This window comes from Oratosquilla oratoria, chromosome 37 (assembly GCF_046742065.1).
Source record: "Oratosquilla oratoria isolate Oo_2021 chromosome 37, ASM4674206v1, whole genome shotgun sequence".
Taxonomy (NCBI): domain Eukaryota; kingdom Metazoa; phylum Arthropoda; class Malacostraca; order Stomatopoda; family Squillidae; genus Oratosquilla; species Oratosquilla oratoria.
In genome coordinates this window covers 31,176,990-31,244,701 of record NC_134813.1, presented here as the reverse complement: position 1 = coordinate 31,244,701, position 67,712 = coordinate 31,176,990, and the positions used below count along the sequence as shown (strand labels likewise).

The 67,712-nt window shown below is 43.0% G+C and overlaps 2 protein-coding genes across 4 annotated transcripts; one reads left to right on the top strand and one right to left on the bottom strand.

The window, feature by feature from the left end:
* Nucleotides 1-24,163: 24,163 nt before the first annotated feature.
* Nucleotides 24,164-44,248, bottom strand: LOC143019625 (dnaJ homolog subfamily C member 28). Of its 3 annotated transcripts, none has more exons than XM_076175431.1 (8): nucleotides 44,095-44,248; nucleotides 37,735-37,833; nucleotides 37,470-37,601; nucleotides 30,397-30,555; nucleotides 28,532-28,740; nucleotides 28,098-28,242; nucleotides 27,396-27,533; nucleotides 24,164-26,896 (listed from the first exon to the last, which is right to left on the bottom strand). In XM_076175431.1, exons 2-8 carry the CDS (start codon nucleotides 37,831-37,833, stop codon nucleotides 26,618-26,620), a joined length of 1,161 nt encoding a protein of 386 aa, XP_076031546.1. In that variant the 5' UTR covers nucleotides 44,095-44,248; the 3' UTR covers nucleotides 24,164-26,617. The 3 variants fall into 3 exon arrangements, with proteins under 3 accessions (XP_076031546.1, XP_076031547.1, XP_076031545.1); XM_076175432.1 differs by lacking the exon at nucleotides 44,095-44,248 and adding an exon at nucleotides 42,086-42,209; XM_076175430.1 differs by lacking the exon at nucleotides 44,095-44,248 and adding an exon at nucleotides 43,840-43,908 and having other exon boundaries at nucleotides 24,165-26,896.
* Nucleotides 44,249-44,415: 167 nt separating this feature from the next.
* On the top strand, nucleotides 44,416-58,496 carry LOC143019624 (isobutyryl-CoA dehydrogenase, mitochondrial-like). The gene is made up of 9 exons (XM_076175429.1): nucleotides 44,416-44,699; nucleotides 49,041-49,141; nucleotides 50,112-50,281; nucleotides 50,789-50,975; nucleotides 53,348-53,456; nucleotides 54,864-55,028; nucleotides 56,062-56,159; nucleotides 57,187-57,339; nucleotides 57,653-58,496. Exons 1-9 carry the CDS (start codon nucleotides 44,522-44,524, stop codon nucleotides 57,806-57,808), a joined length of 1,317 nt encoding a protein of 438 aa, XP_076031544.1. The 5' UTR covers nucleotides 44,416-44,521; the 3' UTR covers nucleotides 57,809-58,496.
* Nucleotides 58,497-67,712: the final 9,216 nt, after the last annotated feature.

The following is a 67,712-nucleotide window of genomic DNA, read 5'->3' as shown; positions in this document are numbered from 1 at the left end:
CATCCTCACCACTCCCTCTCTCTGAAGATAAGGTTGTACAAGGGCTTGAAACTCCATCTTTGGACTGATTCAAGAATTCCTTGCTATCAGCTTGGCCCGAATTTCCTCCATTTTCACACCTGAGGAGAGCTGACAGTAGTTGATTGCTCTCTCCTCCTACTATAGGTCAGTGACATAGAAACGGTCCCACACTAATACAATGTAGACACCAGTCCTATTTAGTAAAGGGAGAGGGGAAAAGAATGGGAAAGGAGTGATTAGGAGATGGAGAGAGAAAGGGAAGTGGGGAGGGTGGGAGTAAAGTGAAATGAAGAGGAAGGGTAACGAGGAGGAAGGTTAAAGAGGGTTAATTATTGGTGGGTTAGGTAGTGTACTAGTAGAAATGTATTAGTATACTAGAGCAAGTGTACATGTACTATTTTACAAGCACTAGTCTACTATTGTACTACATTAGTACTAGTACCTTAGTATTAGCACACTTGTAGTAGAATACCAGTAAGAGTTCACTAGTGTACTAACAATAGTACACTAGTACTAGTATACTAGTTCTAGTACACTAGTACTAGTATACTAGTTCTAGTACACTAGTACTAGTATACTAGTTCTAGTTCACTAGTATTAATACCCTATTACTATTAGACTAGTACACTACAATATTAACTTTGGTTTGATTAATTTTAGGTTAGTTAAAGGAAAGGTAGTTATGGCTATATTAAGTTAGGAAATGTGTTATATAGGTTGAGGGGCAACTTTAAATTATGTTAGGTAAGATCAGGTTAAGTTGGGTTATCCCTGTCTGGGGTATTGGCTGCTTGTTATTGTGGCAAAGTAGCATGCAGTTGATACTTTAGGGCCTATATGGGGCGCCCCTACGGACCAGAGCCACACATCATTTTGTCTATGATAGAGGAAACTCTGTTCATAGAGAAATGATGACACTTTTATACTACGACTGTCCCTCCGTTATGCTGTCCCCCAACCCCTTGTTGCTGTCCTGTACCATTTCTCTGAGTATTCTTTTTCTGTGGTGGGGGAATTCCCTGTGGTGGGGGAAAAGAATACTGCCACCAAGTATTCCCACTTGGATCGTAAGAGGCGAGAAGAAAGGGACGGGGATTGGGACTAGGCATCCTTCTCCTTGTAGCCCCACAGGGGACATTCCTAAACAAAAAAGAGGAGGCATAAGAGGGTCTGGAAGTTCTAGGACCAGCACCCTAAGGTTTGGGGCATTTAATGTGTGTGGATGTGGTACAGATGAGATTAAAGGGAAGAGATAGGTAGTATGTTTGTGAGAAGAAAGATGGGTGTGTTGGGAGTGTAAGTGGGAGGTTATCAGGAGTGAAGAGAGGGCGAGGGAGGGAAGGGGTGGCTATTCTAGTAAGTGAAGAGATAGGTAAACGGGTAGTGGAGTGGAAGGAGGTTTCCTCAAGGATAATGTGGATGAAGGTGAAACTGGGAAAGGAAATGTGGGTCTTTGTAAGTGCATATGGGCCTGGCAGTGAGAAGAGTGTAGAAGAAAGGGAGGCCTTTTGGATAGATTTAAATGAGTGCATAGAGGATTTAGGAAGAAATGTCAATGTAATAGTACTGGGAGACCTTAATGCTAGGGTAGGAAATGGTCCAATCAATGGAGTGGTTGGGAAATGTGGAGTTCCAGGAAAGAATCGTAGTGGAGAGTTGATGGTGGAAATGTGTCTAGAAAGAGAGTTGATGATAGCAAATACAGTGTTTCGGAAGAAAGTCAAGCATAAGTACACATGGGAGAGGGTGGTGGAGGGAAGGGTGGTAGATAGAGCGCTAATGGATTATGTAGTGGTAAATAGGATTATGACAGGAAGAGTTAAGGATGTACACGTGCTAAGGGGAGAGGGTGGGGGAATACCAGATAATTTTTTGGTGGAAGGTAAGTTGAGAGTGGAGGATAGATGGAGAAAGAAGAAAGGGACAAAAGGTAGGGAGGTTCTTAGAGTGAACTCTTTGAATGAAAAGGAGGAGTACAGAAAGAAGCTCTACTCTATCCTTTACTCCCTCACACCCCTCGTGTGAGGGAGTAAAGGATAGAGTAGAGCTGGGTGTGGAGGAGGAATGGGGATGGTTCAAGGAGGGAATCACAAAGTGTGCAAGGATGGTGTGTGGAACTAGAAGGACGGGGAAATAGAAGAAAGGGTAGTGAATGGTGGGATGAGGAAACAAACAAGGTTGTAGGAGAGAAGAAGCGAACTTTCACAGATTGGTTACAAAATAGGACGAGGGAGTCATATGAGAGGTACAAAGAAAAGAAAAGAGAAGTAAAGCAAAAGTTAAAGGATGCAAAGAGGAGAGCAGATGTGAAATGGGGTAAGAGTATGACAGAAAATTTTGAAAGTAATAAAAAGATGTTTTGGAAAGAAATGAAGTGAGGAAGAGGAGGGGAATCAAGTAGAGAAGAAAATGTAAAAGGTGCAGATGGAGAGATGATAATGGAAGAGAAGGCAGTAAGGGGAAGATGGGCAGAATATTTTAGGGAGTTGCTAAATGTGGAGGAGGATAGGGAAGAAAAGATAGCTGCAGTGGGAAATGCGAAGAAAATGAGAGTGATGAGTGAGGAGAATGGAGGAGAAATAAGGAAGGATGAGGTGAAGGCAGTTGTTAAGATGATGAAAGCAGGTAAGGCACCTGGTCTGGATGGATGCCATGCAGAATGTCTGAAAAAGGAAGGTACATTGATGGTGGACTGGTTGGTGAGGTTATTTAATGTTTGCTTGAGAGAGGGTAGAGTGCCGGAGGACTGCCTGTATAGTCCTCTTTACAAGGGAAAAGGGGACAAGTGTGAATGTAGTAGTTTCAGAGGGATTAGCTTGTTAAGTGTAGTTGGGAAGGTTTATGGGAGGATCTTGATTGAGAGGATTAGGAGAGGAACAGAAGGAGTAATTGGTGAGGAACAGTGTGGATTTAGGACAGGTAGAGGTTGTGTAGATAAGATCTTTGTGGTAAGACAGATATGTGAGAAAGCTATAGGAAAGGGGAAGGATGTTTTTTGAGCTTTTATGGATCTGGAAAAGGCTTATGATAGGGTAGACAGAAAGGCACTGTGGGAGGTTATGCAGATATACGGGATAGAAGGAAAGCTTCTGGAAGCTGTCAAGAGTTTTTATGAGAGTAGTAGTGCTTGTGTCAGGATTGGAAATGGAGAGAGTGAGTGGTTCGAGGTAAAGGTGGGACTTCGTCAAGGATGCGTTATGTTGCCCTGGCTGTTCAACTTGTACATGGATGGGGTGGTGCGAGAGGTAAATGCAAGGGTAGTGGGCAAGGGATTGGAGATGGTTAAAGAAAATGGAGAAAAGTGGGAGGTGAGCCAGCTGTTGTTTGTGGAAGACACTGCGCTTGTGGCAGGATGGGAGGAGGGATTGAGGAAGTTGGTGGCAGAGTATGTGATAGAAGAAAGCTAAAGATAAATGTGGGTAAAAGTAAGGTGATGAGATGTGCAAGGGGTGAAAGTGGCAGTAGACTGGAAGTGAGCATTAAGGGAGAGTGACTGGAGGAAGTGGATAGTTTTAGATACTTGGGTGCAAATGTGGCAGGAAAAGGTGGAGTGAAGGTGGAGGTAGAATGTAGATTGAGAGAAGCGAGTAAATGCCTTGGTGGATTAAAGAGTGTAATGAGGAATAGACATTTGGGAATGGATGCTAAGAGGAGACTATATGAAGGAGTGATTGTGCCAACAGCACTGTATGGGGCAGAAACATGGAACATAAGAGAAGAAGAGAGAAGGTGTTTGAGATGAGGTGTCTGAGAAGTATGATGGGGGTTACTAGGCTAGATAGAGTGAGAAATGAGGAGGAGAACAGGGGTGGAAAAGGAGCTGTGAGATAGGGTTGATGAAAGAATATTAGGATGGTTTGGACACATGGAAAGAATGAGTGAAGAAAGACTAGTAAAAGAGGTATGGAAGGCAGTTGTGGAGGGAGTGAACATGAGGGGACGTCCTAGGATGAGGTGGATGGATGGGGTGAAGGGGGCCTTGGGGAAGAGGGGAATGTCTGTTGAGGAAGGACGGTAGAGGACAGAAGATAGACGTGAATGGAGAATGGTTGTATATGGATGATGTTTTGATTGCATGAGGTGGAATGGGCGGGGGGATGGGGGGTGAGGTAGTATGTGAGAGCAAAATTTGACACAGCCCGAAGGGATTTCTCCCCGTCCTCTCTTTTTATGCAATGGGGGGACGGAGAGGGGGGGGGGTCGCCGATTTAATGAAGCGGCCTTGCTGTGTCTTGCGACACTGCTTCTGATCCAGGGCAGTGAACAAGGTGCAGGGATGACCCGTCATCCAGGAGGTGCTCAGATAAGAGGGAGGGTGGAGGGGTTGGAGTGTATTCAGGGATGGAATGGGTGGAAATGATTTTATGCCTTTCCCTTTTTGGCGACCTCCCTTGTAAGGGGGAAAAAGCCTTGGTATATGTATGATATGTAAGTTGGGTTATGTTAGGGTGAGTGTTCTCCAAGTGATATCTGCAGAAGGCCTCATGGCTCTTGAATCTCAGGAGATTACTTATCGAAATAGTCAAGTTGGCTGATTTGGCTAAACTTGCTCCAGAGGGAGTCGTCCACAGAGAACTGTGAGGGACCTAACCCAAGGGCATGTGCGCGGGGTCAAGCTCTGGGTGGATTTTTGCCTTCCCATCCCTAGTGCTAATGCCCTTTGGCCTAAGTGGTCTCCAAATGATATCCATAGAAGGCTTCGTGGCCCTCGACCTGTGGGTGAGATAGTAGCCCCATGAGACCCAGTGGCCAAAATGACTAAAAAATCTCACAAGGTCATTTTGGCCACTGGTTCTGATTGGGTCACTATCTGATCCCCAGGTTGGTGGCCTCCTGCAGATAGCACTTGGAGAATACGGAGACCAATGGTGCCGATGCTAGAGGTGGGAAGACAAAAACCCACCCAGAGCTTCAACTTTGGCTGGGCCCCACGAGCACATGGCCTTAGGTCCAGGGTCCTCACAGTGCTCTGTGGACAAGTCTCTCCCTCTAGGACAAGACTGGGCCAAATTGGTGGAACTGACAATTTCCCACAAAAGTCCAATGGTTAACTCGGTAAGAGATTTTCGGGTCATTTTGCCCACTGGCTCCGATTGAGCCACTAGTGTACTAGTACAAGTGTGTGTGTACTATTTTACTAGTACTAGTGCATTTTTGTACAAGTACTAGTGTACTATTGTACTAGTACACTAATACTTGTACAAAAGTACTAGTACACAAGAGGTAGTACAGTAGTATTAGTATATTAGTACACTAGTATATGTATGCTAGTACAAAAGAACATGTGTACTAGTATACTAATACTAGTACACTTAACATAGTACTAGTACAATAGTATTAGTACATTCGTTTTAGTACACTACCACTACATTAGTATTAGTACCTTAATATTAGCACACTTGTAGTAGAACACTAGTAATAGTAGTAGTATACTAGTTCTAGTACACTAGAACTAATGCATTAGTACTAGTATGAGTAGGCTAGTACTAGTACACCAATAGCATGACACTAGTATTACTACACTAATACTAGTGCACCAGTACAAGTACACTAGTATTGGTACATCAATGTTAGAATACTAGTACAAGTACACTACTAGTAAATAAGTACTAATATACAGTACTAGTAATAGGACACTAATAATAGTATAATAGTGCACTAGTACTTGTATCGGGGTGGCCAATGAAACAATGCAACACTAAAATATTGTATTAGTTGCAAGCACTACAAATACAAGCATGCAGTCGCTTCGTAAGCAGAAGCAAGACTGGCTCCGACGCCAAGCGACGCGACCAAGCTCAGACTTGGCGGGAAAATGTACACGCTTAAATGAACACTTGGTTCTCACAATAATGTGTATAATATGTAATGTATATTGTGTGTGCAACAGAAACGCGGGGGGACGTTTGGAGTCTTTATTAATAAGTGGGTTATGCGTACAGAGGTGAGTCACAATAGGAGAGCTACATGCTCACAGTAAGACGGACAGTTCTAGACTGACTTGGGGGTAACGTCGTACTCCCTGCGCAGAGGGAAAACGATGCCACGTCCTACATATTTATCAATGAGGGCCTTGTGCCCAAAGAGTCCTTGTAACCCTATGGTGCCCTGCTCGTGTCGAACGTCAGGGCCCCTTAGAACGCTATACCACACCTCCCCACCCTCCGTGGCGGAGGCGGAAGTGGGGGGATCTACGCATGAGGACGGCAGTTCCTCCACCGAAGGAAGGGACGCGACGGGGCGGCTTCTCTCAAGACCTGTGGTCGCTCCCGGAGATGGCGGGGCGTCAACGCGCTGTCGGACAGCGCCGGTCCTCGTCAGCGGAAGGGGCGATGCGGAGCTTCCAATACGGAGGGATGGAGTTGGGTAGGGCGCGGTAGTCGGACGGGACCCCGGAGGTCACACAGGTCAGCGGGTGACCGTAGGTGGGGCTTATCCGTGCCGCGGCGTAGTCTTCAGAGCGCTCCGTCGGTGTCGGCGGCTGGCGACGGGTCGTCACTGCGGAGCGCCGGTATTGCCGGTGACGGAGTTCCTGACGTGAGGAGGGGGATGAGCGAACGATGGTTCGTCATCCACGAGAAGTGGGGCCATCCAAACGGGCATGGCTTGCAATTGGGTGCGGCCCAGATGGCAGCAAGCGTCTCCAGTGGTAGTGGCGTATCAGGTTTTGGCGTCCGTCGGAAACCGTAGGCCACACTGGACGAGGCGGAAGTGCGCGGAATTTCAGTCACGCATATCTACTGCGTCGGGGGCGGAATCGAAGGGGGTCCGCGCCTGAGGACGACAAATCCTTCGCCGAGCGGAGAGGTCGGCCCGGTGCTCGAAGGGCGCCAGTACGGGCGGAGGCGACAGGGCTCGCCTCACGATGGGCGTGACGATACCTTGCTGCACCATTGAGTCAAGTCTTCCTTCGCTTGAACCTGAAATGCGAGCGGTATCGGCCTGGGCGTGCGGGCGGCGTCGCGTCGGCTTGCAGGTGGGTTCTCACGAAGGGGGGGGAACCATTGTCTTTCCTAGGGGGGGGCGATGCTGGGGTCGTCCTTGGAGACCAGCACGTCACTAAAGTACCGTAGGAAGCAGTCGCGAGTGGCGGCCGGGAGCTGTCCATTGGCAATGTCAGCTCGGCGCACCTGTTTGCGTATGTCATCGCCAGGACAGGCTCCGGTAAGTCGAGTGGGACTATGGCCAAGCCGAAGGAGAGGAGGGGTGTTCGAACCTCCCCATGAATCCGTATGGCGGCGTTGCGGTCCCTCTCTCTGACGTCGAGGTGGTCCGGGAGCGTTCGTTGCGGGGGGCTAGGTGAGATATGTCGGCCGCGTCGTCGGCGCCAAGAGCGGCGTCTGTAGGCTGGCTCTAGATATCTCCAACGTGCCGAGTGCCTATCCCTGTGATTCCGCACCTGTGTTGTCAGGCAATACGGCACGGGCACTGACAGGTGGCGGAGGGCAGTCACCCAGAAGTGTCCCGTTGGGGGGGGGGGGGGTCACGTGAGATACGTCGACCGCGTCGTCTGCGCTAAGAGCGGCAGCTGTAGAGCTCTTGATATCTCCACCATGCCTAGGTGCTGAGGGCCTATCCCTGTGATGTACACACCTGAGTAAGGCAGTGTGTTGTGGGCGCTGACAGGTGGTGGAGGGTGATGGGCTGGAAGGCACTAGGATGGCAGGTGCCAGCCTTCCTGGGAGAAGGGCTGGTGGGTGCATGCATCTGGCAGGGGACCCTTTGCATGGCGACATGGCGCATGCGTGCAGTTCCTACTGGGTGTCCAAGACGGTCACCATCAATGCCTTCTGTGGGCGGCAGTGGTGTCGCCTTCTCCTGCAGTGACGTAATTGCCACAGGGGAGCAGAGGTGGTGTGCCAGTTCCTAAGCTGGGTGGGTGTGGCCTGTGTGAGTCAGCTGGGCCCCACGCAGGTGGCACTCGCGGTGAGCAAGGCGAAGCAGGACAAAGGCCTCCTTGTTCGCGCGGCCTACTTTGGCCTGGGCCACGTGCGGGGTGGCGTCCGCAGCTAGCAGGGTGGAGCAGTGGGACAAAGGCCTCCTTGTTTGCCCCACTACGTGCACGAACGCACGCCACTATCACACGATTTTGCACGGTCCCGTGCATGTTCACTGTATCAGCACTGCAGTCACGGTCCAGCGTGTTCACTGTCGCCTATCAGTCTAGTTCCGTCAGTACACGCCACTGATTCATGTATAGTCCCATGTTTCACTGTTGCACATTGTAAGCATCCTACTCACTGCGCCATCTTCGTGTGCAACAGAAACGCGGGGGGACGTTTGGAGTCTTTATTAATAAGTGGGTTATGCGTACAGAGGTGAGTCACAATAGGAGAGCTACATGCTCACAGTAAGACGGACAGTTCTAGACTATGCCACGTCCTACATATTTATCAATGAGGGCCTTGTGCCCAAAGAGTCCTTGTAAACCTATGGTGCCCTGCTCGTGTCGAACGCCAGGGCCCATGATAACACATATTATCTCTCAATAATAATAAATAAACAATATTACAAATACGTATGTACATCAGATCAAAAGTACTTACTTGTGTGTCGATGACGACGGTTCTTCGGTCGCTCCTGGGTGGGTCCTTCCCTTCCTTCGTAACACACACTCCACTGCGCCTAGTCTAAATCTAGCCTAATTCCCTACCTCCTAACCATTAATACTAGCCTACCCGATCTTCCTTCGTGTATACTTCTCTTACACTCGCATTCACCCCCACCACCCACGCGCGGTCCTTCCCAGGCACTGGCGCACCCACGCCGACGCGAGGGCACTCCCCCCTCTGGTGGGAAGGGGGATACCAGCGCTCGTGCCCTTTGACCCCCCCCCCCGAAGGAGGGAGTGCCAGCCGTCCGTCCCCGTCCGCGCCATATACACTCACGCTCACCCCCCTCCCCCTTGATCTCGAGATCAATCCGCTCGGTCGGTACGCTGGCCGGAAGAAGCGTCTTGTGTTCCACTTGTCCAATGTACCTTTCAGCGCCTCCGGCCGAAACGCCGTGCCGTTGTCCATCAGGACTTCATCCACTGGGCCCCGCTCCAAAAATATCTCGTTCATCACCCGCGCAATCTCTTCTCCAGTCTCCGCCTTCATTCTCGCCAAATGCCGAACCGCCCTGGCCCGCAATCGACCATCGATAAGTATCTGGTGCCTTGATAGTGGGTTACGTCAATCGCCAGCCGCCTCCAGTTCTCTTCCACGCAGAGCTCCCCCGCTGAATGCGGTCTAGGGGCGGGGTCTATGGACTGACAGCGGGCGCACGCCCTCACCGCATGCCGCACATCTTCCCTTGATATGTTCGGGTTAACCTTCCTTGCCAGGAACAATGACCTATCGACCCCTAGGTGGTGCGTTTCGTGCAACTCTTTCGCACGAAAGGACCCAGCGGCGCACACCTCGAGCTTCTTCTCGTCCTGTTCTTCCTTCGTTTTCAGCCAGCTCTTCTTTACTCTAGTAAGTGCGTCTGGTTTGTTCGTCTCCGAGGATACCTCCCTCACCCTTATCTTCATGCCGAACTCGTCGATTAACTCTCAGGATCCCGAGGCGGCGCTTCACAAGGATCTCTGCAGCTCCTTTCGTGCGTACTCTCTTCTCAGCACCGAGTTCATCCACCCCGCTACCGTGGTTGAGTCCGTCCTGATCTCGATCTCACGCAGCCCCCATTTCAGCGCCAAATTGATTCCTTTTATGACCGCGTCCAACTCTGACACGTTAATATGGTGGTAGTCGTCCTTCTTCCGCTGCCACGCTCCATCTTCGACTACCACGTCCCCTATCTCCAAGACGGCGCCGGTCGCTATACTACTCGCGTCGCACCACACTACGCCATGGCTCTGCTGGGGCGCGTTCCACTGTCCCCTCACTGGATCATCGTGCATCGTCCTCTAGACAACGTCGCGTATCATGGTTAGCGTGTCCTCATCAACCTTCTCTCCCCAATCTTTCGATCCCACCCTCTTAATGTAGCTGCACGCCGTACGGAGCCAACCGGCGATCGGGTAGTGGCCCACTAATTTGCCGCAAAGGGAGAAAAGTTCTCGCTTACACATTTCGTCCGTCACCTTCGGGATCTCGTTCCTTCGCTGAACATCAGCGTTCCGGCCCCGTTCCTTTCCAGTCGCAGTCACAACACTGCTCCTCCCTCCAACGGCTCCGGTTCCTTAGCCGTCAATCCGTACCGAGCCAAATGTTCCACCACGCTCGATGTTGATACTATGCTATCATCCACCAGTATGTCGTCGAGGTACGAGTCAGTGCCCTTCTTCATCGCTTCAGTCTTCTCCAGTACCGTCTTCAGGATTCTCGTCATGATCCTCGGGGCCGAGCTGAGCCCAAAACCCAGTCTGGTCAAGCAGTAAATTCTCCCTTTGTATTTTACTGGCTGGTACTTCCATAGCTTCTTCGTCACGTGAATTTGCAGGTAAGCCGCCCGCAAGTCTACAACTGCGGACGATCCCCTCCTTCGGCGCCACCTGCGTAGGGTCTCGCTACACACATATACAAAATCGTCGCCAGTATGACACTTCACTAACTGGTTCAGCTCTCGGAAATCCAGCACCGGTCGTACCTTGCTCTTGGTTGGCTGTACCACTGCCATCAAGGGCAGGATTCCGCCCTCCACTGGTTCCTCCACTTCAAGGTCAAAGTCCTCCCTCACCCCCTCTCTGAGGGTCCGCGTGTAGCAGTCGACTTTGTTCTTCAAGACGGTCGAGCTTTCCTTCGTATACCACTACTTCCCACTTCCGGCCGTCAAATTCCGCCAGGAAGTCCTCGTCCTCAATCGTGCACGGTGTCGCCCTCTCGCCAGGGTCGAGCTTCGGGGCAGCACCGCCCTCCGCGGCTCCCATTGCCACTCCTATGTCCTCACCCGGCCTCGGTCGGGTCTTCATCCTCCCTTCCGAGTCCCGCCTCATTCCAATCCGTATGAGCCCACCGATAAACGTGACTTCTCCATGCTGGGCAATGCCGTCCATTCCCAGCACCACGTCAATTTCCTGGTCGCCTTCGCATATCGTCTCTCTCCCGTCGACTGTCGTCAGGGCCACATCTCCCCGTCTGAACTCTTGAACTATGTCGGTCCTCACGATCGTGGTTGAACAGCCTGAGTCTATCAGCGCCCTCGCGCGTCTCCCTCTCACCCAGACATCCACGATCGGCATACGACTGAACGGTGTCCTTACATTTCCTCGGCTGCCCCTTGCATGGTGGCCACCGATTTCCCATTTCCCTGACTGCAATTTCGGGCTATGTGCCCTGGCTGATTGCACGAGTAACAGATGAGCTATACCTCCTTACAGTCCCTTGCAAGGTGACCCAGTCGCCGACACTCATAACAACGGACCCGCGACATCCCACGCCATCCGTTGTAGTCACCCCCGAGCTCACCCGCTCTCCTTTCTCGGTAGGCGTCAGTGGCCACGGTTCCGGCCCGCGCGCCTTCTCCTGCCGAGGGCATCCTCTTTTGTGGCTGTTCTTTGGCTACAGCCCCCATCGGCCCTCCATCATTAGCCTTAGTCAGGAGCCTGGAGCGGGCTATCAGTTCGCCCATGTCTACCTTTGCTGCATTTTCCATTGCCTGCAACCCAGTCGATATGTAATCTGGAAACCCATTCGCGAAAGCCTTCGAGATTAACCAGGCCCGCCAATCGCCTGATGTCATTGGCGAACACGTCAACCTGTTCTCCTGTCCACCTTATTCGCTGTAGTTTGCAGAACGCTTCCAAGGGACTCTCGCCACAAACCTCCTGTAACCTCTTCTTCACCTTTCCCACATACTTTTGATCTTCGGCTGACATCTCCATGTAGACGGATAAGGCCACGCCCTCTAAATTTAGCGCGATGTAACTCGCCACATCCTTTACTCCCGTCAGCCGCGCGACCAATCCCGCCTTTGTTAGCCACACGGAGACATCTCCAACCCCGTCAAACGGCCTTGGGGTGACACTGTTCATCTTAAACGGTTCGTTTTCACTCGCAGGTGCGGACATTAACGACTCGTTTCCACTCGCGGGTGCAGTCATTTTGGCGGTGCCTAGATAGCTTGTGATCAAAAGTACTTAATTGTGCGTCGATGACGACGGTTCTTCGGTCGCTCCTGGGTGGGTCCTTCCCTTCCTTCGTAACACACACTCCACTGCGCCTAGTCTAAATCTAGCCTAATTCCCTACCTCCTAACCATTAATACTAGCCTACCCGATCCTCCTTCGTGTATACTTCTCTTACACTCACATTCACCCCACCACCCACGCGCGGTCCTTCCCAGGCACTGGCGCACCCACGCCGACGCGAGGGCACTCCCCCCTCTGGTGGGAAGGGGGATACCAGCGCTCGTGCCCTTTGACCCCCTCCCCACCCCCCGAAGGAGGGGGAGGGGGTGCCAGCCGCCCGTCCCTGTCCGCGCCATATACACTCACGCTCACACCACAGTAAAACACACAAAGAATATTCGATGCCACCATTGCATAGCTCGGCCATCACCACTCGGTGACCCCATCGAGCAAACAAAAATAAATGACCAGGCAAGACAAAAGCAAGCATAACACAGTCCACACACATACAAAGGTGAATACAAAAGTGTGGAAAAGAACAACATTAGCACACCCTAATACATAAACAAGAATATATACATAAGAATCACATACAACATAGTGAAGGTACATAAGAAACACACACAACAAAATGAAATAAGAACTGGCGCCAATTAACCAAAATACAAAAGACAGCAATTGCCAACCCTTTAAAACTCCGATGACAAGATTCTTGTCATTTGGTCAAATAAAACAAAAAATCATAAAACACCAAAATGTATGATCAAACACCAGAAAAATATGACGTCAGTCCTCGCGCGGTCAAGCCGCATCAGATGATATTTGGTTGTACGGGCCGGCGCGAGGCCTACCATATCCGGTTTTTCGTATCTACACCACAAGCGGCTGACATGAGTTGAATGGATTAATAGCTAAACAAGAGGTACACACACAAATCAATACACTTAACAGAGAGAAAAAAAAACACAAAGTACAGGTCAAGACAAACATAAATAACAACATAAACACTGTACATATTCAGTTATGAAGACACAGGACCCCTTGAACGGAGATTATAATTATGAGGGGCTGATACAGGAATAGTTTGTACAGTGGGCCTTGGAGGAGGCCGGGTAAATGCCGGTATGGGCACCTGAGTGACCTTAAGTCTGTCCACATGCACCACTTCGCTCAGTCCCTGTGAAGGATCAAAGACCCTGAATTTGTTGGGATGCAACTTCTCAGTAACCAAAAAGGGGCCTGTAAATTTACAATTCAACTTAGATTGGCGGTCAGGCATGCTCTTATAAACATGATCACCAACAACGATGGTAACAGGCTTTGCACGAATATGTTGGTGTTTCAACATTTCGGCCTTGGAAACATCAATTTTTTCTTCCACAGAGTCATAAATGGCATGCAACGTGTGACTCTGGAGTTGACTATAGTAATCAAAATTGTAGAGGGGACGAGCAGGGCTGTCAATCACATCATAAGGGAGCCGTTTTTCAACTCCATAGATGACATAATGAGGCGTTTTGCCCGTAGAAACGTTAATGGTGCTATTAATACAAGCACTGACATGGGGAAGCCAATCTTCCCAAGATTCATGAAAGTTACTAACGTGTCTGAGTATATCTAGAATTTTCCTATTCGTCTCTACAAGACCATTGGGCGCCAGATGAATGTTTGTGTGATGCCGTAACGTTCACAAATACTTGCCAAACCTCGTTCCTAAATTCAGTACCATTGTCACTTAGGAGCACTGAAGGAGTAGTGTATGGATACAAAACATGAGAAACTAAAGCATGGGCTACAACTGGTGCAGACTTGTTATGTAAGGGAGCTAATATTACAAAACGACTAAAGTGGTCCACACACAGAACCTTGAGTGCTGCGAGGCAGTTGCAAAAGGTCTATAGCCACAGTCTGAAAAGGGCGAAAAGGAGTAGGGTACTCTTATGATGGGAGCAGAGCGCATAGAACCTTTGTGCTGGGCACAAGAACTACACCGGGCTACATGAGAGGTAATGTCTAGTCGCATTTTAGGCCAATAATACTTCTTACGCGCCATAGCCAGAGTTTTGTCATGACCTGGGTGACCAGCCTGAGGGGCATCATGAACAAGGGACAAAACAACGGGAACTATAGACTCTGGGATCACTAGCTGTGCCACATCCTGCTCAGACACTTCCACATTACGAATGAGAACATTGTCCTGCAAGGAAAATTGGGACAGAGGTACCGGTAAAGCTGGTAAGGTGGTATCATCACCAGACTCCAAAGCATAAATGACAGCAGACCAAACAGGGTCTTCACGCTGGGCTTTGGCCAGATCCTTCAGGGAGAAGTTGTCAATTACTGCAACAGCAGCAACTGGGATATTACGTGAAAGTGCATCAGCAACGTTGTTTGCACGCCCTGGGATATGTTTAAGGGTTGGATTGAATTCCTCATTCGTGAGGAACCATCTGGCTAGGCGGCCTGAAAAATTTTTGCCCTTGAAAAGCTGAGTGATAGCAGTGTGGTCCGTGTAGACCGTAATAGGATATCCAAAAATGATATCACGGAAATGCTTTAAAGCCCACACCACTGCCAGGGCCTCTAAATGAGTGACAGAGTAACAGGACTCTGGCTTATTAAGAATGCGACTAGCATATGCAATAGAGGTCTACATCCATCTACTTGTTGCATGAGTATAGCTCCAATGCCTGTACCAGAAGCATCTGTACAAATGGTAAAGGGGAGACTATAATCTGGAAAGGCTAACACAGGCGCTTCAGTAAGTGCAAGCTTCAAGGAATCAAAATTTCCTGATGAACGTCACGCCACTGGAAGGAAGAGTCCTTGAGGAGGCGAGTGAGAGGGGAAGCAATTGAAGCACAGTCTTTAATGAATGCACGATAGTATTCTGCAAGTCCAAGGAAGGAACGTACATGTTCAACTGACTTCGGTATAGGGAAGTCCCTCACTGCCTTGATTTTATCACCTGTGGTGTGGATACCATGTTTGTCTATAACATGACCTAGGAATTGGATACTAGACTTGAAAAAGGAACACTTGGGTAAATTGAGTTTCAACCCAGCTTCAGCAAAACGTTGCAAGACCATGAATAACTTAGTAAAGTGGCTTTCCACATCTTTGGAAACTAAAATTAAATCATCCAGGTAAACAAAAAGGCCATCCCCCACTAAGCCATGAAAAATGGAGTTTACCAAGCGCTGGCAAGTCAAAGGAGCATTCCGCAAACCCATGGGGCAACGAAGCCATTCATAATGTCCACTGGGAGTTGAGAAGGCCTTGACTTTTCGAGACTTCTCCAGGGGTATCTGCCAAAAATCTGCTTTTAAATCTAAGGTGGTTAATACCGTATTACCAGTGCCAATGGACTGGAGAAGGTCACTTAAGACAGGCAAAGGGTAATGGTCAGGAACAGTGACCTCGTTAACTCGCCTGTAATCAATAACTGGACGAAAAGATCCGTCTTTCTTAGGCACCAGAAGAGGCGAGTTCCACTCTGAGTGGAACTCCTGTACAACGCCTTCACGCAATAAGTCGTCAACCAAGGATTGGGCTATAAGCCGATGAGAGTGAGGTAACCTGTAAAAGGGGACGTAAACAGGGCGAGCACTAGGCTGAAGATCAATTCTATGAACCACACGATCTGTAACGCCTGATGGATCACCAGGCAAAGCCAAAGCTAAACGGTGGGTAACTAACAGTTCAACGAGACGAGTCTCTGTTGCTTTCCAGGACTCGCCTATCATAGCAGCTTCCGTACTACAGTCTCCTCCAACACGTGACCCTGCTCACTTAGCTTCTGAGTTTGCCACATTTGTAGGCGAGATTGATTTTCCTAGTGAGATGCCTCGTCTCGTTGAACTGTTAGTTACCCACCGTTTAGCTTTGGCTTTGCCTGGTGATCCATCAGGCGTTACAGATCGTGTGGTTCATAGAATTGATCTTCAGCCTAGTGCTCGCCCTGTTTACGTCCCCTTTTACAGGTTACCTCACTCCCGTCGGCTTATAGCCCAATCCTTGGTTGACGACTTATTGCGTGAAGGCGTTGTACAGGAGTCCCACTCAGAGTGGAACTCGCCTCTTCTCCTGGTGCCTAAGAAAGACGGATCTTTTCGTCCAGTTATATATTACAGGCGAGTTGACGAGGTCACTGTTCCTGACCATTACCCTTTGCCTGTCTTAAGTGACCTTCTCCAGTCCATTGGCACTGGTAATACGGTATTCACCACCTTAGATTTAAAAGCCGGTTTTTGGCAGATACCCCTGGAGAAGTCTCGAAAAGTCACGGCCTTCTCAACTCCCAGTGGACATTATGAATAGCTTCGTTGCCCCATGGGTTTGCAGAATGCTCCCTTGACTTGACAGCGCTTGGTTAATTCCATTTTTCATGGCTTAGTGGGGGATGGCCTTTTTTGTTTACCTGGATGATTTAATTTTAGTTTCCAAAGATGTGGAAAGCCACTTTACTAAGTTGTTCATGGTCGCAACGTTTTGCTGATGCTGGGTTGACACTCAATTTACCCTAGTGTTCCTTTTTCAAGTCTAGTATCCAATTCCTAGGTCATGTTATAGACAAACATGGTATCCACACCACTGGTGATAAAATCAAGGCAGTGAGGGACTTCCCTATACCGAAGTCAGTTGAACATGTACGTTCCTTCCTTGGACTTGCAGGATACTATCATGCATTCATTAGAGACTTTGCTTCAATTGCTTCCCCTCTCACACACCTCCTCAAGAAGGACTCTTCCTTCCAGTGGCGTGATGTTCATCAGGAAAGTTTTGATTCATTGAAGCTTGCACTTACTGAAGCACCTGTGTTAGCCTTCCCAGATTATAGTCTCCCCTTTACTATTTGTACAGATGCTTCTGGTACAGGCATTGGAGCTGTACTCATGCAACAAGTAGACGGGCGTAGACCTCATGTCATTGCATATGCTAGTCGCATTCTTAATAAGCCAGAGTCCTGTTACTCTGTCACTCATTTAGAAGCCCTGGCAGTGGTGTGGGCTTTAAAGCATTTCCGTGATATCATTTTTGGATATCCTATTACAGTCTACACAGACCACACTGCTGTCACTCAGCTTTTCAAGGGCAAAAATTTTTCAGGCCGCCTAGCCGGATGGTTCCTCACGAATGAGGAATTCAATCCAACACTTAAACATATCCCAGGGCGTGCAAACAACGTTGCTGATGCACTTTCAAGTAATATCCCTGTTGCTGCTGTTACAATTGACAACTTCTCCCCGAAAGATCTGGCCAAAGCCCAGAGTGAAGACCCTGTTTGGTCTGCTGTCATTTATGCTTTGGAGTCTGGTGATGATACCACCTTACCAGCTTTACCGGTACCTGTCCCAATTTTCCTTGCAGGACAAGGTTCTCATTCGTAATGTGAAAGTGTTTGAGCAGGATGTGGCACAGCTAGTGATCCCCGAGTCTCTAGTTCCCGTTGTTTTGTCCCTTGCTCATGATGTCCCTCATGCTGGTCACCCAGGTCATGACAAAACTCTGGCTATGGCGCATAAGAACTATTATTGGCCTAAAATGCGACTAGACATTACCTCTCATGTAGCCCGATGTAGTTCTTGTGCCCAGAACAAAGGTTCTACGCGCACTGCTCCCATCTTAGAGTACCCTACTCTTTCTCACCCTTTTCAGACTGTGACTATAGACCTTTTGCAACTGCCTTGTAGCACTCAAGGTTCTGTGTATGTCCTTGTGTGTGTGGACCACTTTAGTCATTTTGTAATATTAGCTCCCTTACGCAACAAGTCTGCACCAGTTGTAGCCCATGCTTTAGTTTCTCATGTTTTGTGTCCATACACTACTCCTTCAGTGCTCCTAAGTGACAATGGTACTGAATTTAGGAATGAGGTTTTGGCAAGTATTTGTGAACTTTACGGCATCACACAAACATTCGTGACTGCTTACCATCCGGCATCCAATGGTCTTGTAGAGAGGATGAATAGGAAAATTCTAGATATACTCAGACACATTGCTAGTAACTTTCATGAATCTTGGGAAGATTGGCTTCCCCATGTCAGTGCTTGTATTAATAGCACCATTAATGTTTCTACGGGCAAAACGCCTCATTATGTCATCTATGGAGTTGAAAAACGGCTCCCTTATGATGTGATTGACAGCCCTGCTCCTCCCCTCTACAATTTTGATGACTATAGTCCACTCCAGAGTCATACGTTGCATACCATTTATGACTCTGTGAAAAAAAATCTTGATGTTTCCAAGGCCGAAATGTTGAAACACCCACATTTTCGTGCAAAGCCTGTTACCATCGTTGTTGGTGATCGTGTTTATAAAAGCATGCCTGACCGCCAATCTAAGTTAAATTGTAAATCTACTGGCCCCTTTTTGGTTACTGAGAAGTTGCATCCCAACAAATTCAGGGTCTTTGATCCTTCACAGGGACTGAGCGAAGTGGTGCATGTGGACAGACTTAAGGTCACTCAGGTGCCCATACCGGCATTTACCCGGCCTCCTCCAAGGCCCACTGTACAAACTATTCCTGTATCAGCCCCTCATAATTATAATCTCCGTTGAAGGGGTCCTGTGTCTTCATAACTGAAAATGCACAGTGTTTATGGTGTTATTTATGTTTGTCTTGACCTGTACTTTGTGTTTTTTCTTCTTTCTGTTAAGTGTATTGATTTGTGTGTGTACCTTTTGTTTAGCTATTAACTGTCATGTCCCGGACGTCCGGCAATTGCTGTCTTTTGTATTTTAGTTAATTGGCACCAGTTCTTATTTCATTTTGTTGTATGTTTCTTATGTACCTTCATTATGTTGTATGTGATTCTTATGTATATATTCTTGTATTCTTGTTTATGTATTAGGGTGTGCTAATGTTATTCTTTTCCACACTTTTGTATTCACCTTTGTATGTGTGTGGACTGTGTTATGTTTGCTTTTGTCTTGCCTGGTCATTTCTTTTTGTTTGCTCGGTGGGGTCACCGAGTGGTGGTGGTCGAGCTATGTAATGGTGGCATAGAATATTCTTTGTGTATTGTACATATGTATTTGTAATATTCTTTATTTAATATAATATATTTTACCTATTATTATATATTTTTATGAGAGTAGTACAGCTTGTGTCAGGATTAGAAATGGAGAGAGTGAGAGGTTCAAGGTAAAGGTGCGACTTCGTCAAGGATGCGTTATGTCGCCCTGGCTGTTCAACTTATACATGGATGGGGTAGTGTGAGAGGTAAATGCAAGGGTAGTGGGTCAGGGATTGGAGATGGTTAAAGAAAATGGAGAAAAGTGGGAGGTGAGCCAGCTGTTGTTTGCTGACGACACTGCGCTTGTGGCAGGATCGGAGGAGGGACTGAGGAAGTTGGTGACAGAGTTTGGGAGAGTGTGTGATAGAAGAAAGCTGAAGATAAATGTGGGTAAAAGTAAGGTGATGAGATGTACAAGGGGTGAAAGTGGCAGTAGACTGGAAGTGAGCATTAAGGGAGAGCGACTGGAGGAAGTGGATAGTTTTAGATACTTGGGTGCAAATGTGGCAGGAAAAGGTGGAGTGAAGGTGGAGGTAGAATGTAGATTGAGAGAAGCGAGTAAATGCCTTGGTGGATTGAAGAGTGTAATGAGGAATAGACATTTGGGAATGGATGCTAAGAGGAGACTATATGAAGAAGTGATTGTGCCAACAGCATTGTATGGGGCAAAGACATGGAACATAAGAGAGGAAGAGAGAAGGAGTTTGAATGTGTTTGAGATGAGGTGTCTGAGAAGTATGATGGGGGTTACTAGGCTAGATAGAGTGAGAAATGAGGAGGTGAGGAGAACAGGGTGGAAAGGGGGTTGGGAGATAGGGTTGATGAAAGAGTATTAGGATGGTTTGGACACATGGAAAGAATGAGTGAAGAAAGACTAGTAAAAGAGGTATGGAAGGCAGATGTGGAGGGAGTGAACATGAAGGGACGTCCTAGGATGAGGTGGATGGATGGGGTGAAGGGGGCTTTGGGGAAGAGGGGAATGTCTGTTGAGGAAGGACAGGAGAGGACAGAAGACAGGGGTGAATGGAGAATGGTTGTATATGGATGATGTTGTGATGCATGAGGTGGAATGGGCGGGGGGATGGGGGGTGAGGTAGTATGTGTGAGCAAATTTTGACGCAGCCCGAAGGGATTTCTCCCCGTCTTCTCCTTTATGCATGGGGGGGATGGAGAGGGGGGGTCGCCAATTTAATGAAGTGGCCTTGCTGTGTCTTGCGACACTGCTTCTGACCCAGGGCAGTGGACAAAGTGCGGGGATGACCCGTCATCCAGAAGGTGCTAAGATGAGAGGGAGGGTGGAGGGGTGTGGAGTGTATTCAGGGATGGAATGGGTGGGAGTGATTGTATGCCTTTTCCCTTGTAAGGAGGAAAAAGCCTTGGTATACATATGTATATATTTTATATATTATTGTGAGAACCAAGTGTTCATTTAAGTGTATATGTTTTTCCTGCCAAGTCTGAGCTTCTTGGCATTGCTTGGCGTCGGAGTCAGTCTTGATTCTGCTCAAGAAGCGACCGCACGCTTGTATTTGTAGTGCTTTCTCACATTGTAACTAATACAATATTTTTCATTATTGTATCATTGATTGTTTCATTGGCCACCCCGATACAAGTGCAAACTAGTACATTAGTACTAATACACTAGTATATTAATGTATTAGTATATTAGTACACTAGAACACTAGTGCTAGTACACTAGTACAAATATACTAGTACATTAGTACACTGATACAAGTATACTAGTACCAGTACATTAGTACTAGTACACTAGCACTAGTCCTGGTACATTAGTACTAGTACACTACTACTGATACACTAGTATATTAGTGCATTAGTACAGGGTATATCAGTACACTAGTGCTAGTCACTAGTACTAATGCACTAGTATTGGTACATTAGTACCAGAGCACTACAACACTAATACTAGCACAATAGTATGATATTACTTGTACACTGGTATTAGTTCATTAGTACTAGTGTACTACTACTAGTGTACGGTACTAGTACATTTTGATGACCTGCTCCGATTGGGCCACCATCCCACCCACGGGTGGAGGGCCACCAGGCCTGCTGCCAATTGAAGGGCCCAGGTTCAAAGGGTAATTTTGGTCACCTGCTCCGATTTACCCACCATCTCACCCACAGGTCAAGGGCGGCCAGGGCTGCTGTGGAGTCCACTTGGACACAGCTCGGGCCAACAGTACAGGCGCCAGAGGCCCAAAAGTGAAAGGTGGGTGAAAAGGCCCAAATTTGGAGGGGCACCACTGCCACGTCTTTGGGCCCAGGTTCCTCGCGTGTACCTCGCTGTTTGCAATTGTCCACTGAGGATGGACAAAAGTCATGAGAAGAACTAGAGTAAACTTTGTTGACAATTCGAGGCAAAGGAATCAGGTGGGGTGAAATATTAAACATACATACATACATATACCAAGGCTTTTTCCCCCTTACAAGGGAGGTAGCCAAAAAGAAAAAGGCATAAAATCATTCTCACCCATTCCATCCCTGAATACACTCCACACCCCTCCACCCTCCCTCTTATCTTAGCACCTCCCGGATGACGGGTCATCCCTGCACCCTGTCCACTGCCCTGGGTCAGAAGCAGTGTCGTAAGACACAGCGCATCTACAGCAAGGACGCTTCATTAAATCGGCGACCCACCTCTATGTCTCCCCATGCATAAAAAGAGAAGATGGGGAGAAATCCCTTCGGGCTGCATCAAATTTTGCTCACACATACTACCTCACCCCCCATCCTCCTGCTCATTCCACCTCATGCATCACAACATCATCCATATACAACCATTCTCCATTCACCCCTGTCTTCTGTCCTCTCCTGTCCTTCCTCAACAGACATTCCCCTCTTCCCCAAAGCCCCCTTCACCCCATCCATCCACCTCATCCTAGGACGTCCCTTCATGTTCACTCCCTCCACATCTGCCTTCCACACCTCTTTTACTAGTCTTTCTTCACTCATTCTTTCCATGTGTCCAAACCATCCTAATACTCTTTCATCAACCCTATCTCTCAACTCCCTTTCCACCCCCGTTCTCCTCCTCACCTCCTCATTTCTCACTCTATCTAGCCTAGTAACCCCCATCATACTTCTCAGACACCTCATCTCAAACACATTCAAACTCCTTCTCTCTTCCTCTCTTATGTTCCATGTTTCTGCCCCATACAATGCTGTTGGCACAATCACTTCTTCATACAGTCTCCTCTTAGCATCCATTCCCAAATGTCTATTCCTCATTACACTCTTCAATCCACCAAGGCATTTACTCGCTTCTCTCAATCTACATTCTACCTCCACCTTCACTCCACCTTTTCCTGCCACATTTGCACCCAAGTATCTAAAACTATCCACTTCCTCCAGTCGCTCTCTTACTGCTCACTTCCAGTCTATTGCCACTTTCACCCCTTGTACATCTCATCACCTTACTTTTACCCACATTTATCTTTAGCTTTCTTCTATCACATACTCTCCCAAACTCTGTCATCAACTTCCTCAATCCCTCCTCCGATCCTGCCACAAGTGCAGTGTCGTCCGCAAACAACAGCTGGCTCACCTCCCACTTTTCTCCATTTTCTTTAACCATCTCCAATCCCTGACCCACTACCCTTGCATTTACCTCTCGCACTACCCCATCCATGTATAAGTTGAACAGCCAGGGCGACATAACGCATCCTTGACGAAGTCCCACCTTTACCTCGAACCACTCACTCTCTCCATTTCTAATCCTGACACCTCTACCACTCTCATAAAAACTCTTGACAGCTTCTAGAAGCTTTCCTCCTATCCCATATATCTGCATAACCTCCCACAGTGCCTTTCTGTCTACCCTATCGTAAGCCTTTTCCAGATCCACAAAAGCCAAAAAACCATCTTTCCCCTTTCCTATAGTTTTCTCACATATTTGTCTTACCACAAAGATCTGGTCTACACAACCTTTACCCGTCCTAAATCCACACTGTTCCTCACCAATTACTCCCTCTGTTCCTCTCCTAATCCTCTCAATCAAGATCCTCCCATAAGCCTTCCCAACTACACTTAACAAGCTAATCCCTCTGAAACTACTACATTCACACTTGTGCCCTTTTCCCTTATAAAGTGGAACTATACTGTACAGGCACTTCTCCAATCCTCCAGCACTCTACCCTCTCTCCAGAAAACATTAAATAACCTCACCATCCAGTCCACCATCACTGTACCTCCTTTTTTTAAACATTCTGCATGGCATCCATCCAGACCAGGTGCCTTACCTGCTTTCATCATCTTAACAACTGCCTTCACTTCATCCTTCCTTATTTCTCCTCCATTTTCCTCACTCATCACGGTCATTTTCTTAGCATTTCCCACTGCAACTATCTTTCCCTCCCTATCCTCCTTCACATTTAGAAACTCCCTAAAATATTCTGCCCTTCTTCCCCTTACTGCCTTCTCTTCCATTATCATCTCTCCATCTGCACCTTTTACCTTTTCTTCTCTACTTGATTCCCCTCCTCTTCCTCTCTTAATTTCTTTCCAAAACATCTTTTTATTACTTTCAAAATTTTCTGTCATACTCTTACCCCATTTCACATCTGCTCTCCTCTTTGCCTCCTTTACCTTTTGCTTTACTTCTCTTTTCTTTGTACCTCTCATATGACTCCCTCGTCCTATTTTGTAACCAAACTGTGAAAGCTCGCTTCTTCTCTTCTACAACCTTCTTTGTTTCCTCATCCCACCATTCACTACCCTTCCTTCTATTTCCTCCTGTCCTTCTTGTTCCACACACCATCCTTGCACACTTTGTGACTCCCTCCTTGAACCATCCCCATTCCTCCTCCACACCTAGCTCTACTCTATCCTTCACTCCCTTCCACTCCTCCTTCAGCTTCTTGTACTCCTTCTCCTTTTCCTTTAAAGAGTTCACTCTAAGCACCTCTCTACCTTTGGTCTCTTTCCTCTTTGTCCATCTATCCTCCACTCTCAACTTACCTTCTACCAAAAAATTATCTGATATTCCCCCACCCTCTCCCCTTAGCACATGTACATCCTTAACTCTTCCTATCATAATCTTATTTACCACTACATAATCCTATTTACCACATAATCCAATATCAAACATACCCCTATTTTGTCCAGATGTGTTGGATCCTTGGATGATGGCCACTTCCACTTACTTTGGATGTTATTGGGATCATTTACATGTAGTGTTGCCTTTTCGTAGTCCATGAGGTGGTTGGTATTTTTCCTGTGTGCAACACACACGTTGATGGTGACATAAAGGCGACACTGTGTCGATGTTCTTCGATCCAATTTAATAGTCAGCAATTTGGAAGTACTGTGCCAGACCACTAGGACAATAAAAGACATCACCAGGATGAGAATAGACATCAGGAATAAGCTTAACAATAAAGTCAGTGTCTATTGGATTCCATGTTCCGGATGTAAAGAGCCCTAGATTGGGGAAACATCATGTAAGCTGAAAACTCAGATCCAAGGAGATCAATACAATGTCTGCCATCATGTCACTACCAACACATGTGTTGCACACAAGAAAGGAGGAAAGAAGTTGAATAGAGGAAGGCAGAAGAGGCAGAGGAACTCAAGAGAGTTCTTGGCAAAAAAAGTTAGGCATTTGTCAGCATCACCAATGGCTTAAAAATGTTTAAAGAAATAGATGCAAACTATGAGAGATTCTTCAAGAGTGGAGAGACAGGTTCAAGACTCTCTAGCTTGCTACAAAGAAATCTATAGTGAAAAAAGAAAAAAAAAAAGTGCCCGGTCAACACTTAATAGCTTTCTACAAAATCCAGTGCCTTCAACCGGCAATATTCCAGACTCATCACCAAATGACCCAGCATCATATACTCACAAACCTCACCATAAGTAGTACCATCCTTAACTCATCCCTCAGGAATCTGTGCCCCCCTGCAGGGGTGCCAGGGGCTTTCTGTGTCAGTTTGGCCCCCAATTGCTTCCATACTGGGGGTTGGTTCCAGTTCCAGCCATGTTGTTCTTCAGGGAGATGGAACTGCTTGGCCAGACAGTCTGAGGAAAGATGACGACAACAACTCATGCCTCATTAGAAGATGAAGTTGAAGTCACTGCAGAATCTCCATCACGCTCCCAATGATTTTGGTGTAACACTTCAAAAATTCTTCGGGCCCAGTGTGCTCTCTGCTGTGTGTTTATAGCCTAATACTTTTAGTTTTTTATATAAAACTTTATTCAAAGTGATTTAGACAACATTTACACACAATTTACAATATCTTAACATAATTTGGACTATTGAACATGGGAATATATATATATATACATACATATACCAAAGGCTTTTTCCCCCTACATGGGGGGTAGCCACAAAGAAAAAGGCATAGAAACCACTCCCACCCATTCCATTTCCTATATATTCCACTCCCCTCCACCCTCTTATCTTGGCACCTCCTGGATGACGGGTCATCCCTGCATCCTGTCCACTGCCCTGGGTCAGAAGCAGTGTCGCAAGACACAGCGCATCCACAGCAAGGCCGCTTCATAAATTCGGCGACCCCACTTCTCCGTCCCCTCATGCAGAAAAGGAGAAGACGGGGAGAAATCCCTTCGTGCTGCGTCAATTTTTTTTTCATACATACTTCCTCACCCCCCATCCCCCTCCCACTCCCCCTCATGCATCATATCATCATCTATACAAAACCCCTCTCCATTCACCCCTATCTTCTGTCCTCTCCCATCCTTCCTCCACAGACATTCCTCTCTTTTGTAATGCCCCTTTCACCCCATCCATCCATCTCATTCTAGGACGCCCCCTCATATTCACTCCTTCCATCTCTGCCTTCCATACTTCTTTTACTAATCTTTCTTCACTCATTCTTTCCATGTGTCCAAACCATCCTAATAATCTTTAATCAACCCTATCTCCCAGTTCCCTTTCTACCCCTGTTCTCCTCCTCACCTCCTCATTTCTCACTCTATCCAGCCTAGTAACCCCTATCATACTTCTCAGACATTTCATCTCAAAAACACATTCAAACTCCTTCTCTCTTCCTCTCTCAGGTTCCATGTTTCTGCCCTGTACAATGCTGTTGGTACAATCACTCCTTCATATAACCTCCTTTTAGCATCCCTATATATATACATATATATATATATACACACCCACCCAAGTTTGCTACCCCAGGAAATTAAAATCCAGGGGAATTTTCACCTGCCAAAACCCATCGTAACTTACAAAAATCATATGTCAATAATTGTAAGTAGAGGAATGGCTGTAAAGAGAAATAGTCCTACATATTTTTACACTACAAATTTCCTAAACACAACTTGAATATACAAGTATCTACCATTATAAACCTATGTACATACCAAATGATCTTTTCCTTCTTATAAGGGAGAGCCCATGTCAAACCATACATTAACAAAACAAAAATATACTGGATCATAAGTTAATTCTCTGTGCATACAAAACTATCCACAAAACAAACCTTATAAACAATATACAAGAATGTACATACATATACAATCATAATATATTTATGTAATGTTATTTACTACCCTGTTTGAACATGTTAAAAAAACTGAAAAATCCTGTATTCAAATTCATATTTACATTTGACTCAGAGTTTGGAAGTGATTTAATACTCTCTTTGTGTTCTCGAGTCTTGATCTTCCCATTCTTCAAGATTTTCTCAGCTTCTTTTGCAAATGGAAAGTGACACATCTGTTTAGCAAGAAGAGGCACGACTAAATTGTAATGATTAATTTTCTTGTTCAAAGAATCTATATCTTCCTTAATGTTCTGTAAATTTTTTTCCCACCTCGCCTGCAAAGGAATAACACTTGGTTAATTATAAAATACATACTTTACACTATGCATTGGATGATATTGACGTGACTTAACTCCATTAATGGCTGCAAAGCTTCTGATCTAAGCAGTGGTCAAGGCATACGGATAACCCTCCATCTATGTACATGCATACATATACCAAAGGCTTTTTTCCCCTTTACACAGGAGGTAGCTAAAAAACAAAGGCATAGAATCCATTCCCACCCATTCCATCCCCTACATACTCCACTCCCCTCTACCCTCTTCCCTCCCTCTTATCTTGGCACCTCCTGGGTGACAGGTCATCCCTGCATCTTGTCCACTCCATCTTGAAGGAGTTCAGACAGAAGGATGGGTGTGGGATGGGTGAAGGATGGGTGTATGCCTTGACTAGGCTACCCCTCTTGTGAGGGGGAAAGAGCCTTTAGGTATATGTACATATGTGTAAAGATTTTGCTTGGGTGTACACTTAGCCTAAAATGTTCCACAATCTTACTTGATCTCTTGAGCTTAGTGGATAGGAACCAAGCTTAGCTCTCTCTTTCTCGAGCATTTCTCGAATAGTTTCTTTATTCACACGGATCTCTTTCTCCAATAGGACCCATTCTGGTGCATATCCATTATCGATCAGTACCTGTGTATAAATGAGGAGTTACTCATTTATAATAGAAATACCGAACAAGAGCTCCATATAATGTAATGCTTTTACTTCTTTTCCATGATAATGCTTTATAAAACCACCATGAATACTGATTGTATGATAGTAATCTAGCTTCCTTACTCTTTTGGTGTCTAAATAAAATTTAAGTATATTCTAACTGCCATCAGTTAATTTCATCTTGCAGGTGGGAAATCAATACAGATGTCAAAATATTAAACCTAGCTGGAGTAAAGTAACCCTTTGGTTACTGCTAGGCAGTTATATTTGGCCAAGGGAAACCAAAACCGATATTGATGGATCAAGCTCTGTGAAGATTGACCTCCAACTACTCGCTCACACCCTTGCAGGAAACTGATGAAAAGAAATCTTTATAATTCAGGAGGTAGACCAATGGTACTATCATCATCTGTTATTCATTTCTCACTCAAAAATTAATTTTCACTGTTATCCTACAACAAAATTTATACCCAACTTGTTACTATGTTATCTAAAGTGAAACTTTCATTATTTAATTATGGTGAAAAATATTCACAGTACCTGGTTGAGTTTGTGTGTGACAACATCAACATATGGGTTATGGTTCTGATATTGTAGAGGTTTGCCAGCCAAGGACAACTTATCAAAATCTCCTCGAGACATAGATTCTTGAATTAAATCTTCAACTACCCGTTCAATACCATACCTAGAACATAAAAACTTACTAAACTACATATCACTGTAATATTGATCTTTCATTCTATACCTTGAGTTTACAATCAGCTTTTATGGGTATCACAATGGAAATAAGCTTACATACTTTTTTGTGTTATCCTCGGCAATTGTAATTGTTATTTCAAAGTATGTGTTCTTTTCATTATCTACACTTCATGTACATTGATTCATTGCCAAATAAAATTATTATTATTATTATTATTATTATTATTATTATTATCATTATTATGGTGACTCTTCAGTACATTATGAAAAATCACCTGGTGCGGATCTTCTTGGCAGCTGCTTTCTCCTTGGACACGACAGCCGTTTCTGGGTGAAGAGCAGAGAGCTGCTGCACTTTAAAGTCCACAACATTTTCGGTGGCACGAAGTAACTGATACTTCTCGAATTGCTTCTGTCGTTGTGCTGGCGTGCCCATGCCAATACCTTCATTACTGAGGAATTGACGATGTTGCAACTTGGTATGCTGATCACAGTAAAATACAACAATATTTAAAAAACTTTCATTACATGGTTATGATAAAAGCTTTCAATTACTTCATTATCTTAATATACACAAACACCATTAACATAACTCCACAACAATGGATTACAAAGGAACATACATACATACACCAAAGGCTTTTTTCCCCCTTATAAGGGAGGTAGCCAAAAAAACAAAGGCATAAAAACCACTCCCACCCATTCCATCCCCATCACACTCCACTCCCCTCAACCCTCTTCCCTCCCTCTTATCTTGGCACCTCTTGGATGATGTCATCCCATCTTGTCCACTGCCCTGGGTCAGAAGCAGTGTTGCAAGACACAGCACATCCATAGCAAGGCCGCTTCATCAAATCGGTGATCCCCCCCCCTTATGCAGAAAATGAGAAGACAGGGAGAAATCCCTTTGGGCTGTGTCAAAATTTCTCACACATATTACCTCACCCCCCATCCCCCCACTCATTACACCTCATGCATCACATCATCCATATACAACCATTCTCCATTCACCCCCATCTTCTGTCCTCTCCTGTCCTTCCTCAACAGACATTCCCCTCTTCCCCAAAGCCCCTTTCACCCCATCCATCCATCTCATTCTAGGTTGCCTCCTCATGTTCACTCCCTTCACATCTGCCTTCCATACCTCCTTTACTAGTCTTTCTTCACTCATTCTTTCCATGTGTCCATACCATCCCAATACTTTTGATTGAGCAGCCCTTTTCAGGATCCACTCTGCTCACCCCACGTCCTGTCTCACAACTCCTTGAATGGGCAACCACCCTGAGTGAGATCACCTTCATTTATGGTCAAGCTAACCCAACAAACCAAACATCTGGTGAAGGGAAAGACAAGCAGCCCTCCTAGAATTATGCCCCCCCCCCCCTGCTGCAACTCATCCCTGCCCTGTTGCAATCTATGCCCCTAACCAACTAATGCACACACGACAGGGCAAAAAGCCCCTCAACATCTTTAACCTATTTGACACAATCACTCTGGTGCAATTCCCCTCCAACAGTCCCAACCCTGCAAAGCCAAGCATTGCCACAATCCTGTATACAAGTCCACCACATAACCTTCAATTTCCCCCCCATTCCACCAAGCAATCCATTCCATCTTTTACCTATTCATCCTATCCCTCTTTTGCAAGACATCCTTTTCATCCCCACTAAGGATTACAAAGGTGGAGCATGCTGACAGGAGACCTTTTGGTCCATAACTAGGTCGGATACAGGGAAAAAAAAAAAAAAATATATATATATATATATATATATATAATAATATAAATAATAATAAATAAAATAAATAAATGCTACTCACAGTAACCAAAAGAGCCAATGCCCCACATGAAGCAACTGGAAAATAATGCAAGGGACAGGAAGAACACCATACCTGCTTTTCTCCACCACAGAAGTACCACCAATGTAACCCCATCTCAGAAGTAAATAACATCCAAGATATCCCCACCCCAACACACACCAGTCCTTCCTATCCAGTGGGCTTGCACCGCTTTGAACCGTATGACTCAGGTTGAAATACCCTCCAACTCAGTGCCAATCTCTCACCCAAAAAACACTTCTTCCTTACTACATCCCCCTTCTTGCTCCCATGGGCACTACCAAATGACTTCACAAATACCAACCTTTATGTCATAAAACTTCCTATTGTCTTCTTCATCATCCTCTTCTTGTCTGGAGGCTTTCTTTTCTTCATAGTATAGACCAAATTCACCTTCGCAGTCATCTGCCTTTTTCCGATCACTACTAAACTTCTGCAAGAGTTTGCGGTAGGATTTCTCAACCTGGAGAAAGACAATACAGAGTGAGAAACAGGGAGGTAAGGAGGAGAGCAAAGGTGGAAAAGGAGTTGGGAGATAGGGTTGATGAAAGAGTATTGGAATGGTTTAGACACATGGACAGAATGAGTGAAGAAAGATTAGTAAAAGAGGTGTGGAAGGCAGAGGTAGAGGGAGTGAACATGAGGGGGTGACCAAGGATGAGATGGATGGATGGGGTAAAAGGGGCATTGGGAAAGGGAGGAAGGGATGTTGAGGAAGGATGGGAGAAGACAAAAGATAGGAGTGAGTGGAAAATGGTTGTGATGCTGTGATGCTTGGAAGAGAGTGGGTGGGGGATGGGGGGGTTAGGGAGTATGTGTGAATGAGATTCTGATGCAGCCTGAAGCGATTTCTCCTCGTTTTCTCTTTTTCTGCATGGAGAGGGATTGTGGCCAATTAAATTAAACAACCTTGCTGTGGATATGCTGTGTCTTGCTGCATTGCTTCTGACCCAGAGCTGTAGGCGAGATGCAGGGATGATCCATCACCCAGGAGGACCCAAGAAAAGGGGGAGGGGTGGTGAATGGGAATGGAGTATATGAGGAGGAAATGGGTGGGAGTGGATATATGCCTTTGAATACCTCCCTTGTAAGGGGGAAAAGGTCCTTGGTGTGTATTTACCTAGTTGTATTTTACAGGAAGGGGAGCTATGCTCGTGGTGTCCCGTTTTCATATCTCGTTTTATCTAAACTATTTTTAAATTCATGTATTGTTTTTGCACACACCACTTTCTCATCTAACTTGTTCCAACTGTCTATTACTCTGTGAGGAAAGCTGTTCTTTTTCAGGTCTCTTCTATAGCTGTCTTTTTTTATTTTCTTTCCATGTCCTCTTGTATTTCTGTCATCCCATTTTATCAGATTCTATCAGTAATTTCTATGCCTTTCATGATTCTGTAAATAGCTATCAAATCTCCTCTCTCTCTTCTTTGCTCTAGTGTCTGTAGTTCAAGTTTTGCTAGTCTCTCTTCATATGATAGTTTTGAGAGTGTAGGTGCCAATTTTGTAATTGCTCTTTGTATTCTTTCAAGTTTTTTATACATTTTTTTGTACTTGGTGACCATATCGTTGCTGCATATTCCAATCTTGGTCTTATCAGGGTGATTAGAATTTTCTTCACCATTTCTTCATCCAGGTATGTAAATGCAACTTTGTTCTTATTACATAATAGGTTTTTCCAAAAATCTTATTTATATGTTTCTCAGGTGACATATTATTCATTTTCTACTTTTTTTATTCCTTCTTCTCCCAATTTATATGATCCTGTTATTCTGTTTTTACTTTTTCCAAATTCCATTATACTACACTTCTTTGTATTGAACTCCATCTCCCACTTCCTACTCCATTCCTGTACTTTATTTAGATCTCTCTGTAGTGATTCACAATCTTCTTCCGTGTTCACTTTTTTCAATAGTTTTGCATCATCTGCAAAGAAGCTCATATAGCTTTCAATTCCTTCATCCATATCATTAATATATATAGCAAACATTATTGGGGCCAGAACTGTTCCTTGTGGAACACCGCTTATTACTTCATCCCATTTTGAGTGTTGGTCTCTTATCACTACTCTCATTTTTCTTTCTTGCAAAAAGTCTTCCATCCAATTTAGCAGTTTGCCCTGTATTCCTCCTTCAGTTTCTAATTTCTTAAGCAACTTCTTATGTGGTACTTTGTCAAAAGCTTTTTTTAGGTCTAGAAATGCACAATCAGCCCATCCATCTCTTTCTTGTATTATATCTATTAGCCTTGAATAGAAACATATTAAATTGGTGACGCATGATCGTCCTTGTCTGAATCCAAATTGTCTTGGATTTAGCACGTTTTTTTTTTTTTTATATTTTACCCATCTATTTTTGACAATTCTTTCACAAATTTTTGCTATTGTACTTGTTAGAGAGACTGGCCTATAGTTGTTAGGGTCTTCTTTATTTCCCCCTTTATATATAGGTACTATATTTGCTTTTTTCCAATCTTCTGGAACTTTACCTTCTTTCAAGGAACTGTTTATTATGCTATGTATTATGTCTGCCAGTTCATTCCTGCATTCTTTCAAAATCCAGTTTGCTATTTCATCTGGTCCATGCGATTTTCTGACATCAAGATTACTCAAGTGGTTCAATATTTCATTCTTTGTTACTTCTATTTCTTTCATAGGTAGGACTTTCTCTTTCCATTCAATCTCTTCAGGTTGTATGTTCTCCTTTGTAAACACAGATTTAAAATGTTTGTTCATAATTTCCGCCATTTCAATTTCCTCTGTGTATTCAACTCCTCCTTGTCTTAATTTCTCCAAATCTTGTTTGTTTTTCAGTTTGTTGTTTACAAATCTGTAGAATAGTTTTGGTTGATCTTTACATTTTTCTATGACATCTTTTTCATATTTTCTCTTTTCCTCTCTGCACGCTTGTACATATTCATTTCTATAACAAGTATATATTTTCCATTTTTCTGGTCTTTTGTTTTTCTTCCATTTGGCCCAGGCTTTGTCTCTTTTGTCTTTTATCTCCCTACAACTTTTATTGTACCAGCACTTTACATATTCTTTTTCTTGTTTTTGTCTTGGGACATACTTTTCTACTCCTTTTTTATAGATTTTTGTCAAAATATTCCATTTCTCTTCTACTGTTGTATCTTCTTTGTGTATTCTTTCCCAGTTTTCATTTTGGAAGAATTCTCTTATTTTATCAAAATTTGCTTTTTCATACATCAATCTTCCTTTCCTATATTGTTCATTTCTTTTCATGTATTTTTTCTCATTTAGCTCTAGTTCTATCAATATGTGGTCACTTTTGCTTATTGGTGCCTGGTATTCTATCTCTTTCACTATTTCAGGTTCTGATGTGATTATTAGGTCTAGTCTCGATGGTTCTTCTTCATTTCTATACCTAGTGTTCTCTTGGATCCATTGTGTCATTGTGTGGTCAGTAATCATCTCAAGTAGAACACTTCCCCATGAGTCTTCTCCACCCTTTACGGTCATCTCTTCCCAGCATATTTCTTTGCAATTATAGTCGCCCATCATAACTATTCTTCCTCCATCTTCCATTATCTCGTTTAGTGTTATTCTTGTGTCTTCTAACATGCTTTTATGTTCATTCTCTTCCCACGAGGCTGTTTTTGGGGGCACATAGTTTATTACAATTTTTCTGCTCTTCTTATCTCTATCTTCTACTTCTATCATGATCATCTCTACTCTATTGTTCCCATATGTGACACTCTTCACGCTTATATCCTTCTTAGTCAGGAACATAACTCCACCCCCTTGTTTTTTCTCTCTGTTTCTAATCCAATAATTATATGCATTGTGTCCTATGCTGTTGGGTGGTAGTGGACCTTTTAATTTTGTCTCAACAATTCCCATTATGTCCGGATCTTTTTCTTTCAGATATTTGTTCAGTTCATTCAGTCCTGTTATTAATCCATCTATATTTGTGTAGGATACTTTTAACTTTCTGTTATTTCCATTGTATTCTCTGTTTCTTTTGTGTTTCTGTTATTTTCCATTTCTTCAATTTCATATTCACTACTCTCCAGTAGAATTCTTGTTTTTCTGTCTCCGTTCTGGTCTCGTTTTTTTTTCTTAGCTTGATGTCTTTTCCTTATTTCCTCCTCTCTTTCCTCTTTATTCATTTCCCTTTTTATCCATACCTTTTTATATTGTTTACTTGTTGTTAGTTTTCCTGTTTTGGACAAGATATTCTCTGCCGTCGTTTGTGACCTGAATTTAATCTTGATTGGTCTGGTCTTGTCTGTACTATATTTCCCGAGTCTGAATTTCTCTTCGATTTGTTTCATTATTTCTGGCTCATCTTCCTGAACTAATTCTAGTAAGTTTCTTACTTTTTCATTTTCCTCTTTGATTCTTGTGGTTCTATCTGGGTTATGTTTCTCTTCCATTCCCAATATAATTATACATTTCTTTTTGTCTGCTAAGTCTCTTACAATATTCTCCTTCTGTCTCATCACTTTGATAACTGAGTCTTCAGTTTGTTCTTTCATTTGCTGTTTAATTATATCAGAAAATGCAACTTTACTATTTTCTTGTATCTTCCTCCACCCCTCTGCCTCTTTTGCTATTGTTTCTTTATTGTCTCTATTGTTCCTTTTTAATTCTTCATTCTCCACTTTTACTTCTCTTAACTGTCTTTTTAGGTCTTCTATTTCATCAGTTAAGTTTTTGTTCGCATTCTCTAGTTCTTCCAATTTTTCAAACCTCTTGGCAATTTTTACATTTTGCCAAACCTAATCTCCCAATGCTCAGTCATTTGTTCAAGTTTTTCCTCCAGTTTTGCCAGTTGGGGGAGGTTGGTATCCGCCGCCCCCTCATTAAATCCTTGGAAATTATTATCCTCACCTTCCATTGAACTGCTCTTATCTATGTTTCTGATCTTTACAATTTTGTTAGTCCCATCATCGAGATCCAAGTCATCCGTTCGGCGTTTGTTTACAATCCGCCTGGACTCTTGGACCAAGTCCTCCCCTTCCTCATTTCCTTCCATTTCCCTCAATATCCCTTCCCTTCTCCTTCCCTATCACTTCCCCACTATTGCACGAGCACTCCCCTTCTCTATAAATACAAAAAGGCACTTCTCTGGATGTTGAGATCCACGTATTTTTTCCTTTTTCTCTGGAACACCAGTTCTCGCCGTCCATTCGGTGAAAGGGTGTGTGTGTGTGTGTGTGTGTGTATGTATGTATGTATATATATATATATATATATATACATATATATATATATATATATGTTTACATGTATGCAAGTAGAACATTTTCAGTATATGGCAACTGGTACACAATTCTAAGAACACAACTGCACATCTGAATAAAAAAAAAAAAAAAAAAGGGAATCTATTGAAGAAAACAACTACATAATGTGCTTATAAGTTGAAATTATATTAGTAAAGTGTTCATCCCTTTAACAGGGTCACGTAATACAAAGATTGTGTTCCAGTCTGAATAGAATTTTCATTATCAAAACCCCATTGAAGCTGGGAGCCACCCATTAGCTACGTAAAATTGTCTACCCATAGATGAGACAAAATCTACATATTACTACTGAGGTGAATCATGAGGTAATGGAAGCAAATAAATATCTAAGTAGAATGAAAAGTATGTACATATACCAAGGGATCTTTTCCCCTTAACAGGGAGGTAGCCAATGTCAAAAGGCATAATTCCACTCCCATCTATTTCATCCCCACCCACTCCACTTCCATCCACCACCACTCCCTCCCCCTCATCTTGGCTCCTTATGGATGATAGGTCATCCCTGCATCTCTCTCATTACCCTGGGTCAGAAAAAATGCAGCAAGACAAAACACACCCACAGCAAGGCTGCTTCATTTAATTGCAGAAACATTGAAGACAGGGAAAAATGCCTTTTGGCTGCATCAAAATATTATGAAAATTATATTGAAAAGTATGATGGTTTGGACACATGGAAAGAATGAGTGAAGAAAGACTAGTAAAAGAGGTATGGAAGGCAGATGTGGAGGGAGTGAACATGAGGGGACGTCCTAGGATGAGGTGGATGGATGGGGTGAAGGGGGCTTTGGGGAAGAGGGGAATGTCTATTGAGGAAGGACAGGAGAGGACAGAAGACAGGGGTGAATGGAGAATGGTTGTATATGGATGTTGTTGTGATTGCATGAGGTGGAATGGGCGGGTGGGTGGGGGGTGAGGTAGTATATGTGAGCAAAATTTGACGCAGCCCGAAGGGATTTCTCCCCGTCCTCTCCTTTTATGCAATGGGGGTACGGAGAGGGGGGGTCGCCGATTTAATGAAGCGGCCTTGCTGTGGATGTGCTGTGTCTTGCGACACTGCTTCTGACCCAGGGCAATGGACAAGGTGCAGGGATGACCTGTCATCCAGGAGGTGCTCAGATGGGAGGGAGGGTGAAGGGGTATGGAGTGTATTCAGGGATGGAATGGGTGGAAATGATTTTATGCCTTTCCCTTTTTGGCTACCTCCCTTGTAAGGGGGAAAAAGCCTTGGTATATGTATGTATGTATTTTGAGAAAAAGGTAATTGCCATACATTATTTACATAAATGTGAAATCTTTAGACATAAAATGGGGACAGTAGATTAAGTTTATTGCAAATGATATCAATCCATTCTAGCCTTGAGTTTCACTACATGAAAAAACTATTCCCAGTCATTGATACAGGCCTTTGGAACCTCCCACAGATCTTTCCAGAAAGAAACCTTGGACTGTTGTCTGTGTCGTGTGAGTGTGGGACTGTTTCTATGTCATCAGCTCAAAGTGGTAGGGAGAAGGTAGCAGTTGTCAGCTCTTCATGTGTGAAAGATTGTGACAAATAAAAAAGCTGATAGAGAGAGAGCTTGAGCCCAGTCTGGAGAGTGCATCTCCTGATGCAGGTAGGGGGAGTCAACAGGTTTTGGAAATGGGCAGCTCCACTGTCCACTATGCAATACCACCACATCCAAGTATCTGTCATTGGTCCCACTGCATATGCATGAATTCACAGAAATACTTGATGGAGAGGATTTGTTAAATTGGGACAAGAGAAAGACAAGAGGAAATGAAAAAAACTCAAAAAAGATTAATTATAGAAGAGATCTGAAGAAGAACAGTTTTCCACATAGAGTGGGACACTTGGAACAAACTGGATGAAACAATAGTGTGTGCAAAAACCATACACGAATTTAAGAGCAAACTAGACTCTGAGATACAAAGGTGGACACCATGAGTGTAGCTCCCCTTCCTGTAAAATACAACTAGGTAAATACATATGAGGTACTTGTTATCATAATTTACCTGAAGCCAAGATATTCAGTGCACATAAGCGCCATCTAATACCACCTGTATACACCACTCTTTCTTGTCCTTTTGTATGACGGTTATGTGTCTATTTACCAGATGGAACTTTGCCGTATCAGCTTGAGGGTGTCCACTATCTGGATGGAATTTTTTGGCGAGTTTAAGGAAGGCCTCTCTAGCTGTAGCTTCATCACTGTTTGGGTTAATACCCAAAACATCAAAATGTTCCTGTAAATATTTCAGTAACTATGTAAAGAATATACATGAAACATATATACCATAAAAATGTATAGCAAAAATTTTACACTAACTTTATATACAATTTTTGAGTAGACTGTGTGTACAACCCTGAAATACAAACACTATAATCTTCCTGTTGTCTTCTGTATTTCCTCAGGAAGGTGGCTTGTTGTTGCACTGCACATAAGGACTTTGGCACCCGGCTTGTGAAAAGCAGCATCTGTGAAATACAAGAGATAAGGAATAAGAAACAATATTTCTTCTATTAATGGTACTACCCTTTTATACAATGATCCCTAACCTCTAACTATGACTGAGACACTACTGGTCTTTTCTGTTTTATTGTCATGTGTATTATTGGCTGTAGGCTGCATGAAAGTAATGAATAGGTACACAGGACTACAAAGGAGGAGAATGCCAACAGGAGACCTTTTGGTCCATAACTAGGTAGGATGCAAAAAAAGATATATAATGATAAATAAATAAAAATTATAATAATATAAATAATAATAATAAATAAAATAAATAAATAAATAAATAATCAACATCTGAGTAAGAGACAATACAAGATTGGAAAAAAGACAATTCACATCAGAAAATTCTATGAAACTTTGTACAGAAAAAGACAAACCAGTGTATAAAGAGCTGGAGCTGCAACCACCATACAAATAACAATTCATAAAAAGACACCATAAACATACTTCACTGTATAGGGCAGAGTCTTAGAATCTAAGGGATGCAGAAGGTTTAAATGTGTTTGAGATGACAAGGAGAGAATTGTGGTGGTGAACCAGCTTTGGCTGTTGGGATCTGCTGTGGAGGTCTTGTAGGTAAGTTCCAGTGTCAACACCATGGTCTGCCTGAGGACACACCACTCCCACATCTCTGCCTGGGCCTCACATGTTGGAACCGATCTACAATCTAGTCTGTTGCTGCTCCTTGTGAGGTTAGGCCATGTAGGATTGAAGGCTCATCTGGGATGTTGGCCAGGAATTTGTCTAGCCTCCTCTTGGAAGCCTCTGTGTTGACTCCCTTTAGGTCTTGGGAGACAGTTGAAGAGTCTGGGGCCAGCCCAGGTGAAGCTTTCTAATGGATCGTTGTTGCTTAAGGACTTTCTTTCACAGGTCCTACCAAACCTGGGGTGGTGTTTCCCTTTAATATCACCTCCTTCTTTTAGTGATGAATTTGGTGCTGTGCTCTCCATGATTTTCCAGATGTAAATCATTATATAGCACTCTCTGCATCTCTGTGGTGAAAAGAGCTTGAGGAGTGTTAGTTTCTCCCAGTAATTCAGGGAGTCCCTGACCAACATCCTCATACTGTGCCTTGCTGCAGTACTTCTGACCAAAGCAGGGGGCAGGGATGGTCCATCATCCACAAGGAACTATGATAGAGGGGAAAACAAATGGGTACTTGATGAGTGTGGGGTGAGTATTCTTACCTGGTGGGTTTCCCACACCCATACCTGTTCAGGAGGGGTCAATGGAAGCCGCGCACACTGCTGAAGTACCAACCACCATAAATAGGATAAGGAAAATAAAGGATATATATATATGATAGTAAGTGCATCATAGCAGCTGGAGAAAATAAGAAACTAAATAAATTGGGTATACTGTAATGAAATGTCTGAGATGTATGGTAGGGGTTACTAGGTTGGATAGAGTGAGAAATGAGGAGGCAAGGAGGAGAGTGGGAGTGGAAGAGATGTCAGATAGGGCTGATGAAAGATTATTGGGATGGTCTGGACACATGGAAAGAATGAGTGAAGAAAGGTTAGTAAAAGAGGTGTGGAAGGCAGAGGTGGAGGGAGTGAACTTGAGGGGATGACCGAGGGCAAGATGGATGGATGGAATGAGGGGGGCATTGAGCAAGAGGGGAATGTCTGTAGAGCAAGGAAGGGAGCAGGCAGTAGATAGGGATGAATGGAAATAAATGTGTGTGGATGATACTGTTATGCAAGGAAGGGAAGTCTGGAGGATAGGGAGCACTTAAGTGTGAATGATATTTTGACACAACATGAAGGGATTTCTTCCCATCTCTTTTTCTGCATGAGGAGACAGAGGATGAGGGTCACTAATAAGTGAGGCAGCCTTGCTGTGGATGTACTGTGTCTTCCTACATTATGCTTGACCCAGGACAATGGTGGATGCAGGGATGACCCATCATCCATAAGGAGGAACAATAGCAGCAGCAGCAAAATGGGATGGCCGGCTAACCCATCACAACCAAGTCAGACCATCCCTTGGCTTGGCATGTTTACCCAACACTAAAAACTATCATGATGGGTAACATTCAGGGCCTCTATCTGAAGACAAACCAAAATAGAGTTCCTTTCCTGAAAGAACTAGCAAAGGTAAAATAAGTATAAATACATACATACACATACACATACCAAGGCCCTTTCCCCCTTTCAAGGGAGGTAGCCAAAAAGGGAAAGGCATAACAACACTCCCACCCATTTCATCCCTAAATACACTCCACACCCCTCCCACCCTCCCTCTCATCTGAGCACCTCCTGGATGACGGGTCATCCCTGCACCTTGCCCACCGCCCTGGGTCAGAAGCAGTGTCGCAAGACACAGCACATCCACAGCAAGGACGCTTCATTTAATCGGCGACCCCCCCTCTCCGTCCCCCCTTGCATATAAGGAGAGGACGGGGAGAAATCCCTTCGGGCTGCGTCAAAATTTACTCACACATACTACCCCACCCCCCTGCCCATTCCTCCTCATGCAATCACACATCATCCATATACAACCATTCTCCACTCACCTCTGTCTTCCGTCCTCTCCCTTCCTTCCTCAACAGACATTCCCCTCTTCCCCAAAGCCCCCTTCACCCCATCCATCCTCCTCATCCTAGGACGTCCCCTCATGTTCACTCCCTCCACATCTGCCTTCCATACCTCTTTTACTAGTCTTTCTTCACTCATTCTTTCCATGTGTCCAAACCATCCTAATATTCTTTCATCAACCCTATCTCCCAGCTCCTTTTTCACCCCTGTTCTCCTCCTCACCTCCTCATTTCTCACTCTATCCAGCCTAGTAACCCCTATCATACTTCTCAGACATTTCATCTCAAACACATTCAAACTCCTTCTCTCTTCTTCTCTTATGTTCCACGTTTCTGCCCCATACAGTGCTGTTGGCACAATCACTCCTTCATACAGTCTCCTCTTCGCATCCATTCCCAAATGTCTATTCCTCATTACACTGTATAAATACAACTAAATAACTACACCCCATTCAGAGTGGACAGAGAAACAAGAAATCATGGAGGTGTCATTACATATGTTAGAAATGACCTTGCAATAGATACCAGACAAACTCTGTCCATCTCAAATGGACAAGTGGCATTAATAATGATTCAAAACTCATCTATGGGCATGATAGTAATTAACTGCTATAACCCACCCCAATGTAGTACAAAGAACTTCACAGGTGCTATGAACAGGGTAAAGGAGCTGACAGAGAACCTATGTGGCCAATGCCAGACATCATCATGGTTGGAGACTTCAACTTCCCACACATGTGGTCAGAGGACACTATCCACATGGGGCCAACTGAGGAAAAGGTCCAGGCTAGGGCACTACTAGAAATAGGACACAGGACATCCCTAACCCAACAAATAACGCAACCTACTAGGCACAACAATATCCTTCACCTCTTCTTCACCAACAACCCACAGGCAATTAGTGCCCACTAAACAGAGAAAACCATATTCTTTGACCACAACTGTCAACACAGCCTACAGGAAGAAGGGTAAAATGAAGAGAGAAGAAAAGTCTTCCCTTTGCAGCCTACAATTTTTATAGTGAGAGCATAAAGTAGGAAGAAGTACAAAACAGTATCAGTGAAGAAAATTGGGGACAAATTATCTGGGGAGAGCTCAAACAATATGTTGAAAGCCCTAACTACCAAATTAATAGATGTATGTAGGGCCCATATCCCAGAGAGGAAAGTACACCAGAAGACACACTCAAGTACAGAAAGATACTGATGAGGAGAACTCTGATAAATAAGCTCTGGAAATCCATTGTACTGTCAAGGCTAGACTACTGTTCCCAACTATGGAGTACAACTAGTGCTCATGAAATAGATTAGTTACAGAAAATACAGAGACAATTCACTAAAAATATAGATCACTTAAAAGATCACAGTTACTCAGATAGGCTATAGTACCTGAATCTCTACTCTCTGAAGAGAGGTTGGGATAGGTACACCACAATATATCTATGGAAAATAATGGAGGAAAAAGTGCTGAATCTGACAAACCCCATAATGTCACAGGTGACTGAACATAGAGGCAGAAGCTGCACTGTCAACACCGTTCAGCATGGCACAGCTGGATTATTATAGTACAACAGCTTTAGATGGAGAGCTGCCAGACTCTTCAAATGCAATCCAAGAGTGGTTCGAGACAAAAAGGGTTGTTCAACGGACTCTTAGTCTCTTTCAAACATTTTTACTTACTTGGTTTACTTGGTGAAGTTTCGAGGTCAGTCCTTACAGCCATAGTGATCTACCACTGCTGTCAGTCCTGCTGTCCCTCCTCACAAGGGCCAGTTGGTCTGTTATTGTGTTTGAAGAAAACCTACTATTTGCGGTGTAGCCTGGCACCTTCTGTAGGAACATGTCCAGTGCATGCTTGAAGCTGTCCACCAAGCATTTGCTTCTCTCTCTCACCTCTTTTGGGATGGCGTTGAAGATTTTTGGACCCTCGTGGCCTTGGCTGGATGCCAGTAAGGTCTTAAGCCTTTCCGGGGCTCTTGGTGGGAGAGTTTGTCTCTCGCACTTATGCCCGTGCCTTGCACTGTGGTACAGCTTGATTGTTGAGGAAGTGAGGTCAGGAACAAGGCCCTCTAGGATTTTTCATGTATAGATGGCCCTATATCTTTCTCTCCTCCTTTGTTGGGAGTAGAGACCCCGTGCTTCCAGGCGATCCCAATAGTTGAGATCTTTCATCCCTCTGATGTGCCTAGTGTAGTTCCTTTGGACAGCTTCAAGCTTCTGGATGTCTCTGTGTTTGTGTGGTGACCAGAGTTGGCTACAGTAGTCCAGGATCGGTTGAATAAGTGCCTTCCAGAGGGTAAGCATTACTTGTACTTCTCTTGAGGAGAAAGTCCTTAGTACCCAGCTGGCCATTCCTCTTGCTCTTTTCACTGACTGCATGATGTGGTGCTGGAAAGTGGTATCATCACTTAAGTGAATGCCCAGGCATCTTACATGGGCTTTGGGTTTGATTTTCATACCTCTTTCCGTGTACAGTTCAGTGTTGTCTTTAATGCCTTGGTTTGTGCTATATCTCAAGACCTCGGACTTCTCTTCATTGAATTGCATGTTGCTGTCATTGGCCCATGCATAAACTGTGTTGAGATAATTTTGTAGATGGTGCACATCTTCACTTTCCCGCACTGCATGGCTGATGTGGGTATCATCGGTGAAAGACAGGAGGGTTGAGTCCACTCTCCTATTTATGTTGTTCATATGAATTAGGAATAGGAGGGGGCTGAGGACAGAGCCTTGTGGTACTCCACTTATTATCTTGGTTTCACTGGACTTCACACCGTTGACCGCGACTGTTTGGGTATGGTCTGTCAGGAAGTTGTGAAGCCATATTCCTAGCTTCCCTGAGATTCTTAGGTCCCTTGCCTTGTGGAGGAGGACACCGTGGTCCACCTTGTCAAAGGCTTTTGCGAAGTCTAGAAATACTACATCAACATTCTTCCCTTCTGACAGGTTCCGTAGTAGCCAGTCATAGTGTGCAAGTAGGTTTGAGAGGCAGGACTGACCTTTTCTGAAACCATGCTGATTCTCTTTTATGAGGTTTTTCTCTTCAAGGTGTGTGAACAGTTTGTCACTTACGCATTTCTCGATTACCCTGACGATGTGGTACGTGTGGGCAACAGGTCGATAGTTCTTTGGCAGCTGGCTGAATTTAAAATTCCTATACTAACTGGAAGACACCCGTGACTCCTTAGTGAAGGCTGAGGAAAACTGGAGGCGAACACTACATGTTGGCCTAATAATGGGATGATAAACCCATCAAGCCGAATCAAGTAAATTATGTAAAGTAGATTATTGCTTACTGTAATGATCAGGCATACAAGACCCAAATAATTTAGTATTTTGACAAAATCACTAATTTCTAGCCTATTATGCCGACTTTGTATAGCCATGAATACTTACTTACATGTGTCAAGCTTTATGATCTTAGTATTACTTACTTTAAAATCCGAGTATAAACCCAGAGTAAATGTTTACCCTTGTGTTTACATAACTTATTCTAGATGCAATAGCTTACAAGTTTTTGTCCAATATCGTATTTACAACTATTTCATCATTCTTTTTTTGGTAACTAAATTATGAATTAGAAAATATAACGTGTTCTATAAGAAGTAAAATTCTGTGTGATTAATAAAAAAAATGAACTATGATGCAGGCTGGAATCCTTAAGAGTAACATATTTCTTGTATACAAACCTAGTGACTCAGTTATCATATTATCCTGTAGATTTATTCAGTGCTGCCCTCTCCGGTTGTTCGCTTTCCGACAAAGGATGTGACTGTTACACAAACTGAACATGATAAAATACGGTACTGTTTTTGGACAAGCTCTCGAGTTATACTGCAGCTGTTGCAAGGTATCTTTCCACCTAAAAAAGAATAATAAATACTAACAAACATTAAACCACAGTATTACTTATATAGATATAGCAAGTTGTATTTACATGAATATAAACCTAAAATATGTAGATGACCTACAATACGATTATTCCTGCAACGTATTGCACTAAGAATCATATGTTGAAGCGATGAGCCGATGATACGGTTGATACCTCCAATTTACTAAAGTCCTTCCTAAGTAACAGTACTTACAGAACTAACGTTGCGTAAGAATACGTTTACGATGGCATGTCTTCGAACGTTAAATCGTGCAACCAAGATAGTAAATAATATATTTAAGTCATCAGTGGCATTTCCGCAAAAATATTGTCGCGTACAATATAGTATACAAGATTCTGTAGACTACGAAGAGAATGCCAGCTCTTCCTTTGGCCCTAATCGTGCAATTACCTCATTTGACCGTAAGTAATCACTTTTGCTGTATTACACACACGTCTTTTCGTGTAATTTCTGAAATTCAAATGACGATTTCGTATTTCCCGTCATTTGCTCAGTTAAAGTCGACTTTCTCTACAGTAGCATCCCAGATGTTTATCATGTTATGTTATGAATATGTGATCATTGAAATTAAATTTTGGTTTTCATTGCCTCGTCCTCAAATGTCTTCATAGACCTGTCTGCGTGTCTGTACAACCCCTTCATATATAGCCTGTCTGGACACAGACCCGATTTCTTAGGTACTGTGGTCAGACTAGTTGTGTCGCTGTGTATCCAGTTGTACTTGACCAAGTCAGCCCACCACAGTTAGGTTTGGATAGACAAATTTATCATGCTCTAATTCCTTCAACCTCTGCATCTATCAAAATAAAGATGGTGTCTCAAGCAGCCAATGGCTGAATGGGCCAAGTTGGGAATGGGCTGAGCAGATCATGCACTGGACAGATTCCTGCGGAAGGTGCCAGACGAGCCTCCAGTGCCAGGCTACACTGCCATAAGTAGGTTCTCTCAAAACACACTACCAGACCAACTGACCCTCGCAAGGAAGGACAACAGGACTGGCAGCAGCGGTAGTCCACTACGGCTGTGAGGATCGACCTCAGAACTTCACTAAGTAAACTAAGTAAACTAAGTAAGATCAGCAAGCTGCTAGGCTTTTCTAGTCTATATAATAATACTAATCGGCTGCCTGTGTATAACCCAGGTATATTTTGTTTTCACCTGTTAGATTCCTGTCCCCTGGTCTCAAGTTAATACAAAGGGCTAAGGAAGCTATACTCTGCTGAAGCACCAGCCCATTTTGAAGTGATAGTGTTTAGCTTTTGAGAGCAAAGGATGGAAAGTGCATCATGTGCAGCATTTTGTTAATAGATTATAGTGGCAGGATCACAAGTATCAGAACATTTCTTCCCCAAGTGTTCATTTAGTTTCCCATTGAAGGTATCCAAACTTATGAAACTATAGAATTTGGTAGCAAGATCCGTGTTAATATGTCTGATGATAAAAAACCATTTAAATTAAGGGAAGATCTGCAAAAGGCTTATGCTTACACAAGAAAAAAGAAAATAATAGCAACCACACTCCATTATTGAATTTCATGCATTCATATTATAAATAGTAAATTGGAAGTGTTGACCTAATTATATTCATGCAAACATTTAATGGAGATGACATAAGTATTATTTCATTCAAAATATCATAATTATGAGTAAAACTCATGCCTTAATCTCTTCAATACAGGTCAAATTCTCACACACAGCATTGGATGCCTGAGGTACAATGGTTGATGCATCACAATACTCATGTTATAAAATATAAAGTCACTGCTGTATTACTCATTCTCTTTCACTGCGTAATAATAAACACAGAAAAAGTGATCAAACTAGTTTACAGACTTTGGGGGTCACTCAGCCCCAACTACAAAATAAGTATAATTAAGATGCCGATACCAGCGTCCTCGTATACCCACTCATGCCTCATGCCTACTTAGGCATCATTGTATGAAAAAGGTTAATCCCTCTGTCTTTATTGTATAATAGAATCTAAAAGGCAATGCAGCAAGACACGGTATACCTACAGCAAGGCTGCTTCACTTGATTGGCAACCCCCTCTCCATCCCCTTATGTATCTTCCTGTTTTCTGCATAAGGGGATGGAGAGGGGTGGTCACCAATTAAGTGAAGCAGCCTTCCTGTGGATATATGGTGTCTTGCTGCATTGCTTCTGACCAAGAGATGACCTGTCATCCACGAGAAGTTAGTATGAAAGTTTAATGGGTGGGAATAGGTAATGGCCTTTGATTTGGCTACCTCCCTTATAAAGGGGGGGGGGGTAATCCCTTGGTGTAGAGATAGAATATTAGAATCTCTCATGACCAATCTCAGATCAATTGTGAAAGAGGGTTGAAAGTGAAATAGGTGTCAGGGGTAAAAGTTACCCCTTTAAAATTTTGGAAATACTTAGAAATTGATTCATCATCCAGCTCTAATATTGTTAATTTACTATTGTAATGATTAGAATTAATTATAAAGAAATCCATAAAAAGAACTGGATTCGTTAACAAATGATGAAAAAAAATGTTACTACGTAAACATTAAGTCCTAATCTCGCTATCGGACGAAGGGTAAAGAAAGGGCTCATTGTTTGAACTAGTCTAGCTACGTGGCATATTAGAGAAGCCACGAAAACTTCAAGACAGCCGACCCAGGCTGCTAAATCATAATCCGAAATAATCCCTTCACGAAGGGAACCAGTCCTGGAGTAAAATGTACTATTGAAAGGGAACACAAGTTTGCAACACCCCCCCCCCCTTCCCTGGTGTGGGAAGTTTATGGAAGTTCTGGAAGAATAAATACAGAGAAAAGATCGAGTTTCCTTTCAACCAAGAATGGAAAAGTGGACTAGGACCCACTTACCCAATCCCCATGTCCTACCAGACGACTAATCTGCGGTCCAGTACCAACCCTCATCCTTCGGTTTGTGTGTCATTGACACAAGGAGCAGCGGAAAAATGATCGCTTACCTGGAGGGAGCGTTGCAATCTCTATCAACTGAATCAGTGTTGATCGGAACCTATGGTATTTTGATGTATTGATATGTCTGTCGCGTTTCGCCGCGATATAGGAAACGCACATAAGTTTCTTTATAAATAAATATATATATATCGAAAAATTGTGACCAATCTGACTCAAGATTTCTTGTGAAATGAGTATGGCAATGCACAAATGGACATTTGTACTCTGTTCCCAGAGAGATGTCATTATTTACCAAGTATATAGGGTTGGAACTGTGTTTGCAAGGTCCCATCTCAACTTCCGCTCATCAAACTTTGCCTTGAAATTGTTTATCTTGTTGGTCTGGATTAAAATTTCCTTCAACTTGTTTCATAAGTCTACATATCGCTGTGGAAAACTATACTTCCTAATTTCTTTCAAACAAGCCTGCTTTTTCAGTTTCTTGTTGTGACATCTTACTGATTTTTCATACCACGCCAGCAAATCCTTGGTCAATTTTTTTTACCTTTCTTTCATTTAAATATCATTATTATATTGCCCCTCTCTATCCATTCTTCCAGTGTAGGAAGTCCCAGTTTTTTTCAATATATCCACGTGTCATTTAGACTTTGGCTCATCGTGGTTGTCACCCTTTGTACAGTTATGCCTTTGAATTCAAACCTGATTTATTCCAGAACACCAAGCAAGTTTTAGAAAGTTTGGATTCCAAGAATTTTCCCCATTTAAAATATTATTGTAAAGGAAACGTACATACAAACACACAAACAACATGCGAGATCTTCAATTTCAAAACACCATTTGGATTTTGGGGCAAATTTTCAGATTCTAAGTTGTTTGAGTTCTAGCATTTTTGGAATCTGGGGCTGTTTTTCTTATATCATTCTTTAGATGTGATGACCACCACCAGTCCATATTTCAGCCTGGAGTGAACTAGACTTTCAACAATTTTATTTATCATGTCCTTTTCCATGTAATGAAATGCTACTCATATTCTTTAGCTAATTCTCTATGATTTTCTTCATATGACTTTGTGGTAATAGATAATCTTTGGTTAAAATCCCTACTTATTTACTATTAATACAATTCTCGTTTTTTATCTAATCAGTCCTTTTTTACTGTGGAGACAAGGTGCTCGTTATTGTCACTGAAATACTAAAAATACCTACTGTTCAGCAGTAAGAGAGATGAATATGGCCAGACAGTTTTATTCATCTGAGAGAAATCTTTCATGTACTTAAAGGGTTATGACTTAATCTTTGAAAGTGACCAACCAAATCTTAAAGGGAGAACATCAATAAACCTAAACTGTTTTAACTAACAGTTGTAGAGTCCTTCCAGATCCTGAGACGAGCCCAAGTTCAGCCAATGTTAGAGAATTTTATGATGTTCTTAGTATAGCAAGTTTCAAATTGTTTTTGGTAGATTATAATTATATTTTTTATCTGTCCATATACCAAAGAACATAAGAACATACATAAGAATAAAGGAGACTGCAAGAGACCATAAGGCCTACACTAGGCAGCTCCGTATCCATCACCACCTGTCATCCCCATCCATAAAGTTGTCTAATCGTTTTTTAAAACAACTGATAGTTTCAGCGCTTACTACATGGTTACTAAGTTTATTCCATTCATCGACCACCCTATTAGTAAACCAATTCTTGCCTATTTCCTTCTTAAATCTAAATTTGTCCAGTTTATACCCATTACTGCGAGGGGTAGCCAGCCAAGACATGCACCCACCCTTCATTATGCTTTTACTGGTGATACTTATAGACATGCTTTAATTTCAGCTGCTGCTGGTTTGGACGAAGAACAGGATGCAATATACCAGCTGGCCTTAGACTTTGCCAAAAAGGAAATGTTGCCCAATATGGCAGAGTGGGATAAAAAGGTTTGTAGAAGTTTGACTTCGTTCATTACTTTTATTTATGAATCGGTGATGGGTACTTGCTTGTGGCTGTCCTGACATCTGGAGGAGCTGACACTTGGTCCTCAGGCTGAGTCCAAGGTCTCTCTGTCAGCTTCAGTTGTATTTCTTACTCCTTTTCAACTTATTCCTGTAACCTCACAACTCCCTCTCGTTCCAGGCCGTGAGATCTCCTCTTGTCAGATTTATCCATTTGCTTTTGTCCTGAATACTACTATCAAATCACCCCTTACTCTTCTTTCTTTCCATGTTGTTAGATCCAGTGGTTTCAGTGTCTTTACATTTCACCTGCAAGGCTAGGAACCAATTTTGTCTTTTTTTTATCTTTATTATTATTCCCTCATTCTTATTGGTATCTTACCTTTGTGGACACAACACTGCCATTGTTCCAATTTGGGGTAGATCCCCCCCCCACACACACACACACACACAATTTCCTCACCTGTATTAATAGTCTGTATGTTTCACCACAGTTTTGCTAGTGATCAGTTATCTTTAATAAACATTCCCAGATCTTCCTCTTTAGCCTTTGTAATCACTTCTTCCACTGTAATTTTTTCCCTTAACTTTTATACCAATTCCCAACTGTTTGCATTTTTTGGCATTAAGATCTTGTTGGAACATCTTGCAGTCTCATTTTTTTTATTCTTTTTGTGATCTTTCTATTATCTGCAAATATTGTTTGTGTAGCTTGTACCTTCCATGTAATTTACATACATCAAGAACATCATGGAAGTGAGGGCTGATTGCTGAAGGACTATGAGTGTTTATAAGTCTTTTCTTTAACCGATTATATGTTTTATATTGGACTACAAGTTTTTTAAATAGATATTATAATTTTCTTTTCATTGGTAATTTTCATTATTTTGTATGAAGATAGATGACCTATTCATTGTTGAATATTATAGTCATATTATCATTTCATACATTGCAGGAGATTTTTCCAGTTGAGACATTGAAAGCAGGAGCAGCTCTGGGCTTTGGTGCAATTTATGCAAGTTGTGACTATGGTGGAACTGGCCTGAGTCGTTTGGATGCCTCTATCATATTTGAAGCCTTGTCCCAGGGCTGCATCTCAACCACTGCCTACATTAGCATTCACAAGTATGTCATGACTTCAGTTTATGAGGTGGAACATGAACTCTTGTTTGTGTGTAGTGATGTCTCCAGGGATTGAGGGCTTTGAAAAGAACAACAAAACAGTGAGGTGCTGTGAGAACCACTTTTGGTATTTGTTGTGTCAGTTGGTTTGTCCATTACCCCAGTTCTCTTGACCCGCAGTACTAGTTGTTCCTGATATAAAAGATCAGACAAAAGGGGAAGAAGTCTATTGTTATATAGTTAGTTGGATAGATTATGTTGCAGAGGACGCTGAAAAATTAAGGTATACAGAAGAATGAAAGCTTAATAGAGACATAAGGTATACTTTGAAGCAAATTAGGTGATAAAATTTTCATGTTTAGAACAAAATAAATAGGGAAATGAATTAGGATATTTGATGCCTAGCTAAGAAGGGAATAATTCCTCCAATTTCTCTTATTTGTTGTAGATTTTGGTTGAGCAGCCTGCCAGCTTTATTGAGAAAGTCACTTCACTGATATTTTTTTCCAGCATGTGTGCATGGATGATTGATGAATTTGGCAACAATGAGCAGCGAGAAAAATATATTCCAGAACTGGCTTCAATGGAAAAGTTTGCATCATACTGCTTGACTGAGCCAGGTGCTGGATCAGATGCAGCTTCACTCGCAACATCAGCAAGAAAAAAGGGCGACTATTACATACTAAATGGCTCAAAGGTATGATATAGTTTTGCTGTTAAAATGTGTTCTCAAATGTAAGTTGCTCCATTTATCAGAAACCCTTCTGCAAAATTCATGTAATATACAGTAGCTTCCCCCTTTGTTTATTACATACAGTGAGACATCTCATTAACAGACGTTAATTAGCTGTGTTTGCGGTGTTTTTGCTGTGTTTTCGGTGTTTTTGGTGCTGTTGTTTAGTGCGTACAATCACTATGCCACCCAAAAACCACTCCAAAACACCGAAAACACTGCAAACGCAGCTAATTAATGTCCGTTAATGAGAGGTCTCACTGTACTATAATTGTCCTACAAACTTTTTTCTTCTTATGCAGCCAATATGTTAGGATCCTCAGTCCTATCTATATAGAACAGTCACACAGTATTCTTGTTATGAATGGAAACTAATTTCCAACCAGAAAAAAATTACTCCTTCCAGTTTAAGTGATCCCTCCTGTCTACTGCCTTTAAATATTTTTATCAACTCAACGACTCCTTTTTTGGGCGCAGTGCCCCCAAGAAAGAAGGACTGGTCATCACCAATGAAATACAAAGGATTACAAAGGAAGAGCTTGCCAACAGGAGACCTTTTTTACCATAACTAGGATGGATGCAAAAGAAAAAAACAATTATAATAATGATAAATAAATAAATAAATAAAAATGATAATAATATAAATGATAAATAAAATGAATGAATAAATAGGTAAAGTTAAATAAAAAACAAATAGGTAAATAGTACATACATACATATACCAAGGCTTTTTCCCCCTTACAAGGGAGGTAGCCAAAAAGGAAAAGGCATAAAATCATTCCCACCCATTCCATCCTTGAATACACTCCACACCCCTCCACCCTCCCTCTTATCTTAGCACCTCCTGGATGACAGGTCATCCCTGCACCTTGTCCACTGCCCTGGGTCAGAAGCAGTGTCGCAAGACACAGCACATCCACAGCAAGGCCGCTTCATTAAATCAGCAACCCCCCCTCTCCGTCCCCCCATGCATAAAAAGGAGAAGACGCGGAGAAATCCCTTCGGGCTGAGTCAGATTTTGCTCACACATACTACCTCACCCCCCATCCCCCCGCCCATTCCACCTCATGCATCACAACATCATCCATATACAACCATTCTCCATTCACCCCTGTCTTCTGTCCTCTCCCGTCCCTCCTCAACAGACATTCCCCTCTTCCCCAAAGCCCCCTTCACCCCATCCATCCACCTCATCCTAGGACGTCCCCTCATGTTCACTCCCTCTACATCTGCCTTCCATACCTCTTTTACTAGTCTTTCTTCACTCATTCTTTCCATGTGTCCAAACCATCCTAATACTCTTTCATCAACCCTATCTCCCAACTCCCTTTCCACCCCCGTTCTTCTCCTCACCTCCTCATTTCTCACTCTATCTAGCCTAGTAACCCCCCATCATACTTCTCAGACACCTCATCTCAAACACATTCAAACTCCTTCTCTCTTCCTCTCTTATGTTCCATGTTTCTGCCCCATACAATGCTGTTGGCACAATCACTCCTTCATATAGTCTCCTCTTAGCATCCATTCCCAAATTTCTATTCCTCATTACACTCTTCAATCCACCAAGGCATTTACTCGCTTCTCTCAATCTACATTCTACCTCCACCTTCACTCCACCTTTTCCTGCCACATTTGCACCCAAGTATCTAAAACTATCCACTTCCTCCAGTCGCTCTCCCTTAATGGTCACTTCCAGTCTACTGCCACTTTCACCCCTTGTACATCTCACCACCTTACTTTTACCCACATTTATTAGGTAAATAGTAAATAATAATAAATTGACAGATAAATAATAATAAGTGATAATCAAGCAAATAATAATAAACAGACAATAACAAATAAATAATATAAAATAAATAGGTATTACAGCATCTTGCTTAGGTGTTTAAGCAAATCTTAAAGCTTCGAACTGAACTACATTGCACTGCCTCTGCAGGAAGTTTATTCCATTCATTAACTACATAGTTGGTGAAGTTGTTTCTACCCACCTCCAACTTAAATCTATTTCCTGACAGTTTGAGACTATTTCTTGTCGGATTGTCATTCAGTGTTAAAATTTTGTCACTTTTGATATTGTCATTTCCCTTTAGAATCTTAAAGACCTGTATCAAGTCACCTCTAAGTATGCTTTTTTAGGGAAAACAGATTCATATGTTCTAGTCAGTTTTCGTATGATTTATTTTTTATATTTGGAATCACTTTTGTGGCTCGCCGTTGTACTTTCTCCAATTTGAAATTTCTCAATTGTTATGTACAGAGGCTACAATCCCTCTATTGGATACTGGCTTCTATTTCCTTTCTTTCTTTGTGATGTTTGCCTTGTTTTCTTTTTGCAGGCTTTCATCAGTGGTGGTGGGGATACGGATGTGTATCTAATTATGTGTCGAACTGGAGGCTTTGGTCCTAAAGGAATCAGTTGCATCCTTGTAGAGAAAGGAACTGAAGGTATGAAACTCTAGTATACATACATACATACATACATATACCAAGGGTTTTTCCCCCTTACAAGGGAGGTAGCCAAAAAGGAAAAGGCATCAAATCATTCCCACCCATTCCATCCCTGAATACACTCCACACCCCTCCATCCTCTCTCTCATCTTAGCACCTCCTGGATGACGGGTCATCCCTGCACCTTGTCCAATGTCCTGGGTCAGAAGCAGTGTCGCAAGACACAGCACATCCACAGCAAGGCCGCTTCATTAAATCGGCGACCCCCCCTCTCCGTCCCCCCATGCATAAAGAAGAAGACGGGGAGAAATCCCTTTGGGCTGCGTCAAAATTTGCTCACACATACTACCTCAGCCCCCATCCCCCCGCCCATTCCACCTCATGCATCACAACATCATCCATATACAACCATTCTCCATTCACCCCTGTCTTCTGTCCTCTCCCATCCTTCCTCAACAGACATTCCCCTCTTCCCCAAAGCCCCTTCACCCCATCCATCCACCTCATCCTAGGATGTCCCTTCATGTTCACTCCCTCCACATCTGCCTTCCATACCTCTTTTACTAGTTTTTCTTCACTCATTCTTTCCATGTGTCCAAACCATCCTAATACTCTTTCATCAACTCTATCTCCCAACCCCCTTTCCACCCCTGTTCTCCTCCTCACCTCCTCATTTCTCACTCTATCCAGCCTAGTAACCACCATCATAATTCTCAGACACCTCATCTCAAACATATTCAAACTCCTTCTCTCTTCCTCTCTTATGTTCCATGTTTCTGCCCCATACAGTGCTGTTGGCACAATCACTCCTTCATATAGTCTCCTCTTAGCATCCATTCCCAAATGTCTATTCCTCATTACACTTAGTATACATTAGTATACAAAAAATATAAAATTGGTATTCTGAAGTGATCTGCAAGAAAGAAAAATGGGTTAGCCAGATCTGCAAGTTAATTCATGAAGTAAAAAGGGAAGCAAATAACTTGCTGATCAGGCATATACATACATATACCAAAGGCTTTTTCGCCCTTACAAGGGAGGTAGCTAAAGTCAAAGGCATAAATCCACTCCCATCCATTTCATCCCCATATACTCCACTCACTCCCACCCACCACCCCTCCCTCCCTCCCTCTTGCCTCCTGGATGACAGGTCATCCCTGCATCTTGCCCAATGCCCTGGGTCAGAAACAATGTGGCAAGACACAGCACATCCACAGCAAGGCTGCCTCATTTTATTGGCCTTGCTGTATATAGACCCCTAAAGTATCAGCTGCATGCTACTGAGCAGCTTTTAATCCCACAATAACATGCAGCCAATACCCCAGATGGGGACATATAGAATGAAATAAATGTAGACAGTAGTCGTAAGATAAATTTTTATTTTATTTATTTTTCTTCTTCTAGGATTAAACTTTGGTAAGAAAGAGGAGAAACTGGGGTGGAATTCTCAGCCAACCCGCATGGTCATACTGGAAGATTGCAAAGTTCCTGTAGCAAATCTGATTGGGGAAGAAGGACAAGGATTCAACATCGCAATGAAAGGACTCAATGGAGGAAGGATCAACATAGGTAACTATAATTTTTAGCAAAGGAAACCACATGAAGACAGCCTCAGCTTTATCGTTTGTGGTAACAACTCATCATGTCCATGCTTACCCATGAACATATGAGAGAAGAGTTTAAATGACTTTAAGATGAAATGCCTGAGAAATATGGTAGTGGTTACTAGGCTGGATGGAGTGAGAAATGAAATGAGGAGGAGATCAGGGGTGGAAAGGGAGTTGGAAGATAAGGTTGATGAAAGAGTATTGGGATGGTTTGGGCACATGAAAAGAACGAGTGAAGAAAAATTAGTAAAAGAGGTGTGGAGGGAATGAACATGAAGGGGTAACCGAGGATGTTGAGGAAGGGACAAGACAGAAGATAAGGGTGTGTAGAGAATGGTTGTGTATAGATGATGCTGTGATGCATGGAAAGGAGTGGGTATTTACCTGGTTGTATTATACGGGAATGGAGCTATGCTCATGGTGACCTGTCTTTGTATCTCTCAGCATCAAGTTTTTTCTTAAAATCTTGAATGATATTTTGACACACTGCCTGAAAGGATTTCTCCCCGTCTTCTCTTTTTCTGCATAAGGGGATGGAGAGAGGGGCTCACTGATTAAATGAAGCAGCCTTGCTGTGGATGTGCTGTGTCTTGCTACATTGCCTCTGACCCAAGGCAGTGGGCAAGATGCAGGGATGACCTATCATCCAGGAGCTGCCAAGAAAAGAGGGACGGGAGTGGAGTATTGTGGGAATGAAATGGATGGGAGTGGATTTATGACTTTGACTTTGGCTACCTCCCTTGTAAGGTGGAAAAACCATGGGTATATGTATGTAAAGGTAGTTATAAATTAAATTAATGGATTTTGGATTGGTGTATGCTTTGAGAGGGAGAAGACTCACATTAAATTTGCTCAAAATTCTTTAGTTCTATCAGTCATGTGATATATGTATTGAAAACTTGATGGCATAGTCTTATAACTTAAGGGTATGGCATCAAGTTTCCATTTCTTTATTTAATAGTTTTCACAAGTTGTTTTTCTCTGGTTAACTTCAGCTTCTTGCTCGCTGGGAGGAGCTCAAGCCAGTCTGGAAGCTGCTACCAGTTACCTGAAAGTCAGGAAGCAGTTTGGTAAACCACTTGCCAATTTTCAAGTAAGTCATATGTTACTTCACCCATAATGTAAGAACTTTAAAGTTTCTTTAATAAGCTACATTGGCCAATGGGATGGGGGAAGGTGGGGAAAGGGGAAAGTGAGGGTAAGAGGTGGGGGAAGGGGTAGGAGGACGAGGTAATGGGTAAGGATAGGGTAGGAGTATAGAAAATGGAGGTGGGGTGTTTGTAAGGAAAGGGGAGGGGACAGGAGTAGAGTAGGGGAGGGGAGTGGGTGGGGTAGGTGTAGGGAAAGGAGAGTGGGTAGGTATAGAGACAGGAGAGTAGGTGTAGGGAAAGGGTGAAAGGAGAGGGTAGAGTAAGGAAAGGAGGGGTCATGGGGTAGGTATAGGGAAAAGGGAGGCAAGTAGAGGAGTTGATGGGGTAGGGATGGGAAAGGGGAGGGGGTAGGGGTAGATACAGGGCAGAGAATAGGTGTAGAGAAAAGAGAGGTGAGTACAGGAGTGGGTAAAGTGCACTCCACCCTTCCCCTACCCCAACATCCCCTTCCCCTCTCCACATACCCCTACACCCCCCTCCCCTCTCCACATACCCCTACACCCCCCTCCCCTCTCCTTACCCCTACAATCTGTATACCCACATGGCCCTCCCCTGTCTGTCTCTATTCCTTCTTCCCTTGTCCTTACATCTACACCATTGTCCCCTCTTGGTACCCCTACACCCCCATCCCCTTGTCCTTACCTCTACACCCCCTCCCCTCTCCTTACCCCCACACCCCCCTCCCCTCTCCTTACCTCTACACCCTCCCTTCTCCTTACCCCTACACCCCCCCTTCTCCTTACCCCTACACCCCCCTCCCTTTTACCTACTCCATCCATTCCATTTTCCTTACACCCCCATCCCTTTCCCTTCCCTGACACCCCCTCTCCCCTTACCCCCTCCAATCACAATTTTCACATCCTTTTCTTTCCATCATTATTATCTTATTCATTTTCTTCTCTTTGTCTTCTTTATTTCATCCCCACAAGTAATTTGTTCAGTTTTACATGAGCTAATTATTTCTCGCAGCACAACCAGTTCAAGTTGGCCGAGATGGCAACCAAGTTGGTAGCTTCCCGCATGATGGTTCGCAATGCTGCTCTCGCACTGATGGACCAGCACCCAGACACAGTCTCCCTTTGCTCAATGGCCAAATACTTTGCCACAGAAAATTGCTTTAATGTAAGTTTCGTAAATATATGTGCGGGTTAACTGGGAAATTTGCACCTGCTGTAAGGGATTTCATTTTCTTTTCTTTTTTGTAACAATGTTAGATAAGTGGTCAGGACATAATTATAGTATAAGATTGGAGTGACTGGATTCATGGGAATAGCAGGAATTTAAGTGGTGAATTGTATTTGGTAATAGTTTTATTCTGAGGTGAGTGTTTATTTGTGTTGTACATGGCCTTTGCATCCAGCTTCTTCAAGCAGAGATGCAGTTAGATAGTTATGTATGAAGGTGAAGTAATTTTTGGATATTTTACATTTTTCAGATTATTAATGAAGTTCTGCAGATGCACGGAGGGTATGGTTATCTCAAAGATTACCCAATTCAGCAATACTTAAGGGACTCCAGAGTACACATGATACTTGAGGGCACAAATGAAATCATGAGGATGCTCATTTCCCGGGATTTACTGAAGGACTGAGGATCCAGATTGTTATCAAAAGTCTTCTCAGAAACTTAGTTTTCCATGTAGGAATTGTAAATAGTGTGCAGTTTAGTCAATACTAGAGTATTACATTTGTCTGCGTTCCTGTATGATCTGGGGCTGGTTTTTATTATGCATATCATTTGGAGCACAGGGGGAAGGGAATGGGGTGGGGGGTCCTTATTTGAGACAGACTTGAAGAAAGGCAGATGGACTACAATGAATTTAAAAAGTTGTGTCCATGGTTACAGATATTTTACTTCCAGGGTGACGAACCAATCAGGTGATGGGAAATTAATTCATCTGCAATGGCAGATATATTTTAGAATAATATTTTACTCTTATACACATTCAACGTGACCTGTTGTGCAGCTTTTGTCATAGAATTAGGGAAGATATTATGACTCGAAAAGTATGCTGTATGGATCAAAATGTGTGTCCACTATATGGTTTTTATACAAAATATACTCAAAATAATTTGTATATACATATATGAAAAGTGTATTGTAGATGTTTCCTAAAACAAAATATTCCTCTCAGAGTACTAATTTATTTACTAATGGCAGGAATCCACGAGTAAAGAATGAAAATGGTGGAGGCATGAAATAGTAATTTGTTTTGTAAATATTGGTGTATGTCATTTTGACATAGAACTCGTCTATAAAGTAATAAAGATATTTTCTTACATCTTCTTTTATAACCATGTGAGGGACCTACAAAGGGAGCATGCACAAGGCTGTCCTGAGAGAGAGAGAGAGAGAGAGAGAACTTGCCCAAGATATCTCTATCACCTTTGATTATCATCCTTTTTTTTTTTTAATAAAAAAAGCAATTGGTTACTGTTACCTTCCCATCCTTCTGTCAGCTGATGACATGGAGCAGACCTACAATGTACAACAGACACCAGTCCAACTTTTTTCCAGGAGCAATTTATGAGAGGGCATGAGAATTATTGATGAGGTTGAGGAAACTTAAAGCAACAATCATTCTATAGTATTTCAGAGAAAGTGATAGAATGTATTCTAAAGAAGTTAAGGCAGTCAAAGAATTCTGGATAGTCTCTGGTTAGAAACATAAAGCATTTGGAACACCACAACAAAATGCCATCACCAAAATGACACTGGAATATCAAACAAGCATTTCTCCAAAACAAGTTTCAATACTATGTCACCAAATACATGGAAAATAACTACTAATACATGTAAGATATAACCAGACACAGTAGGTTCTCTATCCTTCTTCACCAAAAATGCAGAAAAAGCCATTATACATACATATACCAAAGGGTTTATCCCCCTTACAAGGGAGGTAGCCAAAATCAAAAGACATAATTCCACTCCCACTCATATCATCTCCACCCACTCCACTCCCATTCACCACCCCTCCCTCCCTCTTTTCTTGGCTCCTCCTGGATGACGGGTCATCCCTGCACCTCGCGCAATACCCTGGGTCAAAAGAAATGCAGCAAGACACATCACATCCACAACAAGGTCACTTCACTTGATCAATGACCCCCCTCTCTGTCCCCTCATGCAGAAAAAGAGAAGATGGGGAGAAATCCCTTTAAAAACTGAAAAACTCACATGCAGACCAGCAGAAGGTCTGGACCTTATATCAAATTACCACCTGTGCCCTGGATCAATGAAAACCACAACTTCGTTTCAATCTTTCCTGGTCCATAATGACATACCAACAACCTAGACAAGAGTGCACATAATCCATCCTCATCTTAAAACCCAACAAACAAACAATCCAGTGGCCCAGGTCTCTTGCAAGAGATCCACAGTTCCCAAGTAATTGGCATCGGCTACCAGATTGGCCCACAAGTTACTCCAGGAAGAAACACTGTTGTCTACGTAAAGCTCAGGTGAGGTACCAGTAGTATAGGACAAGGCACTGTCTTCTGTGTGACAATTGCATTTGGGATGAATTGTCTTAGCTTAAACTGGAGGATGGGTTCACTGGGATAAAGTGGGCTTTGGTAGACTGGGATGGAACAGGGCTGGGTGATTTGTCATGGCCCTGGATCATGTGCTGCACTTGTGATCATAAGTCATTACCCTCCTGGAGGGCTCAGAAGACATAATTAATGGCCAATACTCAGGGAGGTCAGTCACAGAATGCACAGGTTGCAATAATAAGAAAAGATTACCATGAAATGAACCTAGCATAAACTCAGTATCACAGAATGGCAGCTTTAGTTGCAAACCACTGTATCAGCTCATGGTGGGGCATGATGGACAGTGCATGACCAAGGCATATTGGTTGAGCTGGGTTTGTATCTACATTTACATATATTGCATCATGTATTCATGAACCTATGAATGCACCTAGGTTAGAAAGTTGGGGATAAAACATACCATGAGTGTAGGAAATACATACATATATATTGTAGTATTAAATACATTGGTGGAAGATCTGTATGATTCTATGTCTGGGACATTTCCACCTTAACCTCTTCAATACGAGTCAAATATTCACATGCACATCAGGTTGCCTGATGTACGATGATGCATCACAATAAGCGCATTACAAAATATAAAGATACTGCTGTTATACTCATTCTCTTTCATCCTGAATAATTATAATGTCACAGAAAATGTGATCAAGCCTATTCACTGAATATAGGGGTCACTTAGCTACTACATAATAAATATAATCAGGAAGCAGAGGCCAGTATCTTCGTATACCCCACTTGTGGCTCATGACACATACATAAGTTATCGTATTCAAGAGGTTAATATTTAATTTTATACTAAAAGGGCATGACAGTATCCTCCAAACAAGTCAGATGAAAAATGGTCTTGCCTAGATGAAGAAATCATGAAATAAATCTGAAATCTTGGCAGCAGATGTCATTGTGAAAAAAAATTATGAGGCATGAGTTAAATATTAGCTCACAATGTTGGGTGGCCATTTCAAAATACTAAAATGGAGGATAAAACAGTATAGAGGACAGAATGTTCAAGTGTTAGACATCTGGCTACCCTTGTGCAATGTATCTATGAGAAAAACAAAGTTGTATATGCATTACAGAAGACTTCCAGTGTACACTTTAGAAAATAAAAACTAGCAGAAAATATAATTAAAGGTTCGAATTACATGTTCAAGGCCTAAAACATAACGATTTTAGGTTTGAAGTCTATCAGTATTGAGGATGATTTTGGTGTTCAATTTGACAGAGAAGTAGTCTTTAATGCTAATGTTTCTATATGAGACATATTCATTAACATTTATTGCAGTTATCATTTGACACTGCTCTGGTGCTGAGGCACCTTGGTCCCTTTCCATGGAAGGATATCTTTCTTTCCCAGTGGCCACAAACCTCATTATCAGCCATCACATTATGCATTCATCCATGCTGGTCTGCTTAGCAATTTCTGAGCTATTAAGCCTAATTCTGTGACACTACTACTTTCACAGTATCATCCCAATTTGTATGGGTTTTTCAATATATCATAACTGTGGCAAAAGAGCATGAATGAATGTTGCATAGTGCGCCTCTATGGTTAGTATGGACGTGACGTCATTTGTAACCTGTGATTGATGCGTGATTCAGAGAGGAAGCAAGGGGTATGCATGGGGGGACGCAAGGGGGGTCCCGGCGTTGCCCGCCATACCCTGCATGGCAGCAGTACAAGCCTAGAACTGGTGTTGAACACATGTGTAAAATCCTCAGATTCATTAGTCAGAATAAAATCAAGAAAGTGACTCTCCTGCCTTTCCCTGACCTGGACAATTGTAGGGGTGATCTTCTTCCATTTGCTCATGACACCATGATCACGACCCATGTGCAATAGAAAAGGTGAATTAATTGCAGAGATCCGTAACATAACTATTTCAATGGTGACAGCTGGCACTTCTATCAATGACAATATTGTGCTGAAGAGATGATATCATAAAAGTAGTTCAGGAAAGATTTAAGAAAGTACTGCAAAGGAGGGATAGTAGACATAAAAAATTATCAATGACATGTGGAAATTAGTCCTCTACCATAAAAGAATGTTGCATGACTGGTATGTAGAGTCTAAAACTCAAATACTGACTATATGCAATTGGCACATGCAGGCTCACAGTTGCAGTCTGGGGAACAGTCTCAATTACCTGTATGGAGTAGAGTGGCCCAGGGTTTTGTTATTTTTATTAAATCAGAATCCAAGTTTATTTCTGACTAGTTTCACACAAATAGGCTTCTTCAGAGAGATAATGTCAATACATTATTTCTCTGAAGGAGCCTATTTGTGCAAAACTAGTCAGAAATAAACTTGGATTCTGATTTATGTCTTCCTCACCCACCTTCACCAACCTGTCACAATGCCTCAAAATATATATATGAATAAATTATTTGGCTTGTGGTTTAAGAGTCTCAAGTCAGACTGTAGACAATGCACAGATCTACAGGACCATACAATTACCCTGGGATGTAGAAATTCCAGAGAGGGATATGGACAACCTGGGACAGTGGTGTTGTAAGTGGCTGCTAGCATTCTATATGGCAAAGTGCAAAACAATGAATTTTGCAAAGGGCAACCAGCAGGCAGGCTACCAAATGAACAACAGTATCTTGGAGAAGTTGAAAAGGAATCAGGGGAGTTTGTATCAGGAAGTCTCAAGTCCTAAATACATGTAGCTATCAATAAATAAATCAATCAATCAATCAATTGGGGGCATACTGATTCCCTCACACAGTGGCATCAGTCCCCACAGTCTCTCCCAGCAAGCTCACATGCAGTCACCCTTCCTTCTCACTCCAAAGAACTCTTGACAGGTTCCATTAACTTGCTCCAGCCATGAATTTTGTGGGTCTCCTCCAACGAGGGTTCCTGTCTCTTGTGGAAACAACTCTGTGAGTAGGATCAACATCAGGGATACGTGCCACATACCCATATAGGAGGAGTTGATGTTCACAAATTATGCTGGTAACTAGCCTAAATTGAGTCTCACAGTACAGTCTCTGGTTTAATATGAAGTCATTCCAATGATACTCTGTGGTTCTTTGAAAGCTTTTAGTACCAAAAACATCAAGACTCCTCTTTAAATCAGCATTCAATGTCCATGTCTCACAGCTGTACATGTGACTATCTTTGTCCTCTTACATAAGTACTGACACTGCCATATATTCTGGGCAAGTGAGTCCATAACACCATGAGCAGTGACCCTTCAAAGTACTTCCAGACATGACCCACCACTATCATACACTACACTAACAAGGTATGTAAAGCTTTCCAAGATCTCGATGTCCTCACCACGTGCATGGACAGATTGAACTGTGTCATTCCATAAGCCCCTGAACTCCTGGACCTCAGTCTTGGTCCGGAAGACCTGAAGTCATTCCAGTCCTACATAGTTTACAGTACTCTCTGTCCTAGAGTATAAGCCAGATATCAAGTCAATAATCCTCACAGGAATCCCAGATCTGCAGAAGATCCCAGAATACTCCACAAAGCACCAAGTCATACACCTTTTTTGAGATCAACATAAGCTGCAAGAAACCCCTGTTGAAACTCATATTGGTGCTCCACAAGAATACAAAGCACCAAACTCCAATCATTTGTTAACTTACCTAGTGCGAACCCAAATTGTTCAGGCCTCTGAAATTCTAACAGATGTAAACAAACCCATGTTAGCAACAAATGGGCAAGTACCTTACCTGGCAAACTGAGCAGTATAATACCACAGTGGTTGTTGCAGTCCTATCATTCCCCTTTCTGCTTCCAGATGGGGATGACCAGACCATTTTTCCAGTCAAAGGGAATGGTACCAGACTGCCAGATAGTAGTAAGGATTGCAAACAACCCATGGATCATGGCCTCACTCCCAACTTTCAGGAACTCCACACTTATGTTCCAGGTGCCTGCTGCCTTTCCACCCTTCAACTTACTCACAGTCTCTTTGACCTCTGTCAGAGAGGACGGAGATTTGCCTATCGGTGGATCAGCAACTGCCACCCAAACACCATCGAGGGGAAGCAGCCTCCTTGGAGGGTCACCCAAGAATGACTGTAAATACTCAGCAAAGGAGCTACAGTTACTTTTTGCAAAGGAGTTACAGTTATTACTCTTTCTGAGTTTCTAGCAATATATTACCTCTGATTAAGTTCCCCAAATTTCTTTTCTTCTTCACTTATATTCTTTTTTCATTAACTTTGACCAAATTCTAAGCTGCCCACTGATGTGTGCATGTATTCACGAGAGTGTGTGTGTGGGTATATGTATTTCTATCTATATACAGAAAGGTATTTTTCCCCTTGTATAGGAGCTAGCAAGCCAAGACATGCTTGCACCCCTCAGCCATCTATCCCTTTAGCTCCTCATGGATGAATGGCCATCCCTACCCCCTTGCCTTAGTCAGAAGCAGTTCAGCAAGACACAGCATTTCCACAGCAGCACCAGGCAACTGAAGCTGGTTTACCCCCACCAGTTATTCTGCGGTACACTGGTAATACGGGTTGAGACATTGACTTGGATATACCAGTGTATCTGCCTTATTGTCTTTTACCACTGTCCTCATGCATCTTTCCTTAGAAAGTCTTTAATCTATTCTAGTAGTTTGCCTCTCAGTCCTCTAACATGCTCCAATTTCCACACAAGTCGACTGTGAGGTACTTTATTATATGGCTTCTCTAGGTCCAGGTACATGCAGTTCACCAACCCCTCTTCTGCAGTACATCAATCACTCTTGAACAAAAGCTTAAAAGTTTCAACACATGACCTCCTAGGTCTGAAGTCAAACTGTCAGAATGTTCATCTTTTCAAGATATTTGGTCTATCAATCTTTCACAATCCTTTCACTAATGTGCTGGTTAGTGATACTGGCCTATAATTTAGTGGCATTTCCTTGTTTCCACCTTTGTGAATTGGTGCCATGTTTGCCCTTTTCCGATCACATGGCACAATGCCTTCTTTCAATAAACATGTAATAAGACTGTGGGTCTTGTCTGCTAGTTGTTCCCAACATTCTTCAAGTATCCAGTTTGAGATCCCATCAGGTCCTGAAGCTTTTGTCACATCCAATGATCCCATAAGATTGAGAACTTCCCTCATTTCTACATTTATATCTGCTAAACTTGGTTTTTTGTTCCCCTTGCTTTTCTTCAAAAAGTTGTTTGCTTTTGCGAAAACCAATTGGAAACCTTCATTCAATATTTCTGCTTGAGCTGTGGCCTCTTCAAAGACCTCACCATTTACCATTTATGAGCCTGTAAAACAGCTATCAAGAATTTTTATGAGAGTAGTAGAGCTTGTGTCAGGATTGGAAATGGAGAGAGTGAGTGGTTCGAGGTAAAGGAGGGACTTCGTCAAAGATGCGTTATGTCGCCCTGGCTGTTCAACTTGTACATGGATGGGGGTAGTGCGAGACGTAAATGCAAGGGTAGTGGGTCAGGGATTGGAGATGGTTAAAGAAAATGGAGAAAAGTGGGAGGTGAGCCAGCTGTTGTTTGCGGACGACACTGCGCTTGTGGCAGGAAAGGAGGAGGGATTGAGGAAGCTGGTGACAGAGTTTGGGAGAGTGGGTGATAGAAGAAAGCTGAAGATAAATGTGGGTAAAAGTAAGGTGATGAGATGTACAAGGGGTGAAAGTGGCAGTAGACTGGAAGTGAGCATTAAGGGAGAGCGACTGGAGGAAGTGGATAGTTTTAGATACTTGGGTGCAAATGTGGCAGGAAAAGGTGGAGTGAAGGTGGAGGAAGAATGTAGATTGAGAGAAGCAAGTAAATGCCTTGGTGGATTAAAAAGTGTAATGAGGGATAGACATTTGGGAATGGATGCTAAGAGGAGACTATATGAAGGAGTGATTGTGCCAACAGTGCTGTATGGGGCAGAAACATGGAACATAAGAGAGGAAGAGAGAAGGTGTTTGAATGTGCTTGAGATGAGGTGTCTGAGAAGTATGATGAGGGTTACTAGGCTAGATAGAGTGAGAAATGAGGAGGTGAGGAGGAGAACGGGGGTGGAAAGGGAGTTGGGAGATAGGGTTGATGAAAGAGTATTAGGATGGTTTGGACACACGGAAAGAATGAGTGAAGAAAGACTAGTAAAAGAGGTAAGGAGGGTAGATGTGGGGGGAGTGAACATGAAAGGACGTCCTAGGATGAGGTGGATGGATGGGGTGAAGGGGGCTTTGGGGAAGAGGGGAATGTCTGTTGAGGAAGGATGGGAGAGGACAGAAGACAGGGGTGAATGGAGAATGGTTGTATATGGATGATGTTGTGATGCATGAGGTGGAATGGGCGGGAGGATGGGGGGTGAGGTAGTATGTGTGAGCAAAATATGACGCAGCCCGAAGGGATTTCTCCCCGTCTTCTCCTTTTATGCATGGGGGGACGGAGAGGGGGGGGGTTGCCAATTTAATGAAGCAGCCTTGCTGTGGGTGTGCTGTGTCTTGCGAAACTGCTTCTGACCCAGGGCAGTGGACAAGGTGCAGGGATGACCCGTCATTCATGAGGTGCTAAGATAAGAGGGAGGGTGGAGGGGTGTGGAGTGTATTCAGGGATGGAATGGGTGGGAATGATTTTATGCTTTTTCCTTTTTGGCTACCTCCCTTGTAAGGGGGAAAAAGCCTTGGTATATGTATGTATGTAAAACAGTTTTGATTCATCTATGTATTTTTGTACTACACCTCTTTCAAAATTGCTCTCTTCCTGCCTGTGAATTCTGGTGTAGTCATTACTAATTTGTTTGTAAGCTTCTTTTGTTTTATTGCTTCTTTTCATTTTCCATTTTCCCATTCCACATCCCTGGCCTTTTTTTTGTTGCAATTTCACACTTTTTGTTAAACCAGTCCTGTTTTGGCTTCCTTTAATCTCGTGTCTTTGGCACATGTTTGTTCACTCCTAAATTGTAAATATCAAGAAAGATTTCCCATTTCTGCCTTATTCCTGTACTATTCATGAATTCCTCCCAGTTTTTTTCTCCAAAGAATTTTTTCAGCCCTAAGAAGTGATCTGCTTTCCTAAAATTGAGTCTCCCTTGCCTGTCTGATTCATTCCTTTTCTCTATTTCCTCATCCTCCAACTGAAATTCAATTGTAACATGGTCACTTTTTCCTTATATCCTTCACTCTGCGTGGGGCCCATACTACTAATGCATATTCCAATCTTATATGTATCAGCCTGATACATATAATCAGGGTTTTGATTAATTTTTTTAATCATCTCTTTATCCATATAATGGAATGCTACTTTAATCTATGTATGACCATGTGTTAAGTACCATGATATACAGTATTTAATTTTTTTTTGTCTTGTTGACAGACTATTTTAATTCAGTTTAGACTTCGTACATCCTACATTTCTGGGACTGAGAAGCTCAAAACTCTCGATTAATCCTTTTCCCTAACCATGCCATACTTTGAATGATTCCGTTCTACAGTGGCAACAAGTATAGCTGAAGATGAATTTCCAGTCTCGAAAAAGTTTAGTTTAGCATTACCATTGGCCCATACCTTTACCACTTTTAATCACCGAATTCTACAAACTTAATAAGAATTACATAATCTAACATTTTGGCTACCTCCCTTGGAAGGGGGAAAAAGCCTTGGTATATGTATGTATGTATGTAACATTATATTATTCAAAAAGACATTATTTCATCTTGACTAGTATGTATGCCAACCACCTTTTCCTACCTTCTTCCATTCACGATTTAATGGTGTCCCATACTGCTGGGAATAAAGTGGCCCACTACTTATAATTTGTCAGTTTTTATCACTACATTCAACAAATTTACGTGATCATAGCAGATGGTTTAGACAGCTTACCAGAAGCTGTCCTTGATATTCACATTGGTATGCGTATAGAGTATGACAAACTTGTACTTTCAAGTATAGTAACAGTTTCTCAATTATATCCATTAGGTTGTCAAAAACCACTCTTCATTGCCTTTCTACTTTTCACGTATAA

Bases quoted from the DNA above. Each gene is read 5' to 3' on its own strand.
- LOC143019625 (XM_076175431.1), bottom strand. From the start codon at position 37,833: ATGCTGCTTTTCACAAGCCGGGTGCCAAAGTCCTTATGTGCAGTGCAA. The intron at 28,243-28,531 runs GTGATTTTTCAT...TTTATGTTCTAG, and splicing joins GCCAAGAAGATCCGCACCAG to GTATGGTATTGAACGGGTAG. The intron at 27,534-28,097 runs GTACTGTGAATA...ATTTATACACAG, and splicing joins TCACACACAAACTCAACCAG to GTACTGATCGATAATGGATA.
- LOC143019624 (XM_076175429.1), top strand. From the start codon at position 44,522: ATGGCATGTCTTCGAACGTTAAATCGTGCAACCAAGATAGTAAATAAT. The intron at 49,142-50,111 runs GTTTGTAGAAGT...CATACATTGCAG, and splicing joins TGGCAGAGTGGGATAAAAAG to GAGATTTTTCCAGTTGAGAC. The intron at 50,282-50,788 runs GTATGTCATGAC...ATTTTTTTCCAG, and splicing joins GCCTACATTAGCATTCACAA to CATGTGTGCATGGATGATTG.